This window comes from Gossypium hirsutum, chromosome A02 (genome assembly GCF_007990345.1).
Source record: "Gossypium hirsutum isolate 1008001.06 chromosome A02, Gossypium_hirsutum_v2.1, whole genome shotgun sequence".
Taxonomy (NCBI): domain Eukaryota; kingdom Viridiplantae; phylum Streptophyta; class Magnoliopsida; order Malvales; family Malvaceae; genus Gossypium; species Gossypium hirsutum.
In genome coordinates, this window is record NC_053425.1 from 41986279 (window position 1) to 42058367 (window position 72089).

The window sequence follows — 72089 nt, forward strand, 5'->3', positions numbered from 1 at the left end:
TCCAGCAAGCGTGATAATTCCCACTCTGTGTTCGTCGTCATCATCGGTACCTCTGTGGTGACTCGAACCGGGTTTATGAATAGCGGTTACGCGGCGAGTTATGGAAGAGACCATGTCTTTGATTTCTTTGTTGAAGTGTCTTTGTTTATCTCCTTCAACGTTGGATTGATCGGGCTTGTTTGTTTCGAGAGGCATTGTTGAAGGTGGGGTTGTAGGATTGATGAAGAAAATGTGATTTGGAGTTGAAATTCAAACTGAAAACATTAAGATATAAGAGTAGATGTAAGGCCAAAAACTACTGTTTGATGGAATAAAGAAGTTCCTTCCATTGAAATCAAAGGATTTCAATGGGATTCCCTGTTTGAAGGAAAGGGATAACTTGACAATTGGTTAAATTGCTATAGATCATATGCTTTTGTAGGCCTCACTCTTCGGTTTTAAAAAAAATAGTAATTTAATCATTTTAGTGATTTAAAAAAAGTTTTATATATATATACGGGGAAATTTGAATTTGACAACTTATAACTACTTAGTACTTAAATTTGGAAATAATAAGTCAACTTGGTATTTTGTTTAGGTATTTAACTAATAACTTTAAAACACACTAAGATGATACTGACAACCAATACCATAGTGAGTGGTGACACATGACAAAAAAATATTTAAAATTTATAAAAATTATATTTTTATTTTTATTTTTTTGCCACGAGTTAAAATGTGAGGTTGTCATATATCACTATACTATTGGTCGCCAGTACCACGTTGGCATATTTTTACAACGCTAGTCAGGTACCAACTTAGTACTTTGTTTAGATATCCAACTAATATAGTTAAAATACACTAACATGGTATTGACTACCAATAGCATAGTGACACATGGTAAAAAGGAAAATATTTATAACTTATAAAATTATTTTTTTATTTTTTTGCCATGCGTTAGCCGTTAAAATGTGATGCTGCCACATATCACTATGCTATTGGTTGCCAGCACCACGTCGGCATATTTTAACCTCATTAGTAATATATTTAAAAAAAGTATCAAGTTGGCTTACGATCTTCAAGTTTAGGTACTAATTAGGTTCAAAATAAAGTTTAGATACCAACTAGGTGTATGTTGCCAAGTTCAGATACCTCTGTATATATTAACCCTTTAAAAAAATAATGAAGGTTTTTTCTAACGTGATTTTAAAACATGATAAGTGAATATTTTCAATGTTTAAAACATGAGATTAATTGTTGTGATACTAATTAAAAATAATAATAATAATGATGAGATCAAATATAATAATAATAATATTAGAACTAGTGGTGTGATATATGTTTGAATGTTATCATAACGTGACGGTAAAGTGAATTATTGTATAAGAAAATCATTATTAAGGACATTCAATTAAAATAGGTATATAATAAAAAAAATTATTTTTATATATATGTTTTTATGAAATTAATAAATAATTATTATTTATTAAAATTATATTATTTTAAATAATAATTTTATTAATGAAAATATTTTAATTATTCATGTAATATTTATTTTATTAATTCGAATTAATTTATAATAAAAATATATCTAATTATCATATAAAAATAAATTTAAATATTTATTATATATTTACTTTCATAAAAAGTATTTTATGAGATTTAAAAATAATCAAATAAAGAGTAAAAATGTGAAAACCCTTTCACCGGAAGGCTTTCCTTTTATACTCAAGCCTCCCATGAAAAAAAAATCTAATTATGAACTTCATCCTTTATTTTATTAAAATTAAAATTTTAGTTACTATACTTTAATTTGTAACAATTAACTATCATACTTTATAGAAGTTGAAAAGTTAGTTTAATTCATTTTTTACCGAAGGTTTTCTTTTTCTTACTTAAGCCTCCCATGAGAAAATGTCTAATTATGAATTTAATTGTTGTACTTTACGAAAATTGAGAAATTAATTTAATTGGACAACAGTGTTAAAATTTAAAGTTAATTTTCTAACTCGAAAATTAATAGCTTGACTATTTATATATAAAAAAAAGTTAATCAATATTAGCAGTTCAACAATTTATATGCAACAAATTAGCAAAACAATTAACAGTTCAAGTTGATTTGTTTAGTAAAAAAGCCTAATTTCTCAATTTTAATAAAGTAGAAGGATACAATTTATAATTAAACCAGACAAAATGAACTTCGGAGATGGAATCCATTTAAGTAGAGAAATCATTTACTCTTGAAGTTGGATAATTTAACCTATTAATAGATAGATTAGAGTTCTGATTTTTTCTTTCTTTTTGAAGAGCTTCTAAATTTAACTCTAATTTATTTTTTAATGATTGTGGATAAATTTGTATCAATATAAAATTGTGTTGTAATCTTTCCAGCTAGGCCTAGATGTTAGATTCGAATTTGGAAGATTATATTAGCCACTAAAATGGCCTAGTAAAACTATCGGTGTTTTGAAAACAGTCATTTTAAACATTTGTTTATCTTAAAGGAAAACTCAGTTAATTACCGAATTATTTATTACTCAAAATTTTAATTATATTATAGCAATGGAAAAGTGATATTTATTTACGTTTTTAATGAAAATCGGGGTTCATGCATAGCTAATTAATTATTCATGATTCAATGTCCTAAAATTAAATTAAATGTCATGCAATATAAAAACAAAAATATAAACCCAAAATCCTATGTCCCACGTCACAGTTCTAAATAAAATAATAAAGTCTTTGAATAATAAAATAAATCAAATAATGAGCCTAAAATAATTTTATAAGTAAAAATCGAGCCGAGACCCTTCAGGTGTCGTGTCTACATCCTAACCTGTGAGTTCTCTATAAGGATGAGAATTAAAGACCCTTTTATAAAATTGTATTGTAATATTCACATATAAGTGGATTTTCATGAAATTCCACTAACTCGTATTAATTAACGGTTTAATAGCCATTTTGACCATTTTAAACAATTGTTATATAGGTCTTCATGCATTTTTTGTAACACCCCTTGTTCGACCCTATCGTCGGGTTTAAGTTACATGATGTCAGACCCATTGCTGGAGCAACTACAAACATTTAACATTCAAATCAAAACATATCACATGCAAACATAAACATTTCAAACCATAGACATGATAAACAACCTTTCTCGAGTCTTACATGAACTTATGTATGTTCTAAAGTTAGCTCAAGGTCAATCAAGGACCAATTTGTAAAAGTTTCAAATCTTTAGGTTGACGTCACAATGTGAGGGAGTTCCTCGTCGTGATGTAACATATTGACTTGGCCTCACTACGATGACGGGGTTCCTCATTACGCCATCGTCTGAAGTCTAGATCTTGTCGTGACGTGGACTTTGTTTTTAGTACAAATTAGGTCATTTAGCACCTATTTCATGTGCACCTATCAAACTTACCATTTGGTGTATGATTGCACAACTAAACCTACACAAAATTAACACCATTACATGCCAAAACTTTGCTTTTAACCATTTCCACTCATCCATTTCAATATAACTCCTAATTGACACCAAAACATACGAATTTAATTTGTTCAACTTCAATTTATTCATCCATGATTTTGTCCATTCAATGTCATCATTTTACCTATACCATTTCAGTTTCAAACATACCATTTTAAAGTCATTCACAATGTCACAACCAATTACCAAAACATGCATATACATGTTGGCATTAACCTTTCCAAATATCAACATTAGATAAGGATTAATCATATCAAATTTTAAGTTAACAAAAACATAACACCTAATATACATGCAACAAAATTGAGCTTCAAAATGATTAAAAGACTACTGAACCATTAACGAGATAGTGTAAGCTTCTTAACAATCCATTTGAGAGTTTCTGCAAATTAGCAAACTACATGAAAAGGGAAAGTAACGGGGTAAGCATATTAAATGCTAAGTAAGTTCATAGGCATTAAACAATAACTTATCTCTATTTATAAATTAATACAATAAGTTACTAGCTTGACAAGTTTGCCTAAACATGGCAACCACATATCAACAAGGTGAGTTCAACATATAACAGTATTATATAGTAATTCAAACATGTAATATTCCAATTCACTTATAATCAACATTACGATGTCATTTACATAATCAATTAACATTTAATCAATTTACTATCATATTCATATCAATCCATCTATTTATCAACAATACATCCAATTTCAATTTAATACCAATCAATATTTTGTTTCATTATTCAAATTTTGAATCGAATTCATTTATTAGTCACATTTCCATATCAGCCCTTCAGGCTCGTAATATCGGTTCACATGATCTTTCACATGCTATTGATATTCGTATATCACAATATGTATTTACAACATCAAATAATAATACCAACTTAATTCAAATATCATTAATCCAATTTACATTTAATATCCTTATTAGTCAAACTCGAACTCGAATAGATACATGAATTCGTCACTTGAAACGATGATGCTATAACAATACATAATATTATATTAGATTGACTGAAAACAATGGTTGTCTTATCTCAATCAATATGTCACCCCAGATTCCTTGGTAACGATGACTCAATATATATAATTTGTCACCCTAGGCTGCCTGGAATTGATGGCTATCAACAATACTCTGACCTTATGGCATGCCAACTATATTAAACCCAGCCTGAATAGTTAACAGGGTAACAAATAATCCAATTTCATTATAAGTTCGATTCTCGTTCTATCGATCTCAATATCATCGGTTCATCAATAAAGATATCATTTCATACATAACATAAAATAATTCATCTCAATTTCAAGCCAATTTCACCAAGTTATACTAATTTTAACTTTATTCAATTTAATCTTCTAACTCGATAATCGGTCAGTTTCATACAAATATAATTTGATCAATCATAATCAACTATCAATTCATTAAATATCTAAAATTGCAATTCATCATATTCAACTTATAAGTCTATTTATCATTTCTTTACGATTTAGTCCAATACCAAATTGCAAACAATTCAAATTACTATCAAACATACACAAATTCATAATTCATGTATATAATAATTTAAATACAATCATACCATATTAACTTACCTAGCAAAATAGCAACCGAACACTCTTAAGGACTAATAAACAATTTTATCTTTTTTTTGATTATCTTCAATTTGATTCAATTCTCGATCTAAACAATAATTTAGTTCAATTTATCAATTTAAACCCTTTTATTTCATCCTATTATACACATGAATAAGTTCAATTTCATTTTTAATACCTATAAAGTTTTTCATTTTATTCAATTTAGTCCCTAAAATTAAATTTGTCATAACTTTCAAATTTTGAGCTTCGATTTTGAAACCAAACTCAAATACATCATTCTATAACCCTCTATTATCTATAATTATAGAAATTTCACATTAATTTCAAAATTTATACACTTTAGTCCCTATGTTAAAAAAACTAGCAATTAAACTTTACAAACTAGTCTTTTTTCACTTCTAAGCTTAAAATCTAACAATTTAGTACCAATTTCTTCAAGAATTCAACAATGAAAATCTTTAGAAACTTCAAAAGTTTTAAAAGTTGGTACATGACTAGCTAAATCAAGCTCTCACGACTTAATAAACATAAAAATTACAAGAAACGAACTTGAAATCTGACCAAATTGAGGGACCAAAAGTTCAAATGCTCAAAACCTGTTCTTTTCCTTTTGTTTCGGTGGAGAAGATAAGTGGGGAAAGAAAATGGCTTGGTTTCTTTTAATTTATTTACTTTTATAATTAGATTAACTATTAACTAATCAAAATTAGCCTCATAAAATATAATTAACTAAACTTAATAATAATTAATATGGTTAATGGATGAAAAATAATTCCCACCACCGTTTGGAACATTACCAATTGGTCCTCCGATTATTTAAAAATCCATTGTGATTAACTTTTATAACTTTTACAATTTAGTCCTTATACCTTTATGAACTATTCATTTGATAAAATCAAGGGACACAACTTTAATTAATCTTTATACTAATCTCGTAAATAGGGTTCCAAAACTGTTGTTTCCGACACCACTGAAAAACGGGTTGTTACATTTTTAATTAAAAACTATATAGCAATTTGACTTTTACAATTTAGACCCCAAGTTTTAATTAACTATTTTATCAGTTAAATTACTTAACTGAACTTTATTATATTTTCATATTAATTCTGTAAATATTCTTATTTTATATTTATGTATTTGATTTATGAAAATGAGGTTTCGAAACAACATTTTTGATGTCACTAAAAATCGAGTCGTTATAAATATATCAAGCATAGAAGTCATTATGTAACCCCATAACAAAATAGGAGAAAATGCTAAAAATACAACATCAAGCACCAAATAAAATATCAGTCTTTTTCTTTACCAACATCATACTCATAAGAAACGCTTGAAAACATTCTCGTTCCATGGGTTCTTTAAACTCCCAAGAAGAATGAAGAAGACTTATGATAACCAAGGGCGAAGCCATAAATTTTTTTTAATGGGCACCAAAATTAAATTATAATTTTTGTGATATTAAAAATACAATTTCACCATTTTAATAGTCTAGATCTTTATAAATTTTAAAAGATTAAATTAAATTTTTATCATTTTTAAGAGAGGCTAAAATGCAATTTTACCTTTACTAATTTAAAATTTTAAAAATTTTAAAGGACCTAAATAGAAAATTTTCCATTTAAGAGGGTCGGAGCCCCTGCCAGCACCCTAGCTACGCCCTTAATCTTTTATTTATTGGATTTTAGTATCTTAGTCTAGTTTTTAGGTTTTCTTTTATATTATATTTGCTTTATATATTATTAGCGTTAATTAGGATTCAATTTTTTTTCAACAATAAATGAAAATTATGAAGCATTTCATGCAAGAAAGAGATTTTTCTATTCCAATTGGTCTTATCTTAGCTGGAGCATGCATCTTATGTGAAATTTTTGGCATCTGCTTTAGTCAAAACTATTGCCTGGTATAGCAACAAGATTGCAAGGCTATTTTTAGGGTTACCAAATTTAAATGTTTTTTTTTAGAGAAAAAGTTTAAAACACCAAAACGGGAGTGTGGAAAGCAAAGAGCACTTGTCAAAACTTACAAGCATCAAGAATTGAAGTAAAACAATAAAAAGACTTTATTTCTTTTCTTATTTTCCTATTTGTTTTTATTTCTATGATAAATTCTTATTTTTCTTTAGATATGCTTCTGAAATTTTTCCTTTTTTAGGATTACAATGGTTCCACATTTAATTAATTGAAATTTTCTATTTTCATTCTCTCCAATTCTTATATATTTGATTATTTATTCATTATTATTATTTATTGATAATAGTTAAATGATTTTATGTTTTAGGTCTAGAATGAATAACTCTTGTTCTAAATTAGATGAGTCAAGTTTTTATTCGTAAATAGGATAGAAATATATTTGATTGCCTTGAGTTGTCAAAATTGGGGTTTGTTTTTCGTCAATTTGATTTAAGTTATTCGCAGGGAATATAGCTCAAAAATTAGAACAAATTTATTCTCTAATTTCTTGAAAGAGAATTATGGGAATTTTGGTATCCATGTTAGTAATGTTAGTAATAAACTCTATTAGGATAAACTATGTGGAGATTCATGTAGCCGGTTTCGCACTGATTCTTGTTGCATCAGCCAGTGCCCACTATTTCAGTAATAAACTGGAACAAGCACTTCTCTCTTCCACACCGCTATGAATTACATTTTGTACCGATTACACCGGCTTGTTGTGGCCAATTTCAATTGCACTGGTTGAAATATTGTGCATCAATCGGTGCATGAATAATGTGAAAAAAGAAATAAAAATATTATATTTTGACCAACTTTAATATTTTATTAACCAAATTTAGAATTTAAATAATAAATTTTAACCAAGGTAAATAAGAAACTTTAAAATTTGAAGTAGAAAAGTAATAAACAATAAAACTAAAATAAAAAATTTATATAACAAAGGAACTAAAAAAAGAAAAAGATAATTTCTAAAAGCTTTTACGAACACAACTTTATACATGCTCCTCATGTATATTTTTATTAAACTCTCGTTTTGTATATTTAGTATGGGATGATTTTATTGTAGATTTTTTAAAAATAATGTTGTGAATAATTTTTTTGTTTAATATGAGGGTGCTTTCTTTCATTTTTTACTTTAGATTTGTTAAATTATGAAATTTTATTTGTAAAGTTTATTGATGAATATTTTATATAATCAATTAATATTTTTATATTTGAAATTATTTATTCTAATTCATTTGATAAATTTAATATTTTATATATTAAATGTTAGGGTTGTGTGACCCAAATTCTAAGAGACTGCTTAAAAGTCATGTTAAACAAAATATATTTTCTTTCTAGAAGATTTAGTATTTATTAGTATAATATATTTAGTATTTATTAGCATAGTTTATTTGACTTACTAATTTAGCCTATAAATAGGTTCTTTTACAACCTTAGAAAATACACTCATTAAAGATTAGAACTCACAACACATTTAGAGAATTTTGTGTTTACGTTTTGAGGGTTCTTTATTTTTGGGTTTTCGAGGTTTAGTTTTTATTTCCATCTTTTGTACTCTTCGTTCTTTTGTCATTATATTAAAATTGTCTTTGCCCGTGGTTTTTTATCCTCTTTGGAGGGGTTTTTTCATGTTAAAATTGTGTGTTCAATTTCTCAATTTATTCTGCTATTTTTTTACTTGTTGCTTAATCAGGTAGATCCTAACAAGTGGTATCAAAGCTAGTTCAATTTTCACAGATCAGCCCGTTCAAAGATGACAACAAGGTTTGAAATTGAGAAGTTCGATGGTGAGACAAATTTCAATCTGTGGCAAGTTCGGATGATGGCAATTCTAGCTCAAATTGACTTGAAAAAAGTTGTTACCGAGAAAAAGCCTGAGAATTTAAATCAAATAGAATGGCAAGAGCTTGATGAAAAGGCCTTCTCTGTAGTCCAGTTATGCCTTACGAATATGGTATTGCAAGAGGTATTGATGGAGAAGATCTCATCTGCCTTGTGGAAAAAGTTAGAAACTCTTTATGCGACTAAGTCTCTGGCTAATCGTTTAGTGTTAAAACAACGTCTATTTACGTTTCGCATGAACGAAGTGAGTTTCTTAGAGATCACATCAGTCAATTCATTACTCTTTTAAATGATTTAAAGAACTTTGAGGTTCATATTGACGATGAAGATCAGGATATGCTATTATTGTGCTTTTTACCCCCTTCATACAAGTCTTTCAAGGAGACCTTGATTTATCATAGAGCCAAACTCTCGTTCAAAGATGTGAAGGGTCATTTGTTGAGTAGAAACAAACTTAAAAATGAATTTGGTTTGGATAGCAAGGCAGATAGGCAATCTTTCGTTTTGGTAGCATCAAAGAAACGAGACAAAATGTGTCGCTATTGTAAAAAGTTAGGTCATGTCAAAGCAGATTGTTATAAACTGTGAAATAAAAGAGCTGATGAGAGTAACGAGGAAGATGTAGCTGGTGCTAATTTGGCCAATGAAGCGGTGATGATTTCTTGTTAGTGTCAACTAGCGATAACTCCAAGATCACGTCTGAGTAGATCTTAGATTCGGTGTAACAGCCCGATTTTGGGGCTAGTCAGAATAGTGGTTACGAAACCACTATTCTGAAGGCATAAAAATTATTTTGACATTATTTTATGTGTGATGACATGATTATAAAGGTGCATGAAAATTTTGGTGAATTAATTTTAGCGTTTGAAAGCTTAATAGCGAAAAAGGACTAAATCACATAAAGTGCAAAAGTCCTATTTTGATAGCTAAGGGTGTCAAATAACTAGAGAACCAAAATTAAGGGTCTTTAAAGGGCAAATAGACCCTAAAAAGAGTGCTTGGCCAGACACGAGGACAAGAATGGTCAAAAAGTCAAATTAGGTAGGTTTTGGTTACTTATTTGACTAAAATAGAAATAAAATAAAAGAAAGATGATACCATCCCTTTTTTCCATTTCTTCTCCACTGAAAATTCGGCCCTTTTTAGGGTTTGAAATCTTGAAAATTTCAGCAACTTGTAACCCTCTCAAGTAAGTGATTTTGATGGTTTTTCTTGATGATTTTTTGTATTTTTAGAACCCTTGTTGCATGAGCTTTCAAATGAAGGGACTATTTTGTAAAATGGTTGAAAGTCTAAGTTTTTACCATGAGAGTGTTCGTTTTGTTTTCTAAAATTTTATGGAAGAAAATTAATCATGGTTGTGAAATAAACAACTTTTGTGAAGGGACTTCTCATGAAAACCTTAATAGGACCATTTTGTAAAGTTTGTAAAATATATAATAATGTTGTGAAATATTAGGAATTTTGGGTTGTCATAAGAGTAATAAATGGTCGGTTAGGCTTGGGTAACAAGGAAATTCGATAAAAATTGATTTTCGGGTCTAGGGGTAAATGGTCATTTTGTGAAAGTCTAAAGGCAAAATGGTCATTTTGCCCAATTATGAATTGTTGAGTACCTAGATTAATAAAATGATTAAATGTGTGAATTTTCATCATTATAGATCAAGAATTACAAAATCCAGGCTTAGACCGGGGAAAAGCAAAGCTAGTGGACTAAGCCGAAATAGTCACCATATTTTGAATACCAAGGTAAGTTGTACGTTAATAATACAACTATATCTTTATGATGTGTAATTGAGTTGATATGGCCTAAAATTTCTTGATTTTAAATATGAGAATACATGTTGAGAAATTTACGTAGTAAAGACTTTCGTTGAACATTAGGAATAGACTTGGATATGTGTACCGTGATAATGGGTAATATGTCTGCTAGTGTAAGACATGTTTGGGACATGCATCAGCCACAGCATGAGAGCCAGTGTAAGATATGTCTGGGACATGTATCGGCCTCGAGATATTTAAGCCAGTGTAAGACATGTTTGGGACATACATCGGCATTGAGACGAGAGCTAGTGTAAGACATGTCTGGGACATGCATCGGCCTTGCGATATACAAGCTAGTGTAAAACCTGTCTGGACATGGTGTCAGCTTGTGGTGTGTCAGTGTAAGACTTGTCTGGGACATGGCATCGACACCGATAGATGAGAGCCAGTGTAAGACCTGTCTGGGACATGGCATCGGCCTCGCTATATGAAAGCCAGTGTAAGAACATGTCTGGGACATGATGTCGGTATCTTAACACATGTTAGGGCTATTGAGTATCCGGTAGTATTCCAAATAGTTCAACAAAAGGTTTATGATTTATCAAAATGAGAAAAATTATGATTATGTGATGAGTGGTACAGGCACCTAATTGAAATGTATGAGATATCGGCTCAATGTATGCAATATGAGTTGTATTGGATGGTGATGAGTAAGTTGTACTTACATTTATTTATGGTACTCATGAATAATCTATGAAAGGTTATGAGCATATTTCTTTATGATAAGTAGTTGTTGTTTATTATCATGAAACTTACTAAGCTTTATGCTTACCTCGTTTCTTTCTATTTTCTTAAAGTGCCGCCTAATTAGCTCGTGGATCAACGAACGTCGGAGGCATCGATCACACTATCAATCGAAGCACTTGGTATAGTTAGATATTTTATTTTGATTATGGCATGTATAGGACTCTGACTTTTGAGTCTCGTGTCATTGTTAATTGGCCAACATGTTGGCTTACTTTAGCATTTGATTCATTTTGTATAAGGCCATGGAAAATGGCTAATATTGAAAGTTATTATGTGAATGCAAGCTAGCCTTTCATGAATGTGAAATTGTTGGCATGGTCGAATATACGTAATGTATATGAGTCTTAACTATGGTTGTTTGGTTGAGAAATCATATTAAGTTAATCTTTGATGTGTTGGTTGATGTTAGATTTTGTTTCAGGGTGGCAAAGGCTTGGTAGATAGCCTTATATTGTCCACACGGTCAGTCCCATGGGCGTTTCATTCGGCTGTGTGTGCCCTGCACGTAAAATTTGTAATTCAGAATGCATGGTAGTAAACATACGGGCAAAGACACGACCGTGTGTTTCAGCCGTGTAGAGGACACGGCCTCTGACCACGGACGTGTGCCTTGGCCGTGTGCCCCAAATTGGGTGCTGACGTTAGAAACAGAATGTCAAGGTTTTTAGACATGGGCTAAGGCACGGGCGTGTCATGGCCGTGTGAGGGACACGGGCTATAGAAATAGGCGTGTGTCAAGCCGTGTGAAAACCTTGTAGGTTCGAATTTAGAATTTAATTCACACAGGTATGGGACACAGGCGTGTCCTTAGATGCTTAGGCCGTGTGTGTCACACGGGCCATTAGCACTGCCATGTTATAGTGACCACATGGGCATGTTAACCTTTCACACGGGCGTGTGCCTTATTTCAAGAGTTATTTTTATTTAGTCGGTTTAAGGACCCGAGTTGGTTCCAAGTGGTTTCCAATGGATGTTTAGGTTCTCGTAAGCCTATGTTAAAGAAGTTTAAACATAATTCGAAAAAGTTTTAAATTTTGAGCAAGTCTTGGTGACTTGGAACATTTGTATGCATGTGTTTAAGTGTGGTAATGCCTCATATTCCGTCTCGACGTAGGGCTCGGGTGTGGGGTGTTACATTCGGGATGTTGTTTCCACATGTGTCCCAATAGTGAATGGTTCTCTAGATACAGTTCGGTTGAAGGTGGAGTTGTGTACATGGGAAATGATTCATCTAGTAAGGTAATTGGTATTGGTACTGTTAAAATTAGGATACAAGATGGGACGGTTAAGACACTTTCATATGTCAAGTATGTACCTGATTTATGAAAGAATCTCATCTCCTTGAGTATTTTAGACTTGAAAGGATGCAGAATTAACATTGAGTCAAATGACATTAAAGTATCTTGTGGAGCTCTCGTTTTATTAAAAGGTAAAAGAACTGGTAGTCTTTATATTTTGGAAGGTTCTACAGTGACCGGTGAAATCGGACGTCCCTCATCCGTTACGGAGTCGAAGTCAACTCGTTTGTAGCGGAGGCAACTTGGTCATAGAAAGGAAAAAAGGTATGACTGTTTCTTTGAAGAGAGGTTCTCATTTGGATGTAGGTTTTAAAAAGTTAAGGCACTGTGTTCGTGAAAATCAGACCCGGGTTAGTTTTGATTTGGCAGTGCACAAGTCGAAGGCTAGAAGTCTTCCAAGTTCTAAGCACATATTCGACTCAGTTAATTCCCTACATAGTTCAAGATAGACCCGTGGTGGGCTTTAGTAAAGATGGCGTAGTAAGAATTTGTGTAAGGTGGAGATTGTTAGAGTTGTGTGACCTAAATTCTAAGAGATTGCTTGAAAGTCAAGTTAAACAAAATATATTTTTTTTCTAGAAGATTTAGTATTTATTAGTATAATATATTTAGCATTTATTAGCATAGTTTATTTGACTTAGTAATTTAGCCTATAAATAGGTTCTTTTACAACCTTAGAAAATACACCCATTAGAGATTAGAACTCATAACACATTTAGAGAATTTTGTATTTACGTTTTGAGGACTCTTTGTTTTCGAGTTTTCGGGGTTTAGTTTTTTTCTCCATCTTTTGTACTCTTCATTCTTTTGCCATTATAGTAAAATTGTCTTTACCCGTGGTTTTTTATCCTCTTTGGAAAGGTTTTTCTGCGTTAAATTTGTGTGTTCAGTTTCTCAATTTATTCCGCTATTTTTTTACTTGTTGCTTAATCGGGTCGATCCTAACATTAAATATTTTTCAAAAACATCAGAAAATCTAAACCGATACACCGAAACAACTCGATGTTAGTATGTATCAATTCTAATAAAAAATAGTGTACCTATTGATACGGTAGTAACTATCATGATAGAGATAGAACCATTAGCTAATGTCTAGAATGAGATTGTAGTATTAGATTTTTGTTATTGATTGATTATCCATTTGAATTTGATTTATTAGATTTTAGTTTTAAAAATTATATTATCGATTTCTTTATATTGATTAGCATTATAATTAGTAGTAACTCATAGTGATTTTTTATACTACTTAAATTAACAAATTTTAAATTTTAACTCTATTATTATTATTTTATTATTAAAAAAATGTTAAAAAAACTCACATTCACTTGATAAAAAAACCTCACATTCACCATCCAACCGTCACCATTCGCCAACCCACCACCACTGCTCGTCGCCTCCGTCCTAGTGCTGCTCTCCTCTACTTCGCTTCAAGCCAGCCCAACACCAACGTCGCCCCAGCTCACCCCCCTCTCCTTAGCCCCACTTCAGCCTACCATGTACGCATCTCCTGTACTTTATCTCGGCCACAAGCTGATTTGCTCTAGCCTATAAACACTTCTATAGTGAGAGAGATGCATGAAGAATTTAGAAAGTATTTATATTATTTATTTTAAAAAAATACATTTTGAAAACAGTTTGAAAATTTTAAACTACACTAAAAATAGTGCTTTCATTTATTGTTTACCGGTCATTTGAAGTTACAAACTTGGTTTTATTTATTGTCATCTTTGTGGTACCCAACTGTCATCTATTTACATTGATCTTATTTATTTTGTCTAGCTTTTTTGGTTTCATTTGTAGCTCTCCAAACATATTGTGCTTCTAGGTGGTGTGTAACGGGTGAACCTATTGGTCTGGGTTAGTCTAGGCCAATATTTGTTCTTTTGGATTCTTTTATCACTAAAGAATGATAAGATATTTATTAAAAATAGTGTTTTTAATTTATTTTAAAATTGTTTTAAAAAAATTTTAACCAAAATTAAATTGTTGTCTCAAAACTGGTTTAATAAAATTTTTAAAAAATTTAAAATTAAAATTACATTAAATTTTTTAAAATTATTTAGTTTGAAAAAAAATAGCTTCAAAATTAAATTGTTTTGTAGAAAAACATTTTAGTAAAATTTTTAAAATTAAATTCGGTATAAATTTTCAAAGGAAATTTAGTTTAATTTTAAAGAACTTTTTTAATATAATTTAAAGTAAATATTAAACATTTTAAATGATTTTAAAAAATAGTAAAAAATTTATGTTGCGGGTTTCAGTGTTTAGGGTTTATAGTTTAAATTTATGGCCTATGGTTTTGGATTATAGTTGGGTTTAAGGGTTAGGGTTGTGGGTTTAGGGGTTTGTGGTTTGTGGGTTCTTAATTTGAGTTTAAGGTTTTAAGTGTAACACCCCACACCCGGCCTAGACGTTATGGTCGAAACTAACGATGTCACATGATAGTGTGTTCAAAAACTAAATTATTACAATAAAATCATTTCCATGTTATTACCTATCTTTATCTCTTATTAGTACTAAAGGGAATCATTTTACTTATTTAAAACATTTGCTTTAAAATGTTTCTCATTGTAGAAGCTTTTAAAACAAAACAGTTTAAGTAATTTTGAGTTTAGAAAATACGTCAGCTTTTTGAAAACCGAACTTCCTATGACTAGCAGCTATAATTCTACAAAAAAATAAATAAAAACCAAATTTAAGCAAAAGTCTCAATAGTCCGCAAATTACATCCTAATAATAATAAAACCATAAAACATAAATTAAAAAAAAAGTAAAGTCCAAAAACTGTGGTCACCATCGAGTCCTCCGCCGCACTGATCCGTCTAGGTCTGGAGATTACCTATGCACATTAAACAGAGAGGGGTGAGTTTACGTAAACTCAGTGTCTAATCCCACAGAAAACAAACAATAGTAGACACAGTGCACACTCAAATACAGTTTTGGGCCTAGGCACCTTTTAGTATCAGTAACGGTTTGGGACTTAGCTCTTCTCAGTACAGTATCAAATATGCAGTAGGGCCTTAGCCCATCACAGTATCAGTAGCAGTTATGCAGTATTCAATAACAAAGTCCTACCCAACTAGCCTTTACACACCATCTTCGTCTAACCCTACACTCCATGTGGGGATTAAATCAACCCACCCATCCTACGCTCCAAGTAGTACCGAATGCAACACAAAACAGTAATTTGCAGCTGAGCTGCCAGTATATTAGGCTTAAGATCTTTTCAGTACACTTCCTCCAAATATAATCAACCCAACCCCATGCAATGCAACATACAAATCATGACATGCTATCTCATGATATCAGTACATATAACCAGTTCAGTATACATGCATACTACTATCATCATGCTCAATATATATAAATCAAACAGTCAATTCACACAATTAGGGGTCTAAGTATCCTATAGTAGGTTCACACTCGACTTGGGCGACTCGTACAACCTTAGCAATCAATTCAGTAAAAATGGACTCACACGCCCATGTGGCCTGCCCGTCTGGGCACACACGGCCTAATTTGGCCTTGGCCGTCACACGGTCGTGTCTTGCACGTACGGCCTGGCCTCGTCCATCGCACGACAGTGTGGTCACACACGGCCTACCACACGGGCAACCACACGCCCGTGTGGCGTCGAAAGTGATGTTTTCAACTTTCATCAAAACCCCGCTTTCTACGTTTCGAGTACACACCTGTATTTTTTTTAAGCAAAAGCAACTCCAAGTAATCTCGAACCTATAATTGACCAAAATACTACTTAGTTAATCACTTAACCAACGAATTAAAACCAACCCGAGCGGGTTACTCAACTACTGAGCGATTGAAACTTACCCCCCAATGCTTCAAATCGATTTGCTTACGAAGTAGTACTAGAAGAGCCTCAATTCTATCGAAATGATGCTGCCCAAACATCAGAATAACCCTTAGTCAAAAACTTAACATTCTCAACTACAAACCACATAAAATCACTTACCGAAGTTGTCCATGAAACGCCAAAATAAGGAACAAAAGTGAGGTTGCAGTCGAGATGAGAGCAAAATCAAAAGAAAATGGGAAGAGAAGGGTAGGTTTTGGGAAAAGAGAGAGGAAATCCTAATGGAAAAATCGGTAGAGTTTTTAGAGAGAAACAAATTTAAAAAAGATAAGTACTTACCGAATGGTCGTATTTAATCGTGGAACGACACAAGATCGAGTGGAAAGAAGTTGAGGAGAAAAAGAATGGAATAGCACAAAAATTTCGACAGGAAAGAAAAAAAATGGAAAAAGGAAAACGACAGTAAATAAGGAGAAGAGGAGAAGAGAAAATCGAAAATTTTATTTTTGGGGAAAAGAAAGAAAGAAAAAAATGAACAAAATAATTTGATAAGAATCTTGATAACCCCAGAATCCCTTAATTCACTTCTAAATTCTCTCTATCAAACTTCCACTACTCAGATTTCAATACAACTCAGACTCTCAGCCACCAAACCGAGCAAAAATAATCTCCCTTGCTCATGTAAGGATTCGAACACAAGACCATCAACAAGCCAACACATAACCACTAGACCAATAGGCCCATTCTGATATAAGCTTATCAACAATTAAATAAAAGCCTATTGACCAAAGATTGGGCTTTATTCATAAAAATACCAAAATTTTCCCAAGTCATGGCTTGAACTTGGGACCTCCCACACACACCCAAAACACTTAACCACTGAAACAGATACTCAATTGTGTCACACATTTGCAAAAACAAAAATTTAAATTTTAGGCATTACAATTCTACCCCCTAAAAGAAAATTTCATCCTCGAAATTTACCTGATTAGAATAGATGAGGATACTGCTGACGTATTGCATCCTCAGGCTCTCACGTGGCCTCCTCAGTACTATGATTACGCCATAAAACCTTTACCAAAGGGATAGACTTCCTCCTCAGAACTTTTACGTCACGATCCAAAATCTAGACAGGCTCCTCCTTAAAAGTAAAGTTTGGCCTGACCTCAATCTCCTCAACAGGGACAATATGAGTAGGACTAGAGCAGTAGCACCCCAACATAGAGACGTGGAACACGTCATGAATACGATCTAACTCTAAAGGTAGCTCTAGCTGATATGTAACTAGTCCCACTTGTTTTAGAATACGGTAAGGTTCAATAAATCTAGGGCTCAACTTGCTCTTACGACCAAACCTCAAAACCTTCTTCTATGGCAAGACCTTGAGAAATACGGAGTCCTCCACAGAATACTCAATCTCGCATCTCTTCAGGTTCGCATAAGACTTTTGCCTGTTAGAAGCTGCTTTCAAACGATCCCAAATCAATCTAACCTTATCCTCTGTCTCGGAAACCAATTCAGGACCCAAAACACGTCGCTCGCCTAACTTAGTCTAACATAAGGGAGTGCGACACTTGCGACGATATAATGCCTTGTAAGGTGCCATTTGGATGCTGGACTGGAAACTATTATTATAAGAAAACTCCGCTAATGGTAACGGTTGGACGATAGTAAAAAGTCATAGCAAATCCTGTAGCTACTTGTACCAAAAAACAAGTAAGCGTAAATCCTCCTAGACAATAAAATATGTTAACATGAGGAGGAACATATTTACTAGTTATATCATCTGCAATCGCCTGAATTTCGAGGCGCTCTTCGAACCAATCATAGACTTTATTGAGATAGGTAAACCAAGAGGACCCCCCCCCCGAGAACCGTATATGAGAATTTCATCTCGTACAGCTCAAACTCCCAACTACCTCGAAAATCAATAACATAGCTCCTCAACATGTCCTCCAGTATTTGAATTACCCTCTCAGACTGACCATTGGCCTGAGGATGGAACACAATACTGAAGTCTAACCTTGAACCCAGAGCCTCATGCAACTTTCCCTAAAATTGAGACGTGAAACGAGGATCCCTATCAGAGATGATTGAAACCGGTACCCCATACAGTCTCACTATCTCAGAAATATAAAGCTTCGCTAGCTTGTGCAGAGAATAATCAGTGCGAATCGGTATAAAGTGAGTAGACTTGGTCAATCGACCCACGATGACCCATACTGAATCCCTCTTAATGGGTGTTAAAGGCAACCAACTAATGAAATCCATAGTTACATGCCTCCATTTCCATAGAGGAATCTTCACCGGCTATAGCAAACCCAAAGGTAACTGATGCTCTGCCTTAACCTGCTAGCACGTCAGACATCTTGCCACAAAATTAATAACCTCATGTTTCAACCTTTGCCACTAATATAACTTACGAAGATCTCGATACATCTTATTTCCGCCAAGATGCATTGTATAAGCACTACTATGTACCTCTCTTAGTATAGACTACCTCAAATCAGTGTTATTCGACACACAGATTCTCCCACGGAAGTAGAGTACCCCATCACTATTTAGTCCAAAATTCGTAGTGCTACCACTCTCAACCTGTCAGAACCGAAGACCCAAAGACTCATCCTCCAACTGCTTACCTTTAATTTGCTCAATCTATGTTGGTTTAACCTAAAGCTCGGCTAATAGACTACCATCATCAAATAAACTAAGGCGAGCAAATATCGCCCTTAGATCAGTCATAGCCGTACGACTCAAAGCATCAACCACCACATTGGCCTTGCCAAGATGGTACTCAATGGTGCAGTCGTAGTCCTTAAGCAGCTCGATCCATCTACACTGCTTAAGATTCAGCTCCTTCTGAGTAAGGAGATACTTGAGGCTTTTGTGATTAGTGTAGATGATACACTTATCACCGTACAGATAATGCCTCTAGATTTTCAGTTCAAATACCATGGCGGCCAGCTCCAAATCATGCATCGGATAGTTCGCCTCATGTGTCTTAAGCTGACGAGACGCATATGCTACTACCTTACCATCCTGTATCAACACGCATCCCAAACCGACATGTGATGCATCACTATAAAATGTGAACTCCTTTCCGAATTCAAGTTATATCAGAATAGGAGCCTTAACCAGTACAGTCTCGAGCTTCTCAAAACTCTCTTGCTATGCATCAGTCTAGTTAAACAATACCCCTTTACGTAGCAGCTTAGTTAAGGGTGTTGCAATCAACAAGAAGCCTTCCACAAACCGCCGATAATAACCCGCCAACCCTAGAAAATTGCAAATCTCAAACACATTCCTAGGTTGCTTCCAGTCCAACACAGCCTCAATCTTTCGAGGGTCAACATGAATCCCTTCAGCAGAAACGACATAACCCAGAAATGTTACTTTACGCAACCAAAACTCACACTTGTTAAACTTAGCATAGAGCTGTTTTTCCCTCAAAGTCTGAAGAACAACTCTAAGGTGCTCTTCATGCTCATCCTCAGTCCTCAAATAATCCAGTATGTTGTTGATGAACACCACCAAAACCGTTCCAGATAAGGCTAAAATACTAGGTTCATTAGATCCATGAAAGCCGCTGGTGTATTTGTCAGTCCAAATGGCATCACTAGGAACTTGTAGTGTCCATAACTAGTCCTAAATGCCGTCTTAAATACATCAGCTTTTTTAACCCTCAGCTGATGATATCCAAAACGTAGATTAATCTTGGAAAACACAGACACCTTTCGGACTGGTCAAACAAATCATCTATCCTCGGAAGTGGATACTTGTTCTTGATGGTCAACTTGTTCAGTTGACGGTAGTTGATGCACATCCTCATGGATCCATCCTTCTTAACAAACAGTACTGGTGCTCCCCACAGAGACACACTAGGGTGGATGAACCCACGGTCTAGAAACTCTTAAATCTGAGCCTTAAGCTTTGTAAGCTCCTTCACTGCCATTTGATAGGAAGCGATGAACACCGGAGTTGTACCAGGAAGGAGTTCTATCCTAAACTCCACTTCATGATCTGAAGGTAAACCCGGTAGCTCCTCAAAAAAGACGTCCGAAAAATTCTTTACCATTATGATATCCTTAATTGTAGAATCCCCAGAATCTGAGACACTTACATAGGCCAAGTACGCCTCACATCCTTTATGAACCAGTTTCTCAGCCATCAGTGCAGAGATCACGTTAGCCAAATAATTTCGGCGTTCTCTTATCATGACCACCTCATTATCCTCATTAGTTCTCAATACGACCCTCTTGGTCACACAATCTAAACTAACACGGTGTTTAACCAACCAATCCATTCCCAATATTAAGTCAAACTCCCCAAACAAAAGTTCCATCAGATCAGCCAGAAAGGTTGCCCCTTGAACCTCTAAAGGGACATCTCTAATTAACTTGTTAACCCTTATAAACTGCCCTAACGGACTCAGTACAATAACCTCAGTCGTAGTGCTCTCAACTAATATCCCCAAGTTTTTAGACACAGTACAGGCTATATAGGAGTGAGTGGATCCTATATCTATCAATGCAATATAAGGTACATCATTAATAAGGAACGTACGCATGATGGTGCCCAGAGCATCTCCATTCTCTCGACGACGTGCAGCATATACTAGAGCCATCTGCCTCGCCCCAGTCTGTCCGGTACCTCTACCCAATGCTCTCTGCCCACGGCCCATGCAATTAACCCCATTAGCCTGACCACAGCCTCTCGGTGGTTGTTGTACTATCTTCTGTGGCTGTGCATTACCAGTACCTTGAGCTTGCATCTGATCAGCCCTCAGTGGACACTCCCTAATACGATGACCCAATGATCCACACCTCAGACACGCCTCAGTCCTCCTCTAGTACTCGCCCTGGTAGCGTCTACCATAATCAACACACGACTGCTGTCTAGTAGCAGCAACAGGGGGCCTAGCTCTAACTGGCCTATCAGCTCTGTCCTTTTTCTCAGGCCTCTAGACAGAACTCGAGAGCTCTGAATCCCTCTTGTTCCTGGCCCTCTCTCTCTATCGTGGTTTTGACACTCAGTGCGCTTAATCTCCTCGGTGATCTTCGCCTTTTAAACTAAGGCAGAAAAATCTCGCTCCCTCTGCAGAGCTATCAAAACCCTCAAGTTATCCCTGAGGTCATCCTCAAAGCAGACACATCGCTCATAGTCATATGCCACCATACCTCAAGCATAGCGGCTTAGTCTAAAAAACTCAGCCTCATACTCGGCTACTATTCGATCTCCCTGTGTCAGATTCAGAAACTCCCTCCTACGGACGTCCACATAACTGGCTCCCACATATTTCCCCTGGAAGGCGGTCTTAAAGAACTCCCAGGTCAGACGTTCGGGCTGAGTGCCTTCCTTAACAGTAAGCCACCAATGATAAGCCTCATCCCTCAACAATGAGACTGCACCCTTAAATTTTTGTTCAGGGGTACAATTTAGGTCATCCATGATCCTCTCCGTGGCCTCAATCCAGTACTAGGCCATATTAGGGGCGACTCCAGTGACACCCCTGAATAACTCAGCTCCATTGTACCGGAGTCATTCCGTAACTGACCCTCAGCCCACAGATCCAATATTAGGCCCAGCGACTCTCCACAATCCTGAGCATAGCCTGGGACAATGCGTCGTCCCCAACCATGCGATCTTGAGACCTAGTCTCAGTAGTGGGTAACACTGGTGTCTCATTTGTAATCAAATTTGGCAGGCTGCCCGATGACAAGGGCTTAGCTCGAGCCCCTCTACGACCTTTACCTCAGCCTCTGGTACCCCGTCCGCGGATACCTTGTGTGCTTATATCTAATCAAATTTCTCTCTGTTGAAAGTTTTATGAATCAATTACAGCTCCAGTGTTTATTAACAAATATTTTATGTAAAACAGTACCAGAAGTTCAAAGTTTGTTTTCGTTTGTCGCAGTCTCTAGTAGTTTACTATAGTTTCAGTTTAACTACAGTCTTCAGTATATACTAACTAGAATATTTTCGCAGTATACTACCTATAGTAGTTTCACAAAAGCATATATCTGTTCCGGAATACTTACAGGATCAGCGACGGAGACTCGGTGTACGACATACTCAATAGAGATATTTCAAATCATTTGAAAATCAATTCTTTAAAGGCCAAACTTAAAACCCATAATCCACAATCGAGTTTTGAAACTTGGCTCTGATACCACTAAATTAACACCCCAAACCCGGCGTAGACGTTATGGTTGAATCTGGCGATGTCACATGATAATGTGTTCGAAAACTAAATTATTACAATAAAATTATTTCCATGTTATTACCTATCTTTATCTCTTATGAGTTCTAAAGGGAATCGTTTTACTTATTTAAAACATTTGCTTTAAAATATTTCTCGTTGCAAAAGCTTTTAAAACAAAATAGTTTAAGTAATCGTGAGTTTAGAAAATACGTTAGCTTTTTGAAAGCTGAACTTCCTACGACTAGCAGTTTTAATTCTACAAAAAAATAAATAAAAACCAAATTTAAGAAAAAGTCCCAAGAGTCCTCAAATTACATTTCAATAATAATAAAACCATAAAACATAAATTAAAAAAACGTAAAGTCCAAAAACTGTGGTCACTGTTGAGTCCTCCGCCGCACCAATCCGTTTAAGTCTGGGGATTACCTGTGCACATTAAACAAAAATAAGTGAGTTTACGTGAACTCGGTGTGTAATCCCACAGAAAACAAACAATAGTAGACACAGTGCACGGTCAAGTACAATTTTGGGCCTAAGCACCTTTCAGTATCACTAACGGTTTAGGCCTTAGCTCATCTCAGTACAAAATCAAATATGCACTAGGGCCTTAGCCCATCATAGTATCAGTAGCAGTCATGCTATATTCAATAACAAAGTCCTACCCAACTAGCCTCTACACACATCTCCGTCCAACCTTACACTCTATGTGGGGATTAAATCAACCCACCCATCCCTACACTCCAGGTAGTACTGAATGCGGCACAAAATAGTAATTTGCAGCTGAGCTGCCAGTATATTAGACTTAAGAACCTTTCAGTACACTTCCTCCAAATATAATCAACCCAACCCCATGCAATGCAACATGTAAATCATGACATGCTATTTCATGATATCAGTACATATAACTAGTTCAGTATACATGCATACTATCCTCATACTCAATATATATAAATCAAATAGTCAGTTCACACAATTAGGGGTCTAAGTGATGCTTACTGACCCTACAGTAGGCTCACAGTCGACTTGGGCAATCTATGCAACCTTAGTAATCAATTCAGTGAAAATGGGCTCAAACGCTCATGTAGCCTGCCCGTGTGGGCCCACACGACCCAATTTGGCCTTGGCCGTCACACGATTGTGTCTTGCACGTACGGCCTGGCCTCGTCGATCTTACGGCCATGTGGTTGCACACGGCCCACCACATAAGCAACCACAGGCCCGTGTGGCTCGACTGTGTGGTTTTCAGCTTTTGCCAAAACCTCGTTTTGTACGTTTCGGGTATACACTGATATTGTTTTTGATACAAAAGCAACTCCAAGCAATCTCGAACCTATAATTGACCAAAATAATACTCAGTTAAGCACTTAACCGATGAATTAAAACCAACCTAAGTGGGTTACTCAACTATTGAGCGATTGAAACTTACCCCCAACATTTCAAATCGATTTACTTACAAAGTAGTACCAGAAGAGTCTCGATCCTAGCGTAATGATGCTGCCCAAACATTAGAATAACCCCTAGTCAGAAACTTAACATTCTCAACTATAAACCACATAAAATCACTTACCGAAGTTGTCTATGAAACGTCAAAATAAGGAGCAAAAGTGCGATTGCAGTCGAGATGGGAGAAAAATCGAAAGAAAAATGGGCAGAGTTTTTGGAGAGAAACAAACGTAAAAAAATGAGTACTTCCCGAATGATTACAGTTAATCGTGGAATGGCATGAGACCAAGTGGAAAGAAGTTGAGGAGAAAAATAATGAGAGAGCACAAGAATTTTAGCAGCAAGGAAAAACAATGGAAAAGGAAAACAGTAGCAAATAAGGAGAAGAGAAGAAGAGAAAACTGAAAATTTTATTTTTGGGGAAAAAAAGAAAAAAATATGAACAGAATAATTGATAAGAATCTCGATAACCCCAAAATCCCTTAATTCACTCCTAAATTATCTCCATCAAACTTCCACTACTCAGATTTCCAATACAGCTCAAACTCTCAGCCACTAAATCGAGCAAAAATAATCTCCCTTACTCACGCAGGGATTCGAACACAAGACCATCAGTAAGCCAACATACTGCTTAACTACCAGACCAGCAAACCCATTTTGATATAAGCTTATGAACAATTAAATAAAAGCCTATCGACCAAATTTTGGGCTCTATTTATAAAAATACCAAAAATTGCCCAAGTCATGGCTTGAACTTGGGACCTTCCACACACACCCAAAACATTTAACCACTAAAGCAGATACTCAATTGTGTCACACATTCACAAAAACAAAAATTTAAATTTTGGGGTGTTACATTAAGTTTCATGTTTTAAGGTTAGGGTTAAGGTTGGGATTAGGGTTTAGGGTTTAAGATTTGATGTTCAAATTTTAGGGTTAATAGTTTAAGGATAAGGATAGGGTTTATGTAATTAGATATGGTTTGGGGTTTGTTGTTTGGGGCTTTAGGATTTAGATTTAGGAATGAAGGTTAAGGTCTAAGGTTTATGGGTTTGAGGGTTATGGTTTGTTGGATGGGGCTACATTTTTTTTACTCTGGAAAAAAAAAGTCATTGAGGCCTATAGGAATCATAGATGGTGAGTGGCCCAAATTTGATAAGGCATACATACATAGCCTATATGGATATAGGAATAAGATGTATAAGTATTGTAATAGACCGCTTTTGAATTGTGTCAAAAACAATGGGTTTAGAACCCAATTTTTGGTATTCAAGTCCGTAAATTTTATTATTTAATATTTACAAGGCTAGCACAAAGTTTAATTAAAATTTGTTCCCTTAATTTTGCCAATTGAATAGTTAATTAAGGTACAAAGTCTAAATTGTAAAAGTAGTAAAACTTAATCACTATGAATTTTGAATTAACCAAAGGACCAATTAAGTAAATAAAGCACTCAAATTGCACCAAATGGTGGTGGATGATAGGTGTGGTCCACTAAAAAATGTTAATTATGTTTATAGTTTAATTATTATGGTTAATTAAATTAATTATCTTAAATAAAAGTTTAAATAAAGTATAAAATATAAAAGCTAAAGGTTTAGTCTGAACTAGTAACCTTATGCCAATTTAAAAGTTTAGCCTAGACGGGTAACCTAACGTGTATGTATATATATTCAGCTCGGATAACTAGAATAACAAGACACTTGTGTATGAATTGAATTTGATGTTTAAATGTAATATCAGTGATTGATGTGAATGCAAAGCTTGGTATACATGTATGATTATTCAAATGATATTTATTGGTATATTAAAATTTTGGTACATTATATGGTTGATTATATACTGAAGCTCACATTTTCGTTCTGATTTGGTTATATTAGGAAAATTTTATCAAGTTAATTAGTTTGATATATTTAATTGTAAATCAATGTAATTTTATTGTTTTAATACCTATGAACTTACTAAGCATTCGAAATGCTTACCTAGTTGATTTCCTTTTCTTTTTTTTCTTTTTCGTAGATTGCTGACTTGTGGAACATGTCGAATGGATCATCTCAAAGCTAATACTATCCTACCATAGACTTAGTGGTATTTTGATCATTTATGTTTGGTTTTGTGGCATGTACATAGGTGGTATTATGAGTATCAACTTTGAATTAGTAGTTTGGTTTGAACTTGGCTAATGTTTAAATTAAGAAATGTTAATATTCACATATGTGTATATGCATGTATGGTAAAATGGTAAACTATAAATGTGGCATCTAAATGTCAAATTTCCTTGATGAAATGGTATGATCGATGATGATACTAGATAGCTAAATGACAAAGTTGATTAAGGTGAATTTAATTAAGTTGAATTATTTAATTTTGATGCCAAATTGTGGAATATTGGAATGAATATTTAGATTTGGGCAAATGTTATATTTGGAATTTATTAGCATGTTTTTATTTAGGAAAATATTTTACAAAATGCACCAAAAGGGTATTTGATTTGGCTAGTTTGATATAGGCACCAAATGGCCTAATTTGTGCCAAAAATAGAGTCCACGTTGGGATGTCAAGTGATGGTCATTGCGATAAGCTTTGGATTTCAAGCCACGATGTGATGAGGAATTTCATCATCATAACAATCCAAGTCAGTGTGTCACATGGGGACGAGGAACTCCCTCACATCGCAACATTGTGGTCCTAAAATTTTGAAAATCCTTTTTTTACTCTAGGTTAATTCTAGAGCATACGTAATTTCGTATAAGGCTCGAGAAAGATTGTATTTGATTGATTATGAACTAAAATGGCTATGATTGTATGATTTATGTTTAATTTGAATGTTAGTTGTTTGTAGTTGCTCCGGTAATGACTATAGCATCCTATAACTCAGACTCGATGGTCGGGTCCGGCGAGGGGTGTTACATTTAATGCTATCAGAACTACAGTTTAGTCAATTCTAGGACTGAAAGTAGTGTGAGTTGAGTCTAGAATTACATGCCGCAATAACCTTAGATAGTGTGATGCTTTATGATCTGATTTGACTCTATTATTCATATAGGTTACCATGTTAGCTGAATTAAACCTAGTTGTTTCTGATGAAGTTGATAATAATGTTCCTACTTTCGAACAATGAGCTACTCTTAATGTGCCCATTCTACAAAAGCTTGGAAATGAGACAAGAGATGTTATTTTCTAATTGATGAACCTGTGGTTTACCCAATATCTAGAATCTAGTTCTTTAGCTTCATAATTACAAATACACCTTCCTCCTTGGATTGTGCCACATATGGCACCTCATCGTCCTTAAGGCCCTAACTTAGTATCAATAAATTGTCCATCGACTGATGAATCCTGTGAATGTAGGGTGAATGAATTTAAAGGCAGAAAGGAAAATATATGTAATGAGAAAAAAAGTAAGATGGGTTCAAGACTGGGACTCTAGAAAACACTGTATAACCAGGTTACTTTTTATACCTTCACCTAAAAAATCGAGAGATTTTGTGGTTAACGCGAGGAATATCTATATTGTGGGTAGAACAGTTTGCAAAAATTGTGGGAAAAATCACATAGGTGGGGTATCGATTTGAAAGTAGGGCTGGTTTTAAATGTGATTCCAAAGAATATTTAAAAAAAGATTACCCTAGAAGAGAAATGTCCAAACAAAGCTATCTGAGGTCTCAAGTTACAAGAGTGGCTAGTACAAGAAATATACAGAATATGAGTAAACCAATTAGTGAGCATTGTGGTAAAAAGCATTTCAGAGATTGTATATTGAGAAAGGGAGTTTGCTTCATATGCGGCTTCATTGAACATTTATGTGAGATTGCTTGAGGAAGTCAAATATTATTGTGACCGGACTATTAAACTGATGTCAACTTCACAAAGGGATCGAAGACCCGAAATCCATGGAAGCGCTAGTGCTAGTCAAGGTAAAACCAGAGATATATTAGTAAGATCTAAAGCTTGTACACCTTTTAGATCTTATGCTAACCGAGTTAGAGAAGAGACCACTACTCTTGATGTTATTTCCAATACATTTCTCTTTTTTTTTTTCAATATTTTTGTACATACTTTGATTGACTCTAGATCAATGCATTCATATATTTAAAATGTAATAGTAATCGAAAGAAATATGCCAGTAGAGTTGACTGACTATAATGTTAGAGTGTTAAACCCATTAATTTGGTATGTCTTTGTTAATTAAAAAAAATTGCTCGCTAAGAAATTGAGGCCTTGAATTTCCTACCAATTTGATGGTACAGCCATTTGATGAGTTTTACTTTATTCTCAATATGGATTGGTTAACTCTGAGGATACTATTATCAACTGTAGACAAAAAAGAATACTGCAGAAATGTTAGAATGGTAAATCGATTAATGTTAAGGCTAACAGGTCTCACTGCGCTACCAGTATTATTTCACCTATATCTGCCTGAGAACTTATTAGAGAAGGTTGTGAGGCATATCTATCCTATATTTTAGCTACTAAAGTACCATGATCAAAGATAGAGTAAGTCCTGAGTTCACTGATGTGTTCTTAAAGAATTGTCGAGTTTATCGCTTGAGATAGAAGTTGAATTTGTTATTGAAATGAAACCCGGAACTGCTCTAATTTCGATTGCATCGTACAAAATGGTACCAAAAAAATTGAAAGAATTGAAAGCATAGTTGCAAGAATTATTAGACAGGAGATTCATTCAACCAAACGTGTCTATAACAACCCTCGCCTGGCCCGATCGTAGGAACTGAGTTGCGACATGCTACTACTATTATAAGAGCAATCCAAAACAATTTATAACATTTAGTTCATTCAACACTAATTCATGTCCAAAATGCATGCGCAATATGATATATAATCAAATATGAAACTCATTCAAGCTTTTAGAAGCTTTTTAGTTGACTCGAGCATGAAGAAAAACCAATCTGAAAATTTTTCAAAGTTTTAGAACATGTACCGGTACTTAGAGTAAGGTACCGATACCCTTGTTAGGAAGTATCGATACCAAATTCAATATCGATACCATTTTGGCATTCTGCCATTTTGCAAAATTTGATCACAAGTCAATTTTTATCAATACATTTATAAAGTATAGATCTTTGGGAATAAGTATCGATACTGTATACTAGTTTCGATACAAAATTGGCATTTTGTTATTTTTAAATTATGGTAATTTGGTAAAGTATCGATACCTTTACATGTGGTATCGATACATTTTCTCAAAAGGTAAAAAATTTTACATTTTGGATAGTTTTTCATGCTCAAACCAAAATCAAACTCAATGGTGCTCATAGGCAACCATTAACCTGCATATAATAAATTCAAAACATACTAAATACCACAACTCAATCAAATTCAATCAACCATACTAACATGCCTCAAATGGCACTCAAACATGAAACTTCCACCTACATAATTCATACAAAGAGGACTATATACAAATTCAGTACATACCATTTATCTATTAACTAAACATACAATTAACCATTCCCAAGTTCAATCAAGCCATTAGACATTAACAATATCTTTTTGTTATGGCATATCGATATATGAAACAACCAATTAGTCAAGCATTATATACCAATCAATTTCATCACCTAGATCAACCATTTCACTAATAATATAACTTTTCATATATTCAATTATAGCTTAACACTTTACCAATATGCACACTTTTATACACAACACTTGATCATCCAAGTTCAAGCATCGTTTAAAGTCTAAATTCATTATCATTCAAGATTAATACATATCCAAAACAATGTCTATCTACATGCCACATAACTGAGTCTAGAACAATTAAAAGACTACTAAAATGAAGGCTGGATAGTGTGAGCTCCTAGGTCATCCGATCATTTCGTTCTACAAAAGACAACTACAAGATAGGGAAAAATACAAGAGTCAGCATTATTAATGCTTAGTAAGTTCATAGATATTCAGATTGTAATCTTATCTTAGTTCATTAATAAACATATCGAAATACATAATTTAATATGAATAGTCTGTTATAACATCTCACAACAACAAGGTGAGCTCATCAAATAACCAAGTCTTACAATAATTCAACCTTTATAAATTCCCATTCAGTACCATTCTATCAAAATCATAAGTTATAAGGCATTTACATCTTCAAAAACATATAAGAATTTCAAAACAAAACTCTTATAATTATTCTATCATTTTTCTTTTTCATTAACCATTTAATCTGATGAACTGTAATGAATAGATGCGATACGCGGGTAACTACACAACACTAGATTGCTTGTCAAGTAGTAACTACACCACATCGAAGCACTGAAGTGCAAGGCCCGTAGGCACATATGTCATGGGACAATACAATCCTCTATCACATCGGGTCTTCATAGAGACGTGTAACTCGGTAATTCGCAACAAATGTTGGATTTTGGTATAATTAGTTATATCTCTACATGATCTTTTACTTCGTATTATATATTACACATATCCCGTACTAGTGCGCAATTAACCCTATTGGCATGCCAATTATATCATATCCTTGCTTACATTCAATTGGGCACATTTAACATGCATACAATCATTTCTTTACAAATTAGTCCATTTCTCACCTTTTTCACCAATTCGTAAACGACTACATTCACACATTACGATTTCATAATTCAAGTACATACATTACAATTACATATATAACCATACCATATGAACTTACTTGAAAAAAAAAGGTAGTAAGCGAGGTGTTGAAGACTACTTCACAATTTTCTTTTTTCCTCGATTAACTTTTGGTTAATGCAAATCTTGATCTATATTGTAATTTTTTTTCAATTTATCAGTTTCAATTACCTTATAACATCTTATTTCATGCTTATGAAATTTTAATTTTACTTTTCAAAACTTTCTTAAAGTTTCACATTTTATTCAATTTAGTCCCTAAAACTAAAACAGTCATAAATTTCACATTTGAGCATCGTTTTATTATCTGATTTCAAATACATCCTTATATCACTCTCCACTATCAACTTTTATCAAAATTTCATGATAGTTTCACAAGTTATTCATTTTAGTCCCTCTGTTTAGAAACTAATATTTAAACTTTACAAACTAGTCTTTTTTTATTTCTACCCTTAAAAACTAATAATTTAACATCAAAAGCTTTACAAAAAAAAAATAATGGAAACTTTTAAAACTTTAATAGTCTTCAGAAATAAGGTACAAGTTAGCTAAATCAAGATACTACGATCTCAAAAATATAAAATTTATATAAAAAAAAGAGACCGGATTAGCTTACCATGCAAGGCTAAAAGCTTGATCAAACTTCTTAGCTCCCTTAACAATGGAGAAATGGTGGGAAGAAAAGAAAAAGATGAAGATGGCCTTTTGTTGTTTTTCTTTTAATGTTTTAATGTTTTAATAATAATATAACATAATTTTAACACATTTTCACTAAAAATTAAGCATCATCCTTCCGATACTTTCAATAAGTAGCTAATTGCCACTTAAATCCTTGGAGAATTACCAAATAAGCCTTTTATCAAATACAAACCTATAGCTATTAAACTTTTATGGTTTTTACGATTTAGTCATTGTACCTTAATTAACTATCCGTTTAATAAAATTACTGGATCAAAAATCAATATAACACTATAATAGAATTGTAAATATTAGTATATAATAATATTTATGGACTCTATCATCAGAAAATGAGATTTTGAAATCACCATTTTTGACACTATTGAAAAACGGGTTATTATAGTGTCACATTGGAATGCATCAATGTTATTTGTGAAAAGAAAGACGAAATCATGAGATTGTGTATCGGCCATTGACAGTTAAGCAAAGTCACCTTAAAGAACAAATATTTGTTACTTCGTATAGATGACTTGTTTGATTAGTTAAGAGAGCTACCAAATTTTTGAGGATTGACCTTTGATCAGGTTGTTGTCAACTAAGAGTTATGAATCAAACATACTGAAGACTGCTTTCCAAATTTGATATAGACATTATGAGTTACTGATAATATCATCTGGGCTAATGAATACCCTACTCACTTTTATGGAACTGATAAACAAAATATTCCAAAAATGTCCAGACAAATTTATTGTTATGTTTATTGATGACATTTAGATTTTCTCTGAGAATGAAACTGAACATGATCAGCATTTGAAAATAATGTTACAAACTTTAAGAGAGAAATAGTGGTATATGAAGTTCAATAAATGTGAATTCTAGCATTGAGAAATAGGATTTTTGGGATATATAATTTCGATTGAAGGTATATGTGTTAGTCTGAATAAAAAATTTAGCAATGGTGAAATGGAAACTTCTAAAGAATGTTACTAAGGTGCACAGTTTTCTGGGATTGTTTGGGTGTTACATGCAGTTTGTTAAAGGCTTCTCGATGATCACTGCATCATTAACAAAACTGTTATAGAAAGATGTCAACTTCTTTTGGTAATATAATGCCAATAGAGTTATGAACAATTAAAAGCTATGTTGAAAAAAGCTCTGGTGTTGATTCAACTTGAATCCGGAAGAGAATTTGTTGTTTAAAGTGACGATTCATTTAACGGATTGGGTTGTGTATTGACGCAAGATAGAAAAGTAATAGCTTATACTTCTCTACAATTTAAGCCACACGAGAAGAATTGTCCTGCACACAATCTGGAATTTGTTGCAATAATGATTATTTTAAAGATTTAATGAAATTATCCATACAGTAAGAAATGTCACATTTTCACCAATTATAAAAGCCTAAAATATTTGCTAACACAGTAAGGGTTTAATCTGAGACAACACAGATAGCTCGAGTTATTGAAAGATTACGATCTGATTACCAACTACCATAAGGGTAAAGCTTACGTGGTAACTGATGCACTAAGCTGAAAATATTTATTTGTTCTAAAATCTATGAATACTCATCTGAATTCGAAATGCGATAGTTCTACTTTAACTGAGCTAAAAACTAAATTGGAATTCATATAGAGAGTTCAAGAATTTTAGGAAAAAAAATGATTCTGAGTTGAAAACAAAATGAAAAACTGGTTGAAAATGGTTAGACTTCTAAGTTCAATGTTGTTGATAATAAGAACCAGTACCTTAGAAACCATTTGTGCTCATAACAGTACCTATTTAGTGCATCCAGGCAGTACTAAAATGTGTAAAGACTTGAAACAATATACTGATAACCAATAATGAGAAAAGAGATTAGCATAATTATTCATCTTTGAGATTTTCAAGTTACATTATATGCCACTTTCTATCATTTTAGATAGAGAACCAAGAATTTCTTCCAAATGTTGGAAATGAGTGGTCTAGATACTTAAAGACATGTTATGATGCTATATAATTGAGTTCATTCAGAATTTTGTTGTTCTGGTTAGAATTGACCGAAATTAAGTTAGCAGGGATAGATCTGATACGACAGACAGAAGAGAAATTCATTGTTAATAAGATTTTCTAGAAGCTACCTCAGATTGACAGAAATCATATGTTGATTTGAAGAGAAAGGATATTGAGTTTCAGAACGGTGAAAAAGTGTTTTTGAAAATTTCACTCTGGAAGGAAGTTTTGCGTTTCGACAGAAAAGAAAAGCTCAATTCAAGATTTTTAGGGCAGTAAGAGATTCCTGAGAGGATTGGTCTAATACCTAACCTTTTCTCAGGTAAAATTTTGACAACAAAATTTCCTAAGGGAAAGAGAGTTGTAACAACCTATTTTTCAATGTTGTCAAAAACAGTGATTTTAGAACTCTATTTCCAATATTCGAATCTCATAAATATTAAATATTATTTGATATTACGAGGTTAATACAAAGTTAAATTAAAATTTAGTCCCTTAATTTTGTTAATTGGATAGTTAATTAAGGTTAGATTTGAATTTGTCACATATGCACATATTATGAGGTTGGATTTGAATTTTTTTCAAAATGAGATGGTTGAAAATCAAGAGGAAAAACCTAATTTATCATTCTCCAATTGGAAAGAGAGAAGGATGACGTGGAATCACAATTTCATACAATCCATTTTCAATACTAAACCTTAAATTATGAATCTTAAACCCCAAACCCAAACCCCAAACTCAACCCCTACACCCTAAACCATAAACTTAGAGTTTAGGGTTCAAAGTTCATAGTTTAAGGTTCGAGGTTCAAGGTGTGAGATTTGAGATTTGAGGTTCAAGATTTAGGGCTCAAGGTTAGAGGGTTGGGGTTTGAGATTCAAGATAAAAAATTTACCAAAATTACGTGTCATTGACATAGAAAAAATGTCATTAAATAATTGGAAAGGGACCATGGATGATGTAATGGGAAGGATCCATAAAACAATTTCTCAATCGATTCCTTTTCAATTATTTAATGACATTTCAGCAAATTTTTGCATGTTATTTACACATAATTTTAGTAATTTTTTTATCTTAAACCCTAAATCCTAAAAAGAAAGGATTGTATGAAACTGTGATTCCACATCATTCTTATCCCTTTCCAATAGGAGAATGACAAATCATATTTTTCCTCCTGATTTTTAGCATTTTAGTTGGATTTGAATTTTTTCATGAAGAAAAGACTAAAAATCAGGAAGAAAAATCTGATTTTTCATTCTCTTATTAGAAAGGGGTAAGGCTGACATGGAATCACAGTTTCATACAATTCCTTTTCAATCCCAAACCTTGAATTATGAATCTCAAACCTTGAACCCAAAACCCCAAACTTGAGCCCTACACCTTAAACTATGACTTAGGGTTTGAGGTTAAAAGAATATGGTTCAATGTTCGAGGTTCAAGGTGTGAGGTTTGAGGTTCATGTAGCACCTCAAAAATTTAAGAGTTTAATTGTAAGAATCTACAGTAATTAATTTCTGTATCTCTAGTTCTGTGCTTGCTTCTGGGTTTAAGGTCTAGAGTTCGAGTTACATTACTAAAAGTTTTTTTATTTTTTTTAAAACAACCCTTATCCATGTGTTAGGTGGTTAAGTGTGATTTTGGATAGATCGGTGTCAAGAATAAGTCTGCTAGTTCACTGGTTAAACATCTGTATGTATTTTGTCTAGTTTCGAGTTCAAATTCCATCGTATGCATTGGGAAATATTTTTTTGAAAATGTCGGAAGGTACGATCGTGGTTAGTTTAACATATCTTAAGAAATTCTATCATTCTTTTTACTTTTTCTAAATTTTTAGTTCTTTGTTTTCTTCTTCTTCCTTTCTTTTATTTTTCTTCTTACTGCAGTTGATTTTTTTTTGTGTGAATTGGGAAGTCTTCGTTTCCTGTGAGGTCAATATTGTGTAAGTTCCGTTGTTATTTCCTCTCGTTTTGTGATTTTCATTGTTTAACATTTTTCTGTCGAAACGGGATTTTGCTCGTTTCCTTGACGTTCTGTTAAACACTCGATTGGTTACTTTTTCGGCGAGGATATTGCAAGACACGTTATTTTGTCGTGTTAGTCTGATTTCTTCTATTTCATGCAAGGTAAATAAGCGATTTCAGTTGGGGTTGCGTTGAAACTTTCAACATAATCTTGACAGTAGATGATTTTAGAAAAATATTGAAAATGATTGTATGATTAATTATTGAATGGTTAATTAGGTTCTGGGTAGTCTCCGTATTGTTTTTCTGTCAAACGAAACTAAGATCGTACCGAGAATCTTAGTTTTTGCAAGTTTTAGTCGCCAAAAATGCTGGCTGTCGACGCTACACGGCCAGGCACATCAGCGTGTCCAAACCGTGTGACAAGCCGTGTGATCTGGCCGTATAACTCACTTTTTGTGGTATCAAACCACACGGTCAGGGACATGGGTGTGTACCCAGGCCGTGTAAGTCACATGGGCGTGTGTCTAGGCTGTGTAACTCACTGTTTATGCTTCGGAACCAGACGGGCTGTAACGCCCTAAAATCCTAAGTAATTATTTTTGTATGGTTGTGACACAACTTTGTGTTTGCTTCAATGGTTAAGTGTTATGGGAAGAGTCTGAGAAGTCTTAGATTCAAGCCTTGGCTTCTACAAAATTTTGTTTTATTATGAATAAAACCTGTCTTTAGTTAGTAGGCTTTTAAAAAAATGTGGGTATTTCATGATAGAAAGGGCCTGCTAGTCTAGGGTGGCATGTCATTGTTTCTAAAGGTCTTGAGTTCGAGTCCTGCTACGTGCAAGGTGGGTTTTATTTTGCTGCCAGTGCTGTGGGAGTGTTTTAGCTTGGCCGAATAAAGAGTTTGAGAGGGTTCAAATTGGTTTGTTGAGAGATTGGAGGAGAGGTTGAGGAGTGGATCAAGTGATTTAGTGGTCGGTTTAAGTGTTCTTAGGAGAAAATAGTGAGAATTTGAACTTGAGGGAGAGTTGGTGTCGAAATTGGATTCCTCTCAACCATTCATCTTGTCTTTGGTGTCCTTGGCTATTTGATCATGCTTTTTCCCCATCTTGCCGAATTCCCTTATTGCCATTGACTGAATCTTTTTGCTATCTTCTCTAAATTCTTCCCTTCTTCTCCTCTTTTCTTTCCTTAAAACCTCTATTTTTCTACCAATATGCTACTGGTTTGGGTTCCTATCCCTGTTAATTCATTCTCTTTGCTAATCTGCTCATCATAGTCTCTCTTCTCCCCTCTTTAACCTTTTCTGAATTTGTGATCTTCTCTTCTCCTAGTCAGTTCTTAACATTCACCTTCTCCTTGGCTGAATACCCCTTTCTCTTCCCTCTCTACTCTTTCAACTTTTGTCAAGTTTCCTCTCTTACATTGTTAAAGTCGAATACCTTCCTCTTTTTTATTGTCGAACCTCTTTCTCTTTTTTATTGTTGTGTCCCTCGCGGTGTCTGGAACTTGTCGAGGAGTGAAGGATTATTCATTAATATTAGAATGACTGAAACCCCTCTCTCATCACTCGATCAAAGGTAACCCTATCCTTAGTCATCACGTGAATAACTCGAGTGCTTTGGCTTGCATTCTTGGGTGTAGGCTGAATGCTATATTCCCTTTTTTTTGGGGGGTCTGTGTTTTCTGTAAGTTAGTATGTATTGATTCAAGCCATGGGTATGAGCAATCATGATTAATAGAATTTGCTTGTAATGCAGATATTCGTCAGGAAGCTTGTAATTAATCTTCATCAGCGATTTAAGTGGCTAAGCCGCAGTCGTTCAATTAAGGCAAGTAATAATTATTATTTTTGGGTTAGGTGTAAAGAGGTTGTTTAACCCTATTGATTAAAGGACTGACGAAGTGTCTTGATTGAATAAAGGTTTGGTGCTCGTGGGCTTTTGCACATCTTCGCAAACAAGGTGTGTAATCTCCATTCCAACTATGGAAACCGGCAAGAGCCGAAATAAGTGTATGATGATGCTACACGAGCGTACGCTCGCTCGTGTGGTAGTCCGTGTGACTATACATGGGCATTTGATCGTGGAGGCCATCATGAGCGATTTCATGGGCTTAGACCATTTTGGGCCTTATTGGGCCGAACTGGGCTGTGTGGGCCTCACATGGGTAAATCACATGAACATGTGGGAAATGTTAGGCCAGGCTATGTAATCCACACGGCCAAGGCCATATCTAGGCTATATGGGCCACACGGATGTGTGGGCCCCCATGGGCTTGCATTATGGGCCGTGAGCCCATTTTCATTGTTTGATTGTTAAGGTTGCACGGGTCGCCCGAGATGACTGTGGACCTACTGTGGGTCGGTAAGTGTACTTGGAAACCTAATCGATAAAATGACTGGTATGCCCCTGTGAGATGTATGATTTTGTTTGAGCATGCTACTTTAAACATATTGAGTACACGTATAATATTATGACACGACATGACATGATGAGTGTGCCGCAACTGGTACTACTTGGAGTGTAGGGATAGGTGGGTTGATTACATCCCCACATGGAGTGCAGGGTTGGACGGAGATGGAGTGTAGAGGTTGGTTGGGTAGGATCTCTTGATTACACATCTATACTGTACTGTCAATGAGATGATCTCTAACCCAAACTGATACTGAGACTGTATTGGGCTAAGGCCTTAACTAATACTAAACTTTCATTGGATTGGGCTTAGGCCTAGACTGTGTACTCACTGTTGATTATTTGATATGGGATTATACACTGAGTTTTCATAACTCATCCATCTGTTTATCTATACAGGTAATCCCAAAGCTTAGGCAGATCGGTGCTGCAAGGGACTCAAAGGTGGCCACACAACTGCACGTACTTTCTTATTTGATTTTAAATTATAAGTAGTTTGTTTTTGGGTATTTTTGATGTAATAAGGCCTCTTTAAATTTTTAATCTTCAATTTAGGGTTTTACTTGTTTGATTTATACGACTAGTTGTAGGACGCAAGTTTTCCAAAAAGATAATCATTTTTTCATAACACCACGTTTACTCTACAAGTTTTAAAAGCTTCTGCAATAAATAATGTTTTAAAATAAATGGCGATTCAATACGATTAACTCTTTGCAAGACGACTTACATTTGAAAACAAATGAGACATCCTAAAATCATTGTTAAGATCATAAAGAGGCTGATTATAAAATATGTTTTTCAACGATATCGCATTTTAACGAAAAATACTTCAATGTGACATCGCCAGATTCAGCCATAACATCCAGGTCGAGTTTGGGGTATTACATGACCATGTGACCTAGCCGTGTGGCAGATTATTGGGGCTTGAAATCTATTTTCGAGGCCGAAAATGTTACTTAGCATTGATACTGGTCTCTTCAATGTACGAATGATTGAATTTGATTATATGAGAACTGTCTGATACTCTGAGATTGATTTGTGAGTAATTTAGTTATACGTATACTATAATACTGATTCTAGTGTTGAACTGCCTTATTTGTTTGTGAAATGAATTAGAATAACTGAACACATGAAACAGGTAATTATGCCTTGCATCGGCATGGGTTGGGATATTGTGAAGGAGGAAAAAATCTGTTTTGATACTGTGGCTACTCCAGAATGGGTATGAATCTGAACTAACAGCTAAACTGCATTTCTGTAAAAGTTTCAACGAACACTTTAAGGTGTGTAGGGTTGGTTAGGCATTGAATGTCCTTAATGGTGTGTTGGGATGACCGAAGACGATGTGTAGCAGACTGGGATAGGAATATTGCATTTGAATCTGATCTACATCGTGTATGAACTGGAATTGTATATATATAGCTGATCTACTCTGAATCTGAAATGAAATTACTTCTGTATTGAACTGAATCTCTAAATTTGGAACTATGTTATAAATGAGTATTAATTGTATAAATTTCTTTTACGTACTGAGTTCACAACTCATTCTGTTATTGCTTGGATTTCAGGTGGTTCACAAACTTGAATGGGTCGGTGCCGTGGGAGCTCTGTTGAACTATTATCTTTCTTTATATTATTTCAGTAGGTGTCTCGTTAAACTATAATAGTATGACTTTGGTAGATTATGTACTTAACTAATATTTTTGTTGAATTTTATGTGAATCATGGTTTAGTATTATTGTGTCTTACATGGTATTTGATTAATCATAATGTAACTCTCTAAGCTTGGACTGGACGTCTAGGGTTTACATTTAGTGGTATCAGAGCCAGGCTTGCCAAAACTCAGACTGTGTTTGGGCTCATAATATGTGAGAAAGTAGCTTAGTGATAATTTAGTATCTAAAGTATTATAGAAACTCTGTAGCTTTAGTGAATGACCGAGCCTCAGAAGCTGACCTTGTAAGTATTTCTATTCTGTTATAAAGACTGTAATACTTAAACTGTTGTGGGTAAAATGTTTTGGATGTGAAATAGTGAAATCATCCTGTTGGAAGTCTGAACTGATCTGTGTACTCTGACATTATAGCTAGATTTCCATAATAAATTTGCGCAATAGTCATGGACGTGGTATGCGGGGACGTTGAGGATGCTAAAGGGGAGCTCGAGTAAAGTCATCCTCTATGGGTAGCATACCTAATCTGGAGACCAACGAGACTATTGGTACTCCCACTGCTGAAACGCAGTCCTAAACTCCAAGGGTTAGGTGATTCGAGCATTGGAGAGGATCGCAGAGGCTCATTCGGGATCAAGATGTCGAGGGTCAATTACTAAACGACTCCAGTCGAATAGGGCTGAATTATTCAGGGGTGTCATAGGAGTCGCTCCTACTGTTGCAAAATGTTAACTTGAGGCTACCAAGCGTATTATGACAGATCTTAACAGCACTCCCACTCAAAAATTGAGGGGTGCTATGTCCTAACTCCGGACGAAGGTTATCAGTGGTAGCTGACCGTTCAGCAAGGTGCTCATCTGGAACAAGTGAACTGGGACTATCTCAAGAATGCCTTCCAAGGTAAGTATGTGGGGGCGACTTATGTTGAGGCTCGCTGATGTAAGTTTATGAGTCTAGTTCAAGGTGACCGATCTGTAGCGAAATATGAAGCCGAGTTCTGACGACTAAGTAGGTATGCACGGACTTTAGTAGCATCTAACTATGACAAGTGGGTGAGGTTCGAAGAAGGATTGAGATATCATTTGCGGGTTTTGATAGCTCCTCAAAGGGAGCAAGTTTTTGCAGTCTTAGCTGACAAAGCAAAAATAGCGGAAGAAGTGAAGTGCATTGAGCACGAGCAGCGTGATCATGAGAAGGATCAAAATAAGATTAACAGAGATTCGGGTCCCTCTGGTTCTAGTCAATGTCCAAAGAAGCGGGCAAGATTTGATAGGCCCCCAAGGGCCGAGGCACCTATGGTAGTGACTGAGGTTCAACTGTGCAATGATTGTGGGAAGAGCCATCCGGGCGAGTGCATGAGAAAATTAGAAGCATGCCACTGTTATGGTTCGTAGGAGCATCGAGTTAGGGATTGCCCCTGTTGACCAGATCCAGTGCCAGTTGCTGTACAGACTCTGGTTCCAAATTCTATTCGGACTCCTAAAAAGGGTCAGCATCCGTTCAAGGGTCATGGTACTGGTAAGGGTGGTAATGGATTAAGGAGAGGACAGCGAACATCGGGTAGAGATACAGGTCAGGCTGAGGTTCATCAGTCAGCACTGGTTTATGCGGCGAGACACCGCGAGGAAAGCTATGATGCTGATGTCATTGTAGGTACGTTCTTTATTTATTATGTTCTGTATTATGCTCTTCATTGATATTGGCTCTACTCACTTGTACATAGCTAGCATTGTTTCTGTAAATCTAGGTTTAATCGTTGAGAATACTACTAGAGAGCTTTCTGTGATTAGTCTTATGGGTAAGTCAATTCGAGTTGGTAGAGTATACAAGCGAGTACCCCTAGAGCTCCAGGGTATAGTATTTTCAACTGATCTAATGGAATTACCCTTTAATAAGTTTGATTTAATTCTGGGAATGGATTGGCTCGTTAAGTATCAGGTCAGTTTAGACTATGCAACTAAGAGGGTTACTCTAAGATCGACTGAGAATGACGCGGTGGACATGGTTGGTGAGCGTCGAGATTACCTCTCTAATGTAATCTCTGCTCTTGTAGCAGATAAGTTAGTCTGAAAGAGGTGCGAGGCATGCCTTTCTTATGTATCTGATTCTGCTCCTGAAAAGCTTTCAGTGGAAGATATTTGTACTGTGAGGGAATTTCCAGACGTTTTTCCTGAGGAATTTCTCAGAATACCTCTAGATACAGAGGTGGAGTTTGGAATTGATCTGTTACCAGGTGCTGCTCTAGTATCCATTGCGCCCTATCGCATGACACCAAAAGAGCTGACTGAATTAAAAGTGCAACTTTAAGTACTTATTGATAGAAGATTTATCTGACCGAGTGTGTCTTCGCGGGGAAACCAGTATTGTTTTTTAAGAAGAAAGACGGGTTGATGAGAATGTGCATTGATTATAGATAGTTGAACAAGTTGACAATCAAGAATAAGTATCCGTTTTCGAGGATTAACGACTTGTTTAACCAATTTCGAGGAGCGTCTGTCTTTTCTAAAATTGATTTATGCTCTGGTTACCATCAGCTCAATGTCAAAGAGACTGATGTGTACAAAACTGCCTTCAGGACTCGTTACGGACATTACGAGTTCCTGATAATGCCTTTCGGTTTAACAAATACCTCGACGGCATTTATGAATTTAATGAATCGAGTGTTTCAACTGTACTTGCATCAATTTGTAGTGGTTTTTATCGATGATATCTTGATATACTCTAAAACTAAAACTGAGCATGATGATCATCTTCGCATTATACTTTAGATACTCCGAGAAAAATAGTTGTATGCTAAGTTCAGTAAGTACGTGTTTTGGTTGCAAGAAGTCACTTTTCTAGGTCACGTAGTGACGATAGAAGGGATCTAAGTTGATCCAAATAAAATAGAAGCTATTGTTGAGTAGAAGCAGCCGACAAAAGTATTTGAGCTTCGTAGCTTCTTGGGTTTAACTGGTTACTATTGAAGGTTCGTTGAAGGGTTTTCTCTGATTGCGTCACCTATGACGAAGTTGCTATGTAAGAATGCTCAATTCATGTGGTCTGAGGCACAACAATCTAGTTTCGATAAGCTCAAGTCTGTTCTAACACAGGTTCCTGTCTTAGTTCAACCGAAATCGGGTCGGGAGTTTGTGGTATACAGTGATGCTTCAAATGTTAGGTTAGGATGTGTACTTAGGCAAGATGGTAAGGTGGTCGCTTACGTGTCGCGACAACTTAAGATACACGAGGGTAACCACCCTACACACGATCTTGAACTAGTTGTGGTTGTGTTTGCTCTAAAGATTTGGAGACATCATCTGTATGGTGAAAGGTGTATTATTTACAACGATCACAAGAGTTTCAAATATTTGTTAACCCAAAAAGAGTTAAATCTATGATAGCGTCAATGGATTGAGTTACTTAAAGATTATGATAGCATGATAGACTACCATCCGGGTAAGGCCAATGTGGTAGCTAACACCCTTAGCCGTAGAGCGATGACTGATCTGATAACAATGTAACATCCTAAAATAGGGCCTAGTCAAAACGATGGTTTTGGGACCACAAATCCGACGTTGAAATATTTACTTTATGATTATTATGAGGTCTAGAATATGAAAATATGCATGTGTTAAAGTTTCATGAGCAAGGTGTCCAATTGGAAAATAATGACCAAATTGAATAAAGTGCAAAATTTGGATTCTAGAAGCAATTTGCATGAAATTCCTTTAGATTATTCATTAGAAGTCCTTAAGGAGCAATTTTCGTAATTTCTAAGTTTTTGGACAAAAATGGGCATATATGGATAAAATTTTAAAGAAAGGGCTTAAGGGTATTTTGGTCATTTGTCTAATTAATGAAAAAAATGGGAAATTGAAGACAAAAATCATCCATTCTTCTTCCTCATCCAGCCGAATTTCTTAAGCCCTCTATAGTTAGGGTTTTCAACATTTTCAAGCTCAATAGTAAGTGTTCTCAAGCCTCGTTTTTAATGTTCTTCGCATTTTTTAAATCCCGGTAGCTTACTCTCTCTATTTCTACTCATATTTTGAGTTAGGGTTCATGTTTCCAAAGTGACCCATGTGTGACATGTTTATTCTTTAATTTTTTATTGAGGAATATGAAAATTGGATGTGTGTTAAACATCTTTTTCTAGGTGATTTTCATGAAAATCCCCTAAAAGGACCTTTTTGAAAAAGGTATAAAATATGTGGTAGAAATGTGAATTAATGAAAAAATATGGGTAACCATAAGAGGAAATAACATTCGGCTAGGCTTGGGTAATGTAGAAAATTCATGCATTCCATCATACAAGCCTAGGGGCAAAATCGTAAATAATGTGAAAGGTTAGGGGCAAAACGATCATTTTGTTCGAGGGTAAAATTTAGACTCGAAACGTATAATGTGAGGTATTAATAATTCATTTTTATTGTTACAGACCTTGAGGAACAAATTCCGAGGATCGATCGAAGAAAACGAAAGTTGTCGGAATAATCAAAACACGAAACCGAAACAAGTACCAGGTAAGTTCGAATAACTTTAATTAAACTATTAATATGCCTAATTACATGTGTTATGAATGTATGATAATTGGTTATAAAGATGGCATGAAAATCTATGGAATATGTTAATAATAATAATATGATAATAAATGTCTTAGTTGAAGTAAAAAGGGAAATTCGATGGATAAATTATGGCTTACATGACTTGAGATCCTGCATGTGTTGCAGAAAAAGGATTTAGCCCGGATGGGTAATCCGTTGATCTCAAATATAGAAAGGATCTAGTCCAGACGGGTGTTCCTTGAGTGATCGAGCCTCCCAAAAAATATATGTGCATAAAGGATTTAAGCTGGACAGGTAATCCGACTAGGGTCTAAATTTAACCTGGAATGGTAATTCAGATCCAAGCTCAGTACAGGTGTTTGTCGCTACAAGGGATTTGGCCTGGACTGGTAATCCCGACATCACCCTATAAGTTGATATTACGAGGGATCTAGCCTGGACTGGTAATCCCGCCGTAAGATGTGAGGTTCGCGGGAATGCGTACTTAAGATAATCGCTCTTATACTTGACGGTAAATGGAAAATCCATCGAGATTTTAGAGAAACTCAACGGGATTAACATGAGATGTAAAAATGAAATTGTTGGATGATGAGCTCATCTAAGACAAATTACATGGTGTATTGTTAAGGGACTAACTTGTTGATTAAATGCATGTGATAGGGAAACTGTTTCATGCTTGTTGGTTTTATTGCCTAATATGGACATATTCTAATTAACCATAAGTTTAATTTCTAGTTATTTAGGCTTACTAAACATGTAAATGCTTAGCCCTCTCTTTTCCCTGTCTTACAAAGCTCGAGGACTCGTAGAGGTTTGAAGGCGATTGGAGAATCAACACACTATCATCTTGTCTAGCTTTGGTATATAGATACTTTTGTTTTGTTCAATGGCATGTATAGGGCTTTTGTTATTTTGTTATATGTGTCATTTGATTAGCCAACATGAAGGCTTATAAATGTATACGTGTTCACTTGTATATGGCCATGGGAATTGGCTCATTTTGGTGTAGGTTACGACCTACCAAATTGTGCATAATTATGTTCCAATGTTCTTGTGATGATTAAATATGGTGTGTTACAATTAGTCATATGTAATATGACCAAATCACATGGGGTGGTTAGGCCAAAATTTGGAAATGAGTTAAGACAAGCATCTAAGTTTAATTGAGTTACCAGTATAGAAATCCTTAATATAAAGGGGATAACCGAGCATGTATAAAACTGATGAGATGAGGTTTACATTCAATGAGGTATATTAAGGTCATTTAAGAGAATAATTAGACCATGTTAAGTGTTATTGAAAACTATAAGTGGGTATGAACATTAGAGGGTGACCAAAGGCTTGGAAAATAGCCCACCAAGGTCCACACGGGTGTTTGTCTAGGCCGTGTGTAACATACGGATAGCCCCATGGGCGTGTAGTCCTTCAGTGTGTCCCCTGCACCTAAAATTTTTAAGTCAGAATGCATGGTAGTAAAGACACGGGTAGAGACACGACCGTGTGTCTCAACTGTGTGGAGCGCACTACCTAGCACACGGGCATGTGTCTTGGCCGTGTGCCCCTAAATGCATACTGACGTCATAAACAGAATGTCCAAGTTCTTGGATAGGGCAATCACACGAGCGTATCTAGACCGTGTGAGGGACACAGGCTAGGGCCACGGGCATGTGCTCGGCTGTGTGAAAACTCCTGCAGGTTCGAAATAGGAAATAAATTCAATTAATTCCACACAGGAAGGGGACACGGATATATCCCAAAGCATACCAGCGTGTGCATTGTCTCCACACGGGCGTGTGAGACCATTAACTTAGAAATTTTCTTAAAATTTCCTTATGTCCTCGGTTTAGTACCAGACCATTTTCAATGTATGTTTAGGGCCTCGTAGGCCATAATAGGGACACTAAGATTTTGTTTGATTGGTTTCAAATTGGAATGAAATTTTATAACCCGTATTTTTCGAAAATGTTCGAGTACATGCCTGGTAACGCCTCGTACTTGGTCCCAATCTCGGGTGCGGGTAAGGGGTGTTACATTTAGTGGTATCAGAGCCACGATTTAGTCAGCTTTAGGACTACCATAGAGTGTATCGAGTTTAGCTTGTAATATCCCGAATTAGGGCCTAATCGGAATAGTGGTTTCGTGACCACAAATCTGAGATAGAAATAATTATTTTATAATTATTTTGATGATTATGATATGATTTCATGATTGTGTGAAAATTTCGTGATGAAATTCTATGCCTAAAGTGCTTAAATTGAAAGTAGGGACTAAATCGAATAAGTTGCAAAACTTGCATTCTAGAAGTTTTTAGTATGAAATTGCTTTGAAATATTTATTAGGAGGTCTTAAATAGAAATTTTACCAATTTTAAGTTCATGGGCAAAATTAGGACATGGAAGGAATTTTTGAAAGTTTAGTGAGGAGGGGCATTTTGGTCATTTTGATATTAAATGAAATAAAATGGGAAAAATAACACAAAATAGTCATCTTCCCCATTTAGTTGCTGCCGAAACTTCACTCTCACCATAGCTAGGGTTTCTTCAACTTTCAAGCTTCATAGTAAGTGATTCTAAGCCCCGTTTTTAATGATTTTTACATTTTTGAGATCCCGGTAGCTCGATTAAGCTTATGCTAACAATAATTCAACCTAGGGTTCCTATTTGGAAAAATACCCATAGGTGAAATTTGTGTATTTTGATGTTTTATGATAGAATATGGGGTTTTAAATTATGTTAGACAACTTGTGCTACTCGGTTTTGAGCGAAAACGAGTAAAAGGGTTTAATCGGTAAAAATACCTAATAGTCATAAGTACATGTTAGAGTGAGAATTTGATGTTGCCATAGAAGAGAAAAGTGATCAGCATGTTGTAAAACATAAGAATAAGGAATAAAGTTTAATCCCGAGCCTAGGGGCAAAAAATGTAAATATGCAAAAGTTTAGGGGCAAAATTGTAATTTTGCCAAAATTTGAGTTAAGGATTAATTTGATAATGTGAGTATTAAATGAGCTAAATGTGTTATTTTAGATCAAGAAAGACGTGGAATCGACCTCAATCGAGGAAAAAAAGATTGTGGACTAAATTGCAAAATCTTTGTATTTTGGTACCAAGGTAAGTTCATGTGTAAATAATTTAGCATAATTGTTATTTTTAAGTTATTGATATTAATTATGTGTTATGCTGAATTTCATTATGAAATGTATGCTTTGTGGTTAATTTCAAATAATATGTAAATTATGTGAGCTACTTGTTAAATATAATTGTTACCGAGTATTGATTTCGGCATTCTACGGAAGACGGCAAGGATAAGTGTTCGAGAAAAATCCCGTTTGAACCTTAGGAATAGATTAGGATACAAGTGACATGTAACTAGGATGGTTGAGCATCCGAACTCGTTGAGTTGAGTCCGAGTTCACTTATGGATGCGAATGTCCGAACTCGTTGAGTTGAGTCCGAGTTCACTTATTGATGCGAACGCCCGAGCTCATTGAGTTGAGTCTGAGTTCACTTATTGATGCAAACGCCCGAGCTCGTTGAGTTGAGTCCGAGTTCGCTTATGGGCGGGTTACATGATTGCTTGATTGAATATGTGGCACTTATGTGCAATTTATCCGTGTATCCGAATTATATTTTGATGTGTTCAACGGGTAAAGTTCTACTCAATGGAGGAATATTCGAGATGTAAAGAGACGTATTGGTGAGTGATGTGAAATGAATATTTTGGACAGGTATGTATTTAACCCTCGGGTTGAGTATTGATACAACCACTATAAGGTAATAAGATGATGAAAAATGATCAGAAATGTGATATGTGTTTTAGTGATGTATGCTAATGTTGATTGGTATAACTGTTTGTTATGTTACTTATTATTTGCATATGAACTTACTAAGCATTTATGCTTACTCCCTCCTTCTTACTCATTGTAGTTTTGGACAAGCCAGCTCAGGAGTCGGGATAGGTCGAAGGCTCAGTCACACTATCCGGAAGACTTTTGGTAAATGGCTTGTAAATTTAAGTATGGCATGTATAGCAATATACCTATTTTGTGTAAATGATCTTATGGTATGGTTGTGTGGAATGGTTGAGGAAATGCTTGATAATGATAAATTATGAAAATGGTTAGTTTAGATTATGTTTGATGTTAAGGAAAACTATTAAGATACTTAGTGCATAAAAACTCATAAAAAGGATGAAATTTGCCATAAACAGAATACTGCAGCAACACTGACGCAAGTTTGAAAATTTACTAAAAATAATAGCAATTGAATTTGGTGATGGACTACATATCAAATTGAAGCTTATTATGTCTAGTTTCACATGAAACAAATTAAACAGGTAAAGGAATTATATGTTAGAAGATATTTGAATTTTAGTGAAACAGGGTCATAACAGTTTTTGAATCCCCTGTTCCAACTTTAGAAATTCACCATAAATTATAAAGATATAATTAGGTGGTATATTTTATATCCTCAGAATCCTTATCGAGTATAGTTTTAGTAGAAACAAATCTCATAGTCATATGAATTTTTTACAGAGATAAATGTGGTTCGTAGTAAACAGAGGACAGACCAGTCGAGTTCTGAAACAGGGGTAACTTTAACTAATAAACTGTACTAATTGGCCCAACCAAAAATTCTAGAAAAAAATTAGTAGATAGGTATATGAGTCTAGATTCAGGAAAAATTTACGGATCTTAATTTCGAGTTTCGTAACTCGAGATATGATTTTTCTTGTGACTGTGACGCAAGTAGCTTAAAAGCTGTGAATGTAGAAACAATAATCCAAAGTTCTAAAAATGTTAAACTAAGCTTAGTAACACCTCATACTCGACTCCGGCGACGGTCTCGGGCATGGGGGCATTACATTTAGTAGTATCAGAGCAGGTTTAGTCAGTTCTCGGACTACGTGTTGTATGTACAGATTTTGCTATACATGCCATATGTATAAATTGTGATAGTGTGGCGACTTCTGACCTTTTTAAATGATTTTTTTATAGTAAATGGATCCGGATCCAGCTGTGGCAGATGAAGTAGAGAGTAATGCGCCAGCTCCGGCTGAAGGAGCAGCGCCGACTGAAAATCCACCTCCTACTGTTGGTCAGGGAGGAGGAGAAAGGGGTCGGGAAGCCTTTCTCCAAATGATGAGTGCATGGTACACTGAGTTCGTTCGTACGAACCCGAATGTACAACCTCCCCCACCTCCCCCAATTCCTCAACCTGTACCCCCGATGCCTCAAGGTATGGATCTGATGAAATTTCATAGAACTCCAGTTGATAGAATTCGCAAACAAGGGGCCGAAGAATTTAAAGCAAATATTGATAATGATGCCGAGAGAGCAGAGTTCTGGCTTGAAAATTCAATCCGGGTATTTAAAGAATTATCTTGTACACCTGAAGAAGGTTTGAAATGCGCTATATCTTTGTTGAGGGATTCAGCTTATAATTGGTGGAAGACTTTGATTTCGGTGGTACCGAAAGAGAAAATAACTTGGGAATTCTTTCAAGAAGAGTTTCGGAAGAAATATATTAGTGAAAGATTTATTGATCAGAAGCGTAAAGAATTTCTTGAGCTGAAGCAAGGTAATATGACAGTTACAGAATATGAAAGAGAGTTTGTTCGATTAAGTAAGTATGCCAGAGAGTATGTTCCTACAGAGGCCAAGATGTGCCGACGATTTGAAGACGGGCTCAACGAAGACATCAAGGTATTTGTTAGAATTCTTGAATTAAAAGAAATGGTAGTATTGGTTGATCGAGCTTGTAAGGCTGAAGAATTACTTAAAGAAAAGAAAAAGGTAGAGGCTGAGACTAGAAATTGGAAGAAAAGACCGATGAGCGGTTCATTTTCACAGCAACCTGGAAAGTCAAGGAATATGAATCCTCGTTCCCAAGCTTCAGCTGGGCAATCATATGAGAATTATAAGAAGCAAAATGTGGGTCCTAAATCCCAGACTACTTCGGCAGCCAGTGTAGGGAACTCGAGATTTGTTAAACCTGAGTGCCAGCGGTGTGGTAGAAATTATTTTGGTCCGTGTAGAGCAAATGAATGTTTTCGATGTGGTTCTCCAGATCATTTTATTAGAGACTGCCCAGAGAGAGCTGAAAAAGAAAAATTTCAGAATACAAAAGCTAGTGGTGCAGACTCGAGAGGAAGATATTCGAGAAAAGCTGGAAATGAAGCAAGCAGCAAGAATGTAGCCAGAGATTCAGCAGCTAAATCTGAAGTAAGGGCTCCAACTAGAACTTATGCCATAAAGGCACGTGAAGATGCTTCATCACCCGATGTGATTATTGGTATATTTTCTCTTTATGACGTTAATGTTAATGCTTTGATTGATCCCGGTTCTACTCATTCATAGGTATACATGAAACTGGTGTCTAGTATGAATATACTTGTTGAGAACACATAATTTATGATTAGAGTGTCGAATCCGTTAGGCAAATGTGTGACTATCGATAAAGTATGTAAGAAATGTCCTTTAATGATTCGGGATCATTACTTTCCGGCCGACTTGATGTTGTTGCCGTTTGATGAGTTTGATGTTATTTTGGGTATGGATTGGTTGACATTGCATGATGCTAAAATAAATTGCAAAGAAAAGATTATAGGATTAAAGTGTGGAAATAGTGAAACTTTGCAGGTTGAATCAGATAAATCAGAGGCATTGCTTAGTGTGATTTCTTTAATGTCGGCTCAAAGATATCTGAGAAAGGGTTATGAAGCTTATTTGGCGTATGTAATTAATACAAAAGAAGTTGAAAAGAAAGTTGAATCAGTGCCGGTTGTGTGTGAATTTGCGGACGTATTTCCAGAAGAATTGCCGGGTTTGCCTCCAGTCAGGGAAGTAGAATTTGGTATTGATTTGATACCGGGAATAGCTCCGATTTCGATTGCTCCGTATAGAATGGCACCAGCAGAGTTGAAGGAATTAAAGTTGCAGTTGCAAGAGTTGACTGATAAAGGTTTTGTGAGACCGAGTTTTTCACCTTGGGGTGCTCCCGTGTTATTTGTGAAAAAGAAGGATGGTTCTATGAGGTTGTGTGTTGATTATCGGTAGTTAAACAATGTGACAATCAAAAACAAGTATCCGTTGCCAAGAATTGATGATTTGTTTGATCAGCTAAAAGGAGCGACATGGTTTTCAAAGATTGACTTGAGATCTGGGTATTACCAACTGCGGGTAAAAGAGTCGGATGTGCCTAAAACTGCTTTTAGAACAAGGTATGGTCATTATGAATTTTTAGTTATGCCATTCGGATTGACAGATGCTCCTGCTGTGTTTATGGATTTAATGAATCGCATATTTCGGCCATACTTGGACAAATTTGTTGTGGTGTTTATAGATGATATTTTAATTTATTCAAAAGATGATACAGAGCATGCTGAGCATTTGAGGATAGTTTTGCAAACTTTGAGAAATAAGCAGCTGTATGCTAAGTTTAGTAAAAGTGAATTTTGGCTTCGAGAAGTTGGATTTTTGGGTCATATTGTTTCAGGTGATGGTATACGGGTTGATCCTAGTAAAATTTCAGCCATTGTTGATTGGAAACCACCGAAAAATGTAACTGAAGTTAGAAGTTTCTTGGGGCTAGCTGGGTATTATCGGCGGTTTGTAAATGGATTTTCTATAATTGTTGCTCCTATAACTAGATTACTCTGAAAGGATGTTAAATTTGAATGGACGAAAGAATGTCAACAGAGTTTTGAAGAATTGAAAAAGTTATTAACAGAGGCACCAGTGTTAGTACAGCCCGAATCAGGTAAAGAATTTGTGGTGTATAGTGATGCTTCCCTAAATGGTTTGGGGTGTGTGCTCATGCAAGAAGGAAAAGTGGTAGCATATGCTTCGAGGCAGTTAAAACCTCATGAGAGGAATTATCCTACTCACGATTTGGAATTGGCTGCGGTGGTGTTTGCTTTGAAAATTTGGCGACATTATTTGTATGGTGAAAAATGTCGGGTATATACCGACCACAAAAGTCTTAAGTACTTGATGTCACAAAAAGACTTGAATTTGAGACAACGAAGATGGTTGGAGTTGTTGAAAGATTACGAGCTTGTTATTGATTATCATCCGAGAAAAGCGAATGTGGTTGCTGATGCTTTGAGCAGAAAGTTGTTGTTTGCTTTGAGAGTTATGAACACTCAGTTGAAAGTGTCAGATGATGGTTCGATTCTAGCAGAGCTAAGAGTAAACCTGAAGTTTTTACAAGAGATTTCTGAAGCTCAAAAAGATGATCAAGATTTGCAAGCCAAGAGAAAACAGTGTGAAGTTAATATAGAGTCAGATTTCAGAATTGGTTCTGATGGGTGCTTAATGTTTAAAGATCGGATTTGTGTACCAAAGAATGAGGAATTGATTCAAAAGATCCTACAGGAAGCACATAGTAGTTATTTCTCGATTCATCCGGGTAGTATGAAAATGTATAATGACTTGAAGAAAATGTATTGGTGGAATGGAATGAAAAGAGATATATCAGAGTTTGTGTCCAAATGCTTAATTTGTCAACAGGTGAAAGCTGAACACCAAGTGCCTTCAGGATTACTTCAGGCTATAATGGTTCCTGAATGGAAGTGGGATTAGATTACTATGGATTTTGTTTCAGGACTGCCATTGACTCCAGGAAAGAAAGATGCCATCTGGGTAATAGTTGACAAATTAACTAAGTCGGCTCATTTTATCCCGGTACGTATGGATTATTCTCTTAACAAGTTGGCTGAACTGTATATTAGAGAAATTGTTAGATTACACGGAATACCATTGTCGATTATTTCAGATAGAGATCCAAGGTTTACCTCGCGGTTTTGGCAAAAGTTGCAAGACGCGTTAGGTACAAAGTTAAACTTCAGTACTGCTTTTCATCCACAAACTGATGGACAATCAGAGAGAGTAATTCAGATTCTTGAAGAGATGCTCAGATGTTGTGTATTGGAATTTCAAGGAAGTTGGGAAAGATATTTGCCGCTGGTAGAATTTGCTTACAACAATAGTTATTAGACGAGCTTGAAAATGGCACCTTATGAAGCATTGTATGGTCGTAAGTGTCGAACGCCTTTGTATTGGACTGAACTCAAGGAAAATCAGATTTATGGAGTTGATCTAATAAAAGAAACTGAAGAAAAAGTGAAGGTAATTCGAGATTGTTTGAAAGCTGCTTCAGATAGACAGAAATCTTATGCAGATTTAAAACGAAAGGACATTGAATTTCAAGTTGGTGATAAAGTATTTTTAAAGGTGTCTCCGTGGAAGAAAGTCCTTAGATTTGGACGGAAGGGCAAATTAAGTCCGCGTTTTATTGGGTCGTATGAAGTAATTGAAAAAGTTGGACCGGTAGCATATCGGCTAGCATTACCACCTGAATTAGAGAAGATTCATGATGTGTTCCACGTATCTATGTTACGTCGGTATCGTTCGGATCCTTCACATGTAGTTTCACCGACAGAAATTGAACTACAACCAGATATGACCTACGAAGAAGAACCGATTAAGATTTTAGCTCGAGAGGTCAAACAACTAAGGAATAAAAATGTTGCACTTGTGAAGGTGTTGTGGCAAAGGCATAGAGTAGAAGAAGCTACATTGGAATCCAAAGAAACTATGAGAAATCAATACCCACATCTGTTTACAGGTAAGATTTTCGAGGACGAAAATCCTTAAAGGGGGGAGTTGTAATATCCCGAATAAAATCCTTAAAGGGGGAGTTGTAATATCCCGAATTAGGGCCTAATCAGAATAGTGGTTTCGTGACCACAAATCCGAGATAGAAATAATTATTTTATAATTATTTTGATGATTATGATATGATTGCATGATTGTGTGAAAATTTTGTGATGAAATTCTATGCCTAAAGTGCTTAAATTGAAAGTAGGGACTAAATCGAATAAGTTGCAAAACTTGCATTCTAGAAGTTTTTAGTATGAAATTGCTTTGAAATATTTATTAGGAGGTCTTAAATAGCAATTTTACCAATTTTAAGTTCATGGGCAAAATTAGGACATGGAAGGAATTTTTGAAAGTTTAGTGAGGAGGGGCATTTTGGTCATTTTGATATTAAATGAAATAAAATGGGAAAAATAACACAAAATAGTCATCTTCCCCATTTAGTTGCTGCCGACACTTCACTCTCACCATAGCTAGGGTTTCTTCAACTTTCAAGCTTCATAGTAAGTGATTCTAAGCCCCGTTTTTAATGATTTTTACGTTTTTGAGATCCCGGTAGCTCGATTAAGCTTATGCTAACAATAATTCAACTTAGGGTTCATATTTGGAAAAATACCCATAGGTGAAATTTGTGTATTTTGATGTTTTATGATAGAATATGGGGTTTTAAATTATGTTAGACAACTTGTGCTACTCGGTTTTGAGCAAAAACGAGTAAAAGGGTTTAATCGGTAAAAATACCTAATAGTCATAAGTACATGTTAGAGTGAGAATTTGATGTTGCCATAGAAGAGAAAAGTGATCAGCATGTTGTAAAACATAAGAATAAGGAAAAAAGTTTAATCCCGAGCCTAGGAGCAAAAATGTAAATATGCAAAAGTTTAGGGGCAAAATTGTAATTTTGCCAAAATTTGAGTTAAGGATTAATTTGATAATGCGAGTATTAAATGAGCTAAATGTGTTATTTTAGATCAAGAAAGACGTGGAATCGACCTCAATCGAGGAAAAAAAGATTGTGGACTAAATTGCAAAATCTTTGTATTTTGGTACCAAGGTAAGTTCATGTGTAAATAATGTAGCATAATTGTTATTTTTAAGTTATTGATATTAATTATGTGTTATGCTGAATTTCATTATGAAATGTATGCTTTGTGGTTAATTTCAAATAATATGTAAATTATGTGAGCTACTTGTTAAATATAATTGTTACCGAGTATTGATTTCGGCATTCTACGGAAGACGGCAAGGATAAGTGTTCGAGAAAAATCCCGTTTGAACCTTAGGAATAGATTAGGATACAAGTGACATGTAACTAGGATGGTTGAGCATCCGAACTCGTTGAGTTGAGTCCGAGTTCACTTATGGATGCGAATGTCCGAACTCGTTGAGTTGAGTTCGAGTTCGTGAGATGTAACTAGGCATCCGAGCTCGTTGAGTTGAGTCCGAGTTCACTTATGGATGCGAACGTCCGAGCTCATTGAGTTGAGTCCGAGTTCGCTTATGGGCGGGTTACATGATTGCTTGATTGAATATGTGGCACTTATGTGCAATTTATCCGTGTATCCGAATTATATTCTGATGTGTTCAACGGGTAAAGTTCTACTCAATGGAGGAATATTCGAGATGTAAAGAGACGTATTGGTGAGTGATGTGAAATGGATATTTTGGACAGGTATGTATTTAACCCTCGGGTTGAGTATTGATACAACCACTAGAAGGTAATAAGATGATTAAAAATGATCAGAAATGTGATATGTGTTTTAGTGATGTATGCTAATGTTGATTGGTATAACTGTTTGTTATGTTACTTATTATTTGCATATGAACTTACTAAGCATTTATGCTTACTCCCTCCTTCTTACTCATTGTAGTTTTGGACAAGCCAGCTCAGGAGTCGGGATAGGTCGAAGGCTCAGTCACACTATCCGGAAGACTTTTGGTAAATGGCTTGTAAATTTAAGTATGGCATGTATAGCAATATACCTATTTTGTGTAAATGATCTTATGGTATGGTTGTGGAATGGTTTAGGAAATGCTTGATAATGATAAATTATGAAAATGGTTAGTTTAGATTATGTTTGATGTTAAGGAAAACTATTAAGATACTTAGTGCATAAAAACTCATAAAAAGGATGAAATTTGCCATAAACAGAATACTGCAGCAACACTAACGCGAGTTTGAAAATTTACTAAAAATCATAGCAATTTAATTTGGTTATGGAATACATATCAAATTGAAGCTTATTATGTCTAGTTTCACATGAAACAAATGAAATAGGTAAAGGAATTATATGTTAGAAGATATTTGAATTTTAGTGAAACAGGTTCATAACAGTTTTTGAATCCCCTGTTCCAACTTTAGAAATTCACCATAAATTATAAAGATATAATTAGGTGGTATATTTTATATCCTCAGAATCCTTATCGAGTCTAGTTTTATTAGAAACAAATCTCATAGTCATATGAATTTTTTACAGGGATAAATGTGGTTCGTAGTAAACAGAAGACAGACCAGTCGAGTTCTGAAACAGGGGTAACTTTAACTAATAAACTGTACTAATTGGCCCAACCAAAAATTCTAGAAAAAAATTAGTAGATAGGTATATGAGTCTAAATTCAGGAAAAATTTACGGATCTTAATTTTGAGTTTCTTAACTCGAGATATTATTTTTCTTGTGACTGTGATGCAAGTAGCTTAAAAGCTGTGAATGTAGAAACAATAATCCAAAGTTCTAAAAATGTTAAACTAAGCTTAGTAACACCTCATACTCGACTCCGGCGACGGTCTCGGGCTTGGGGGCGTTACATAGCTATACATGCCATTATATTAACTTTGATAGTGTGACATCTCCTAACTGTTTAATCGTTTTTGAATATAGTAAATGTCTTCCAATCAAGCACAAAATGAGTTCGAGGGAGCCGAGAGCCATGCTCTAGCTTCCGTATGAGCTGTTTCTAGTAGTAGTAGAAGGCCTATGTCTGAAGGCCAAGAAGAGGCCTGAGCCGCCTTCTTTAACATGATGGATGAGTGGTTTGGGGATTATTTGAGGAATCGCCCCAACATACCACAACCTTCTCCGCCCCTTAACCGACCTGATGAGGAAGTGCCATGAGGTATGACCCTTGTAAGAATTGGTAAAGCCCTTGTAGACAAGCTTAGAAAGTACGGGGCTGAGAAATTTAGAGCTAAGATTGATGATGATGCTGAACAAGTCGAGTTCTGGCTCGAGAACACTACACGAGTATTGGACGAGCTATCGTGTACACTTGAGGAGTGTTTAAAGTGTGCTGTATCTTTTCTAAAGGATACTACATACAACTGGTGGAAGAGTGTATCTTCGGTGGTGCCAAAGGAAAACATCACTTGGGAATTTTTCCAAGCGGAGTTTAAGAAGAAATACATGAGTCAAAGATTCTTAGACTCGAAGCGAAAGGAGTTCCTGGAACTTAAACAAGGAAATAAGACTGTATCGAAATATGAAAGAGAGTTTGTAAGACTAAGTCAGTATGCAACTGAATGGGTTCAAAAAGAGTCAGAAATGTGTAAACGCTTCGAGGAAGGTCTGAACGAGGAAATCAAGCTGTTGATTGGAATCCTTGAGATACAGGAGTTTGCCATATTAGCTGGTCGGGCCAAGAAGGCCGAGGAGCTGAATAATGAAAGGAAGCAAGCTAAGAGAGAAGCTAGAGTTTCGAGCAAGAGATCCAGCGGTAGGGTGCTCTCATTTTCTATAAAGAAATCAAAGAGCCAAAATAGACACTCCACTTCATCAGTAGGATATTCGGGAAAAGCGAGAAGCTCCAAACGACGTAACCAAAAGTCTTCTTCCCCGATGGTGACTAGTGTGGGGAGTGTATGTAACACCCCGAACCCGAAACCGACACCGGAGTCGAACACGAGGTGTTAACTGACTTTAACCCCTTATAAAATTTATTTTCCAGACACTGCCCAATCTGTGTACTAGTCGTTTTAAAAATCATATCTTGAGTTTCGTAACTCGAAAATCAGTTTCGTAATTTTTCCCAGAAACTAGACTCATGTGCCCATCTATGTATTTTTTTCTAGAATTTTTGGTTGGGCCAATTAGTACAGTTTATTAGTCAAAATCTCCCATGTTGCAGGGGTCGACTACACTGACCTTTGGCCATTACGACTTGTATATCTCCCTGCACGGGGCTTCAATACTGATGCCGTTTGTTTCTATGAAAACTAGACTCAGAGAGGAATCTATACATATATGGTACGACCCCTAATTATCTCTGGTTAATTTATAATGAATTTCCAAAGTCGGAGCAGGGAATCCAGAAACCGTTCTGGCCCTGTCCCACAAAAATCTGATTATCTCTTAATATACTGCCCATATGATCTTTTTGTTACTTCCTCATGAAAACAGACTCATCGAGCTTCGATTACATAATTTATTCATCAATTAATTCCACTCCTACTATTTGTAGTGATTTTTCAATCTCATGACACTGCTGCTGCCAGCATCTGTTACGAAAGTAACTAGGTCCATTTCATGCCTACCCTTGATCCAACTCAATCGAACATTCGTGCCATTTTCGCATGGCTTAAAGTTTACATGCCAAAGTTCAAACACAACGTAATAGCTTATACATGCCAAAATGTTCTTCTAAGCCAACTAAGAAGAAAGTACCAAAACTTGCTATCCGGTGTGATGACTTCGATGACGGCCCGATCACGCAAAAAGGGATGTGTCCAAGAAACCTAGAATAGGTGACAAGGAAACACCGAGTGAGTTTATAACTCAGTAAGTCATAAGCTATGCACTACCATCCATCAATAACATTATCACAAGAGAAAACAAAATGGAACGAGGCTAATTACTCCATCCATTCCGAACCATACCATAGTTCCTCCAACCTATCGATTCAATTTCATATCAATTCATGCATTCACATTCCATATACTCATCAATAGGACATTGAAGCATTTTCATAAATCAATTTATTTTCGTTACAATCAAACGACTAAACGGCCTTTCACCCATCCTACGATAAATTTTATGTACGTGACTTCAAGTATAGTTCTCACATAGGTTCAAACTTACCGAGCTCAACACCAAGTATAAGCATAGCACCTATTAGCCACGTACTCAAGACACTTACCCGATCCGCTGTCCGCGATCGACTCAATAGTGTCGCACACATAGTGTCCATAATGATTCACGAATGCATATTGAGTCCGCACACTCAGTGCTATATAATCAACTCGCACACTTAGTGCTACGTAATCAAATCGCACACTTAGTGCTACATAGTCAAACTCGCACACTTAGTGCCGCATGGTCAATTCGCACACTTAGTGCATCATATTCATTTCGCACACTTAGTGCAACATAGTCAAATCGCACACTTAGTGCTGTACAATTTAATCCCGCGCACTTAGCGCCAATCTCATGGTCATAAATGGTTATACCCGCACGTTTAGTGCCGAGATCAACAACTCAGTACATCTTACCTCTTTTCTTTTCATTCAACAATTTCATCATCACATACGTACATGCATATATATATGTATATTTATTCATTCCATTCAGCATCAATACATAAACATTATGACCATTTGAAATAATATCAACTACATGCTTAATGACTTACCTTGTGTTGGGTAAGACGGTTCCAACTCGACTACTCAGTGATCTTTTCTTTGCCTTTATCGGATCTAGTTCCCTTTTGCTCTTGAGCTTAAGTTCAACAAAATTTAAAATAGTCATTAATCGACTATTCAAGTATTACTTTCAGAATAATATATATATTGATTTGACCTTCACACACATAGATTATAGTAAGCTTTATAATAGTCAATAAATAACTCATTGGCAAATTTTCATTAATGTTTACAACAAAATCACATATTCACTACGAGCTGTTTTCCTGAGCAGTAGTCGCTAAATTGTTTATAACTGGAGCTACAAAACTCCAAATCACTAGCCGTTAATTTTCCCTGAATATAGACTCGTATATCTTCCATCCATAAAATTTTCAGAATTTTTGGCTTGGCCAATCAATACCAAATTTTTCTTAAAGTTTCCCCTGTTTCACATTTTGACTATTCTGACCACTCTTCACTACGAATCAAATTTCTCATTTTACAGAATTCAAAATGTGTTGTATTTGATCTCATTTGAAACTAGACTCATTAAGGAGTCTAAGCATATAAATTTTATCTTATAATCATTTTTGTACAATTTATAATGATTTCCTAAAAACAGAACAGGGAATCTAGTAGTCATTTTGACTCAGCCCCACAATACTTCAAATATCTCAAGATCGGTAACTCTTTTGTTTTTATAGTTTCTTTTGTAAGAAAATAGACTCTTCAAGCTTTAATGGCATAATTCACTCAGCTTCTAATTCAACTCCTACAAATTATGGCGATTTTCCAAAATCACCTTACTGCTGCTGTCCCCAAACAGATTATTACCAAATCAAATACTAACATTAGCATTTCACCTTAATAGCTAGCTTACCAAGCCTTAATTTAACATATTAATCTTTAACATATCTTTCACTTTTCATCAACAACTATCAAAAAGCTCAAGCACTCATCAATGGCAAAACACAAAATCATCATCAATCCACAAAATTGAACCATGGGTTTTTAGAACTCAAGTCAACTACTAAAACATGCATGCATCTCAAGAACAACATCAAACATACCTTAGTCTAGCAAACCACCATAGCCGATTTTCTCAAGCTCTTCCCCTTCCTTTCTTTCCTCTATTCGGCCAAAGGTGTTCAAGAATGAACACATTTTTTTTTTGTTTTCTTTCCTCAACTCACGGCAACAAGGGGGGGTATGGATGAGACCATTTTTTTTTCATCACCCTTCCTTTTCATTGTTTAATTACCATGCTCTTTATTTTATTTTTCTTAGCATACATCACTAGCATAACATGTTGGTGACATGTTTCCACCCATAGCATGGCCAGCCACTATGCTTTAATTTGGCTAATTTGACATGCAAGGACAAACACTTTCCCACATATATTAATGGGCCACTTGAACACTTGCCTAGCATATTTCTAAATTGTCTCACATAAGTCCCTACTAATAAATTCCGCATACACTGACCAAATTAAAGTATGGAACTATCACACAAGCATTTACGCACATCATAAACACAGAATATAATCTTTAATTATTTATAAGACTCGGTTTTGTGGTCCCGAAACCACTTCCCGACTAGGGTCAATTTTGGGCTGTCACAACTCTCCCCCACTTAAGAAATTTTCGTCCCCGAAAATCTTACCGGTAAATAGGTTTGGATATCGTTCTTTCATCGAGCTCTCGGTTTCCCAAGTAGCTTCCTCGATCCCGTGTTTGAGCCATAACACCTTTACTAGCGGAACTCTTTTGTTTCGTAACTCCTTCACTTCACGAGCTAGGATACGCATCGGTTCTTCTTCATAACTCATATCGGCTTGAATTTCAACCTCTGATGGGCTAATTATGTGCGATGGATCAGATCTATAGCGTCGAAGCATCGAAACATGAAAGACGTCATGGATCTTTTCAAGCTCAGGGGGCAAAATCAATCTATACGCAACTGGCCCCACTCGTTCGGAGATTTCGTACGGCCCAATGAATCTCGGGCTCAACTTGCCCTTACGGCCAAACCTAAGTACCTTTTTCCAAGGCGAAACTTTAAGGAACACTTTATCTCCCACCTGATATTCAATGTCTTTTCGTTTCAAATCCGCATACGATTTCTGACGATCTGTGGCTGCTTTCAGACTTTCACGGATTACCTTTACTTTCTGTTCGGCATCTTTAATCAAATCAACTCTGAAAATTTTACTTTCACCGAGCTCGGTCCAAAACAATGGTGTACGGCATTTACGACCGTACAAAGCCTCGTAAGGTGCCATCTTAATACTTGATTGAAAACTATTGTTGTAAGCGAATTCAATCAAAGGTACATACCGTTCCCATGAACCACTAAACTCAAGGATGCAGCATCTCAGCATATCCTCGAGTATCTGAATTATCCGCTCGGATTGACCATCGGTTTGGGGATGAAAAGCGGTGCTAAAATGCAGCTTGGTACCCAAAGCTTCTTGCAATTTCTTCCAAAATCGCGAGGTGAATCTCGGATCTCTATCCGACACGATAGAAATAGGTACTCCATGTAATCTCACAATCTGAGAAACATACAATTCGGCTAGTTTATCCAATGAAAAATCCGTACGCACGGGGATAAAGTGAGCCGACTTAGTCAGCCTATCAACAACAATCCAAATCGCATCCTTCTTACTTGCGGACAATGGCAGTCCGGACACAAAGTCCATTGTGACTCGGTCCCATTTCCACTCGGGTATCATGATCGGCTGAAGTAACCCTGAAGGCACTTGATGTTCCGCTTTCACTTGTTGACATATTAAACATCTTGAAACAAAGTCGGAGATGTCTCGTTTCATACCATGCCACCAAAACCGACGTTTCAAGTCGTTGTACATTTTCGTGCTCCCCGGGTGAATTGACATTCGGCTACAATGGGCTTCGTTCAGAATCATCGGAATGAGTTCCGAATTCCTTGGAACACACAAACGACTTCTAAACCTCAAACAACCATCATCATCAATCTGAAACTCCGATTCCTTGTTCGGAACACACTCAGCTCGTTTTGCAACCAATTCATCATCGACTTCCTGAGCTTCAAGAATTTGATGAGTCAATAATGGTTTGGCTTTTAATTCAGCTACTAACACATTGTCAGATAGAACAGACAAGTGTACATTCATCGCTCGCAAAGCAAACAGTGATTTCCGGCTTAAGGCGTCCGCAACCACATTAGCCTTTCCCGGGTGGTAATCAATGACAAGCTCGTAATCTTTCAACAACTCAAGCCAACGTCTTTGTCGCAGATTCAAGTCTCGTTGAGTCATCAAATATTTGAGACTTTTGTGATCCGAAAACACATGGCACTTCTCACCAAACAAATAATGTCGCCATATTTTCAATGCAAACACAATGGCGGCTAGTTCGAGATCATGGGTCGGATAATTTCTCTCGTGTGGCTTTAATTGTCTTGACGCATAGGCCACAACTCGACCTTCTTGCATCAATACGCAACCCAACCCAAGTAGGGATGCGTCACTATAAATGACAAACTCTTTACCCGATTCGGGTTGCACCAAAATTGGAGCTTCAGTCAAATGAGTTCAGTTGATCGAAGCTTTTCTGACATTTCTCCGTCCATTCGAACTTAACATCCTTTTGAAGTAGCTTCGTCATTGGTGTGGCTATCATCGAGAAACCTTTGACAAATCGTCGGTAATAACCGGCGAGCCCTAGAAAGCTCCGGACTTCGGTAACATTTCTCGGAGGCTTCCAGTTAAGTATGGCTGAAATTTTGCTCGGGTCAACTCGAATACCCGATGCGGATACCACATGACCCAAGAAGCTAACCTCTCTTAACCAGAACTCACACTTACTGAACTTAGCATATAACTGCTTATCCCGCAAAATTTGCAACACTTGCCTCAGATGCTCAGCATGTTCGGTCTCATCTCTTGAATAGACCAAGATGTCATCAATAAACACAACTACGAACCGATCCAAATACGGCCTGAAGATCCGATTCATCAAATCCATAAACACCGCAGGGGTATTAGTGAGCCCGAACGGCATCACTAAGAACTCGTAGTGACCGTACCTCGTTCTGAAAGCAGTTTTGGGTACATCCGAATCTCGAATCCGCAACTGATAATAACCCGATCTCAAATCTATCTTTGAAAACACCGATGCTCCCTTTAATTGATCGAACAGATCATCAATACGCGGTAACGGATACTTATTCTTTATCGTCACTTTATTCAGTTGACGATAGTCAATGCACAACCTCATGGTTCCGTCCTTCTTTTTCACGAACAATACTGGTGCACCCCAAGGTGAGAAACTCGGTCGAGCGAAACCTCTATCTGTCAATTCTTGCAACTGAGCTTTCAACTCTTTTAACTCGGTTAGTGCCATACGATACGGAGCGATCGAAATTGGCGTAGTTCCAGTTACAAGCTCAATACCAAACTCTACCTCCCGAACAGGTGGCAAACCCGGTAACTCTTCAGGAAAAACATCCGGGTATTCACAAACCACCGGCACCGATTCGGGTTTCTTTTCTAACTCCTTGTCATCAAGTACATATGCGAGGTATGCTTCGCACCCTTTCCTTACATATTTCTGGGCCAACATTGCTGATATTACAGCTGGCAACCCCCTTAAGTCCGCAGACTCAACTCGGATTATTTCGTTATTTGCGCACCTCAAATCGATAGTCTTGCTTTTGCAATTCACAACCGCATCATGCGCGGTTAACCAATCCAAACCAAGAATAACATCAAACTCGTCGAACGGCAAAAGCATCAAATTGGCCGGAAAACAGGATTCTCGGATTATTAGAGGGCATCTCTTACACACTTTATCAACAAGTACGCATTGACCCAAAGGGTTTGATACTCGAATTATGAGCTCAGTAGACTCAACAGGTAGAGTCTTACTGGTTGCTAAGGTTTCGCATACATATGAATGAGTAGAACCAGGGTCAATCAATGCAATCACATTAGTATCAAAGAGAGTGAAGGTACCAGTGATGACGTCGGGGGAGGATGCCTCCTCTCGTGCGCGAATGGCATATGCTCTAGCAGGAGTACGGTTCTCGGCTCGATCGGCCGTATCAGAGGCCCCCCTCTGACTACCACCCCTGCCTCCTAAAATTCTCGGTGGTCTACCTCTAGATGTCACTCCACTAGGTCTTGCACCTTGAATCTTATTCTTCTCATCCAGCTCCGTCCAATCTCTAATGAAGTGGTCCTTCGAACCGCATCCGTAACAGGCCCTGCTAGTAGACTTGCCCCAACATTCACCTAGGTGTCGTCTTCCACATTGGGGACATTCAGGTTTCTCGTGACGATTATTGCCCACACTAGCTACCGAAGTAGCTCGGGAGCCCATCGATGGTCTTGCCCTGATGGAAATTCCCGCAGTCGCCCTCGACTTATTAATGTCCTCCCTGAACTTCTTTACAGCTGAGAACGGAGCTTTACCCGTCGATCTTTTACGATAATCTCTAGCTTCAAATTCAGCCTTCCTCTTCTCCTTTCCAAGTTCTTCCGCCTTGCAGGCTCGTTCAACTAGTGTTACGAATTCTTTTATTTCCAAAATACCCATTAGTAGCTTTAAATCTTCATTCAATCCTTCCTCGAATCTTTTGCACATAGCAACCTCATCAGCTACACACTCCCGGGCATACCTACTGAGTCTTACGAATTCATGTTCGTATTCAGATACAGTCATACGGCCTTGCTTGAGTTCCAAGAACTCCTTACGCTTCTGATCAATGAACCGTTGGCTAATAAATTTCTTTTGGAATTCCGTTTGAAAGAAGTCCCAAGTTACTCGCTCGTTCGGGACTATGGAAATCAAGGTCCTCCACCAATAGTAGGCTGAGTCTCGCAACAAAGATACAGCACATTTTAGACATTCGTCAGGTGTGCATGACAATTCATCGAACACCTGAATGGTGTTATCAAGCCAGAACTCGGCCCTTTCGGCATCATTAGTTACTATGGCCTTGAACTCCTCGGCCCCACGCTTCCTAATCAAGTCTACAGGTGGCTTACTCAGCCTCACAGGATCAGCGACTGATGGCATTACAGGCTCTTGGGGTGGATTATTCAAATTTGAGAATTGTTGGACAGCCGGGTTGGTTCGGGCATATTGCGCGACCCACTCATTCATCATGGTAAAGAAGGCTTGTTTAGCCCCCTCACCTTGATTATTCGCAGATGACTGAGGTTCAACAGGCGGCGTCCCTTGTGCAGGAGCAGCCGCTACGCTCTCAACGTCATCCGCTAGGGTTCTTTCTACACCGGGATCCATTTACTAATCAAAACAAAAACATTTCAACCGTCAGAAGTCATCACCCTTTTAAACATTAACATTAAGGCATGTATAGCTAGACTCATACGTGCTATGGTAGTCCTAGAACCGACTAAACCATAGCTCTGATACCAATCAAATGTAACACCCCGAACCCGAAACCGACACCGGAGTCGAACACGAGGTGTTAACTGACTTTAACCCCTTATAAAATTTATTTTCCAGACACTGCCCAATCTGTGTACTAGTCGTTTTAAAAATCATATCTTGAGTTTCGTAACTCGAAAATCAGTTTCGTAATTTTTCCCAGAAACTAGACTCATGTGCCCATCTATGTACTTTTTTCTAGAATTTTTGGTCGGGCCAATTAGTACAGTTTATTAGTCAAAGTCTCCCATGTTGCAGGGGTCGACTACACTGAGCTTTGCCCGTTACGACTTGGATATCTCCCTGCACGGGGCTTCAATACTGATGCCGTTTGTTTCTATGAAAACTAGACTCAGAGAGGAATCTATACATATATGGTACGACCCTAATTATCTCTGGTTAATTTATAATGAATTTCCAAAGTCGGAGCAGGGAATCCAGAAACCGTTCTGGCCCTGTCCCACAAAAATCTAATTATCTCTTAATATACTGCCCATATGATCTTTTCGTTACTTCCTCATGAAAACAGACTCATCGAGCTTCGATTACATAATTTATTCATCAATTAATTCCACTCCTACTATTTTTAGTGATTTTTCAATCTCATGACACTGCTGCTGCCAGCATCTGTTACGAAAGTAACTAGGTCCATTTCATGCCTACCCTTGATCCAACTCAATCGAACATTCGTGCCATTTTCGCATGGCTTAAAGTTTACATGCCAAAGTTCAAACACAACGTAATAGCTTATACATGCCAAAATGTTCTTCTAAGCCAACTAAGAAGAAAGTACCAAAACTTGCTATCCGGTGTGATGACTTCGATGACGGCCCGATCACGCAAAAAGGGATGTGTCCAAGAAACCTAGAATAGGTGACAAGGAAACACCGAGTGAGTTTATAACTCAGTAAGTCATAAGCTATGCACTACCATCCATCAATAACATTATCACAAGAGAAAACAAAATGGAACGAGGCTAATTACTCCATCCATTCCGAACCATACCATAGTTCCTCCAACCTATCGATTCAATTTCATATCAATTCATGCATTCACATTCCATATACTCATCAATAGGACATTGAAGCATTTTCATAAATCAATTTATTTTCGTTACAATCAAACGACTAAACGGCCTTTCACCCATCCTACGATAAATTTTATGTACGTGACTTCAAGTATAGTTCTCACATAGGTTCAAACTTACCGAGCTCAACACCAAGTATAAGCATAGCACCTATTAGCCACGTACTCAAGACACTTACCCGATCCGCTGTCCGCGATCGACTCAATAGTGTCGCACACATAGTGTCCATAATGATTCACGAATGCATATTGAGTCCGCACACTCAGTGCTATATAATCAACTCGCACACTTAGTGCTACGTAATCAAATCGCACACTTAGTGCTACATAGTCAAACTCGCACACTTAGTGCCGCATGGTCAATTCGCACACTTAGTGCATCATATTCATTTCGCACACTTAGTGCAACATAGTCAAATCGCACACTTAGTGCTGTACAATTTAATCCCGCGCACTTAGCGCCAATCTCATGGTCATAAATGGTTATACCCGCACGTTTAGTGCCGAGATCAACAACTCAGTACATCTTACCTCTTTTCTTTTCATTCAACAATTTCATCATCACATACGTACATGCATATATATATATGTATATTTATTCATTCCATTCAGCATCAATACATAAACATTATGACCATTTGAAATAATACCAACTACATGCTTAATGACTTACCTTGTGTTGGGTAAGACGGTTCCAACTCGACTACTCAGTGATCTTTTCTTTGCCTTTATCGGATCTAGTTCCCTTTTGCTCTTGAGCTTAAGTTCAACAAAATTTAAAATAGTCATTAATCGACTATTCAAGTATTACTTTCAGAATAATATATATATTGATTTGACCTTCACACACATAGATTATAGTAAGCTTTATAATAGTCAATAAATAACTCATTGGCAAATTTTCATTAATGTTTACAACAAAATCACATATTCACTACGAGCTGTTTTCCTGAGCAGTAGTCGCTAAATTGTTTATAACTAGAGCTACAAAACTCCAAATCACTAGCCGTTAATTTTCCCTGAATATAGACTCGTATATCTTCCATCCATAAAATTTTCAGAATTTTTGGTTTGGCCAATAAATACCAGATTTTTCTTAAAATTTCCCCTGTTTCACTGTTTGACTATTCTGACCACTCTTCACTACGAATCAAATTTCTCATTTTACAGAATTCAAAATGTGTTGTATTTGATCTCATTTGAAACTAGACTCATTAAGGAGTCTAAGCATATAAATTTTATCTTATAATCATTTTTGTACAATTTATAATGATTTCCTAAAAACAGAACAGGGAATCTAGTAGTCATTTTGACTCAGCCCCACAATACTTCAAATATCTCAAGATCGGTAACTCTTTTGTTTTTATAGTTTCTTTTGTAAGAAAATAGACTCTTCAAGCTTTAATGGCATAATTCACTCAGCTTCTAATTCAACTCCTACAAATTATGGCGATTTTCCAAAATCACCTTACTGCTGCTGTCCCCAAACAGATTATTACCAAATCAAATACTAACATTAGCATTTCACCTTAATAGCTAGCTTACCAAGCCTTAATTTAACATATTAATCTTTAACATATCTTTCACTTTTCATCAACAACTATCAAAAAGCTCAAGCACTCATCAATGGCAAAACACAAAATCATCATCAATCCACAAAATTGAACCATGGGTTTTTAGAACTCAAGTCAACTACTAAAACATGCATGCATCTCATGAACAACATCAAACATACCTTAGTCTAGCAAACCACCATAGCCGATTTTCTCAAGCTCTTCCCCTTCCTTTCTTTCCTCTATTCGGCCAAAGGTGTTCAAGAATGAACACATTTTTTTTTTGTTTTCTTTCCTCAACTCACGGCAACAAGGGGGGGTATGGATGAGACCATTTTTTTTTCATCACCCTTCCTTTTCATTGTTTAATTACCATGCTCTTTATTTTATTTTTCTTAGCATACATCACTAGCATAACATGTTGGTGACATGTTTCCACCCATAGCATGGCCAGCCACTATGCTTTAATTTGGCTAATTTGACATGCAAGGACAAACACTTTCCCACATATATTAATGGGCCACTTGAACACTTGCCTAGCATATTTCTAAATTGTCTCACATAAGTCCCTACTAATAAATTCCGCATACACTGACCAAATTAAAGTATGGAACTATCACACAAGCATTTACGCACATCATAAACACAGAATATAATCTTTAATTATTTATAAGACTCGGTTTTGTGGTCCCGAAACCACTTCCCGACTAGGGTCAATTTTGGGCTGTCACAGTGTAGATAACCAAAAGCCGAAGTGTTAAAGCTGCAATACATTTCACTTCGGAGAGTGTCAAATGAAGAGTGGTGCATGCTTTAGATGTGGTTCTCTTAACCTCTTCCTCAGAGACTACCTAGAGTGAACCGATAAAGAGGTGGAAGTAGCCTCGAAGTCGAGTGCTCCTATTTCATGAGGTAGACCTCTAAGATATCCTGGAAGTGCTAGTGCCAGTCAGGTTGTGGCCAAAGACATTATGAAATTAGAGACTCGAGCCCCAGCAAGGACGTATACAATATACGCTTGAGAGGAAGCCTCTACTCCTGACGTCATCACAAGTACCTTTTCTCTTTTTAATAATTGTGTTGTAGCCTTAATTGATCCGAGATCAACCCATTCATACATTTGCATGAGATTGGTGCCTAGTATGAATATATCTATTGAACCTACGGAATTTATTATCAGAGTGTCGAGCCTATTAGGCAGGTCAGTCCTGGTTGATAAAGTCTGTAAGAATTGTCCTTTGACGATTCAGGGTCATTGTTTTCCAGCTAACCTTATGTTATTGCCATTTGATGAGTTTGATGTAATACTTGGCATAGATAGTTAGCCTTGCATAATGTAATTGTAAATTGTGGTAGCAATTATATTGAATTGAAGTGCCCAGATGGTGAGATTCTACGAGTTGATTCAAAGAATTGGATACACCGTTGGTTGTAATCACAGAAATGGTTGCTCAAAGATATATGAGAAAAGGGTACGAAGCCTACCTTGCTTTTGTACTGAACACTAAGGAAACGTAGTTGAAGATTGAGTCTGTACCAATAGTATGTGAATATCCAGACGTGTTCCCGGAGGAACTACCCGGATTACCTTTTGATAGAGAGATAGAGTTTGGTATTGAACTAGTGCCAGGAATAGCCCCTATTTCTATTTCTTCGTACAGGATGGCACCAACCGAGTTGAAAGAATTAAAAGCACATTGCAAGAACTGGCGGATAAAGGTTTTACAAGGCCGAGCTTTTTGACTTGGGGTGCTCCCGTATTATTTGTAAAGAAGAAAGATGGTTCGATGAGGCTATGTATAGATTAACGACAACTGAACAAGGTAACTATTAAGAATAAGTTTCCTTTGCCAAGGATCGATGATTTGTTCGACTAGTTGAGGGGAGCCACTGTATTCTCTAAAATAGGCCTGAGATCCAGTTACTATCAGTTGCGATTTAAGGAGTCGGGCGTGCCTAAGACAGCTTTCAGAACGAGGTATGGCCACTATGAATTCCTTGTCATGTCATTTGGGTTAACGAATGCACCAACCGTATTTATGGACCTAATGAATAGGATATTTTGGTCATACTTGGACAAGTTCGTCATTTTGTTCATTGACGACATTTTGATTTATTCCAAGGATGAGACAGAGCATGCGAAGCATCTGAGGACTGTGTTGTAGACCTTACAAGAGAAGTAATTGTATTCTAAGTTTAGCAAGAGTGAATTTTGGCTCCAAGAAGTAGGGTTTTTGGGTCATATTGTTTCGGGTGATGGCATCCGAGTTGATCCAAGTAAGATCTCTACCATCGCTGAATGAAAACCACCTAAAAATGTAACCGAGGTTAGAAGCTTTTTGGGCTTAGTCGGTTACTACCGAAGATTTGTGAAAGGATTCTCCATTATAGCAACTCCAATGATAAGGTTGCCACAGAAAGACGTTAAATTTGAATGAACAGAGAAGTGTCAGCAGAGTTTCAAAAAGTTGAAGACATTGCTGACTGAAGCTCCAGTTCTAGTATTACCTAAGTCGAGAAAAGAGTTTGTGGTCTACAGAAATGCATCCTTAAATGGACTAGGTTGTGTACTTATGCAAGATGGTAAAGTGATAGCCTATGCTTCACGACAGTTGAAGCCACAAAAGAAGAATTATCCGACGCATGACTTAGAGCTTGCTGCCATTGTTTTTGCCTTGAAAATTTAGAGGCATTATTTATATGGTGAGACTTGTCGTATATTCACAAGCCACAAGAGTTTGAAGTATTTGATGACTCAAAAAGAATTGAATCTAAGACAGTGTAGATGGTTAGAATTAATTAAAGATTATGAGTTAATCATTGATTATCACACAGGAAAGGCGAATATGGTCGCCGACGCGTTAAGCAAAAAATATTTGTTTGCATTAGGGGCCATGAATGTTTGATTGGTGTTGTTTGATGATGGTTCGGTCTTGGCAGAGTTAAGGGTCAGGTCGATATTTTTTCAGGAAATTTATGATGCTCAAACTAATGATAGTGACCTGTAAGCCAAAAGAACTCAATGTGAGGCGGGTATCGAATCTGATTTTCAGATCAGTTCTGATGGATGTTTGATGTTCAGAAACAGAGTTTGTGTACCGAGGAACGATAAAGTTATTCGAAAAATCTTGGAAGAAGCACATGATAGTCGTCTTTCTATTCATCCTGGAAGTACCAAAATGTACAATGATTTAAAGAAAATGTACTGGTGGAACGGCATGAAAACAGACATTTCTGAATTTTTATCGAAATGCTTGATATGTCAACAAGTCAAAGCTGAATATCAAGTACCTTCAGGTTTACTACAGCCTGTGATAGTCCTCAAATGGAAGTGGGACAGAATTACTATGGACTTCGTGATTGGATTACATTGACCCCGAAAAAGAAAAATGCTATATGGGTTGTGGTGGATAAGTTGACGAAGTTGGCTCATTTTATTCCGGTGAGGATAGATTACTCTCTTGACAAGTTGGTCGACTTGTGTATATCTGAGATTGTGAGACTACACGGGGTGTCGTTATCGGTTATTTTAGACAGAAACCCGAGATTCACTTCGAAATTCTGGAAGAAGTTACAAGAAGCCTTAGGTACTAGGTTGAGTTTTAATACAGCTTTTCACCCACAGACTGATGGGCAACTGGGAAAAATACTTGCC

The 72089-nt window shown here is 36.1% G+C and overlaps 1 protein-coding gene and 1 long non-coding RNA gene across 2 annotated transcripts in view; both read right to left on the reverse strand.

Moving 5' to 3' along the window:
• The window catches only part of LOC107951189 (uncharacterized), an 869-nt gene extending 494 nt beyond the window's left edge, over positions 1-375 (reverse strand). Inside the window, exon 1 of the mRNA XM_016886132.2 lies at positions 1-375. This exon is cut by the window's left edge and continues 494 nt beyond it. Coding sequence (XP_016741621.2) covers positions 1-195 — 195 coding nt within the window. The 5' untranslated portion in view covers positions 196-375.
• A 17916-nt stretch (positions 376-18291) lies between these two features.
• On the reverse strand, positions 18292-24977 carry LOC121209936 (uncharacterized). Its single transcript, XR_005905143.1, has 3 exons — positions 24964-24977; positions 19951-19955; positions 18292-18455 (listed from the first exon to the last, which is right to left on the reverse strand). It is a non-coding gene; the product is annotated as an uncharacterized lncRNA (long non-coding RNA).
• Between the last annotated feature and the right edge of the window lie 47112 nt (positions 24978-72089).